At 32.0% G+C, this 64,331-nt stretch overlaps 3 protein-coding genes across 4 annotated transcripts; all 3 read right to left on the bottom strand.

The window, feature by feature from the left end:
• Positions 1 to 5,594: 5,594 nt before the first annotated feature.
• On the bottom strand, positions 5,595 to 16,595 carry LOC110618011 (MLO-like protein 13). Of its 2 annotated transcripts, XM_021761004.2 has the most exons (14): positions 15,432 to 15,953; positions 12,237 to 12,294; positions 11,908 to 12,113; positions 11,513 to 11,629; positions 10,081 to 10,135; positions 9,013 to 9,113; positions 8,832 to 8,906; positions 8,665 to 8,753; positions 8,530 to 8,579; positions 8,396 to 8,436; positions 7,213 to 7,407; positions 6,204 to 6,271; positions 6,049 to 6,109; positions 5,595 to 5,837 (listed from the first exon to the last, which is right to left on the bottom strand). In XM_021761004.2, exons 1-14 carry the CDS (start codon positions 15,546 to 15,548, stop codon positions 5,619 to 5,621), a joined length of 1,452 nt encoding a protein of 483 aa, XP_021616696.1. In that variant the 5' UTR covers positions 15,549 to 15,953; the 3' UTR covers positions 5,595 to 5,618. The 2 variants fall into 2 exon arrangements, with proteins under 2 accessions (XP_021616696.1, XP_043813416.1); XM_043957481.1 differs by lacking the exons at positions 5,595 to 5,837; positions 6,049 to 6,109 and having other exon boundaries at positions 6,200 to 6,271; positions 15,432 to 16,595.
• Positions 16,596 to 16,740: 145 nt separating this feature from the next.
• On the bottom strand, positions 16,741 to 20,411 carry LOC110617263 (endoglucanase 25). Its single transcript, XM_021759938.1, has 6 exons — positions 19,794 to 20,411; positions 19,385 to 19,695; positions 18,653 to 19,114; positions 17,874 to 18,009; positions 17,607 to 17,779; positions 16,741 to 17,500 (listed from the first exon to the last, which is right to left on the bottom strand). Exons 1-6 carry the CDS (start codon positions 20,173 to 20,175, stop codon positions 17,099 to 17,101), a joined length of 1,866 nt encoding a protein of 621 aa, XP_021615630.1. The 5' UTR covers positions 20,176 to 20,411; the 3' UTR covers positions 16,741 to 17,098.
• A 24,972-nt stretch (positions 20,412 to 45,383) lies between these two features.
• On the bottom strand, positions 45,384 to 52,125 carry LOC110618000 (ferric reduction oxidase 6). Its single transcript, XM_043957502.1, has 9 exons — positions 51,868 to 52,125; positions 51,691 to 51,784; positions 51,385 to 51,582; positions 49,650 to 49,884; positions 47,633 to 47,960; positions 47,267 to 47,549; positions 46,701 to 46,956; positions 46,175 to 46,610; positions 45,384 to 45,709 (listed from the first exon to the last, which is right to left on the bottom strand). The coding sequence occupies exons 1-9, from the start codon at positions 52,088 to 52,090 to the stop codon at positions 45,540 to 45,542; spliced, it is 2,223 nt and encodes a 740-aa protein (XP_043813437.1). The 5' UTR covers positions 52,091 to 52,125; the 3' UTR covers positions 45,384 to 45,539.
• Positions 52,126 to 64,331: the final 12,206 nt, after the last annotated feature.

Here is a 64,331-nt window from a genome sequence, read left to right as displayed (position 1 = left end):
ATTTCATTATTGTTTTGTTGTTTAGATCTACGTTAATTCTTGATTGCAAAATAAAAATTTGTTAGTTTGAGTAGTTTAAGTCCGTAATCGCTTGAATTATTCAAACATAAAAATACTTGGTATAAAAACTAAGGAGATTGCATAATCTAGCAATATCACCATGCGTTTGGGTAGCTAGAATTAGGTCTCTCTATCTCTTAATGCAATTCACAGTTGTTTTGATGCCAAAGGCCCAAGGACGTTCCTTGGCAACTTGTTGATTAGTGATTAATTAGAGGATGTTCCCTAATTGATTTATGCCTGAGGAGAGATATGGTGGTGAGAAGCGTATTCCATCTTCATAACTAATTTATTGAATCAAACAAAAGAACCTAAGTGTCAATGATCAATCCAAACGACTGAAGTGGATCAAATTCTTCAACTAGAGCTTTCTTATTATTGATTTCTCTTTGTCTTTATTATTCGCTTACTTTATTGCTTTCTTTAGTAGTTTATCTGAATCAATCTCAAACCCCCCCTTTTACTTTATTGTCAGTTTATTTCGCTTTTAGTTTATTCCGCTTTTAGTTTATTTTCTTAGTCTTGATTTGGAAGATAGATAAGTTTTCAATTCCCTGTGGATTCGATCCTTTTACCACTATCTACAGTAGTAATATTGTTGATAACTGAAAAGGTTATTTTTAACCAGTTTCGACAACCGACTGTCAATAGATCATAGATGAACTCAAGTTGTTTCTTCTTGGGTATAAGGACAATATAAGTTTCATTATTTCCTGGAGTAGAAACTCCATTTAAAGATTATAAACAAGCAACAATTACATCATTATCAAGAATGTTCCAAAAATGCTGGAAAAGTTCTATAGTTTAAACCATCAAGTCCGGGCGACTTCTCAAGGTACATAGATGTAACGACCCGGAAACCGAACCGCTACCGGCGCTAGGATCCAGATCGGCTTAAGGCCATCGGGACCCGTAGCAAGCCAAACATACATTCTGTATACCTGTTAAATCCCATACATGATCAAACATATACATAAAACATTAAACTTTTTTTCATTCATTTACCAAGCTTAACCTGTGCATGCACAACTCATAAGCATAAAACCCCATATTGGAGCCCTCATCAAATGCTCCAATGGAGCAACATATCATACATTAAGCTTGGTTTACATAAACATCAATAAATCATTTCCTTAAAAGATCATGTACCAAAAAGGGATTAACCAACATACTAGGGTCAAGCACAACTCTAAACCTCAATAAACATCATTACATTACACTATTGTACTATACTTTACATTACATTGTCTTTCTCATGTCCACAACTAGCTATTACATAAGACATAACTTTACTCTTGTTGACTTCCTGATCTATCCCGTACCTGCAAACCTGGGAGATTAAGGGAATGGGGTGAGCTACTAGAGCCCAGTGAGCAGAATAGTAAAAACATCATATTAAAGATTCATGCTTTCATGGAATGCATCACATCACAAACAAATCACCTTAAGGATGAACTTGTCACCAATAGCCCTCTACATTTCCATTAGTGCCAGAACGTAGAATGGGTCCTGGTCTTTCTCTTACATAACATATCATAACATTCCAAGGTGCCAGGGACATAGAATGGGTCTTCCTGGACTTTCTCTTACATAGTGCCAGGGACGTAGAATGGGTCTTCCTGGACTTCCATATCGTATCATAATCATATCATATCATACCATATGAGGGCTAATGGATCACTCAATGTTCATTCACATCAACAACATAATATGCAATGCAACATATTCGTGAATTCTAATGCAAATAACCTAATATATCTCATGGCATTCATGATGCGTGATTCATGCTAAAACTTTCATTATTTGCTTTGAAACATAAAGAGTCATTCTACTCACCTCAGGCTAGCTCTGACAAGACACTGAAGTAGCTATCTCACTGCTGGGGTCCTCGGTTCCTCGGGTCCGAACCTACACAGGTGAACTCAAATGAGGGACCAAACATACATGAACATAACTCTAAACTATTCCCCAAAAACCCCCTAAAACACCTTAAAACAATCATAGAAATCATGCAAAGAAAGGCTGAACAGGGCACTTTCGGCGGCCGAAAGTCCCTCCAGAGCCGAAACTCAGCCACTTTCGGCGGCACCTTCAGCAGCCGAAAGTGGTTCCAAAGCCTAAAGTGGTTCCAAAGCCGAAACTCATGCATGTTTGGCGGCACCTTCGGCGGCCGAATCTTCCCTTCAGAGTCGAAAGTCCACTTTCGGGGGCAAGGTTCGGCAGCCAAAAGCTTGCCTCCACAGGCAGGTTCGGCGGCCGAAAGTCCCTTCGGCTGCCGAACGTCCCTTCGGCTGCCGAACGTCCCTTCGGCTGCCGAACATGAGTTCTTCCAAAGTGGCAGAACTCAGCCATTCAATGCACATTTACCTCCCAAACCATTCAAACATGCATTTAGCTATTCTACAACATGCATACACAAGCAAATAAGCATTTAGGGGTCTCAAACTATCCTAAACCCCAACACAAACATATAAAGCAACTCAAACATCATACATTACCCAAAAACTCAACATTTACCCTAACAACAAATAACTAACTTACACATGCATTTCTACCCCATAAACTTCATAAAACTTGTTTAAAACATGAAATGAGCTAAGGATCTACTCTTATCTCTTGAAGATCGAGAGGGGAGGCGATCTAAACTTGGAGATGGGAGAAATCTAGCTCCTTGGGTCTCCAAGCTCCAAAACTTGATCTTAGCTCTAAAACTCTTCAAAACCAAGTTAGAACTCGTTAAATCTTGAAAGATTTGAGGAAAATCATCAAAACCAACCATGGGAGAGCATGGACTCACCGTTGGCCGAAAATAGGGGAGAAAGCTCGCCCATTTTAGGCCATGGGTCCTTTTATAGGTGGCTAGCCAGGCCACCTTCGGAAGCCGAAGGCGACCCCAAAACGCATACATGTTCGGCGGTCGAACATGAGGTTCGGCGGCCGAACATGAGCCACATTCGGAAGCCTAACGTGCCCCCCTAAACTATCCCATGTTCAGCGGCCGAACTTGAGGTTCGGCGGCCGAACCTGGAAATGCCTCCATGGTCTTTTCCATTCAAAACTTCTTTTCCATTCAAAACTCATTTTCTTTCTTACTTAAAACCTTAAAATACTTTAAAACATTTTATGAAAACATGATTTTACCCTTCTAGAGGTTTCCGACATCCGAGGTTCCACCGGACGGTAGGAATTCCGATACCGGAGTCTAGCCGGGTATTACAATAGAGAAGACAACTGCTTTAATCTTGTCTCAAGCAAATGGGGTAATAAGGAGAGCATTATGAAAAGCTTGGACATAGTTTAACAAGGCAGTAACATCACTTGAAGAAGTTGTGGAAAAGGCCATGGAAATTATCAACCAGTATATTGGCTAATTGTCCAGAATGCCATGTGACCCAATCTCCGTGCACATTGCACAATTGACTCTTGACATAATAAAAGAGCATACTCCCACCTAGCATTTTCATACATTGACCGAGATAAAAGAGTTCGTAATGTTAGGATTCTAGAATCTCAAGGACCAAAATTATAATTTGTAGTAAAATTTTCAGAAAATAATATTTGGATAAATTAGTGTAAAATAGAAGTAAATTAAAGGTCGTGTCAGATATCTGTGATTCCCTTTAGATTATTTATTTAGAGATGTGTCATTTGAGACATATTGATGCTTACTCCTGCCACAAGCCAAATTATTTCTACGACTCTTTAAGGGGAGTGACTAGTATGCCGTCAGCAAGGGTTGAGCTCAATGAGATACCGTAGGTCTACGGAGATCTTAATTGTGTCTTCACTCCTTGTAGATCGTCCTCTATCTATAAGGGATGTAAGAATTATTATAACGATTGTATTGATGATAATATATAATTACTATTTTACCCTTGAAATAAAATAAGTAGTCTATTCATAAACTTTCATATTCAATTTTTATTTTTTGTGTCTACTGTGAGATTTTGGATTGAATGTTGCCTGTAGATTGTAGACTTTGTTATTCGCTTGCTTATATAATCTTGACTAATCAAAATATTTTTGTTCAGAGGATATCGAATGATTTTTAAGACTGACTTGATTTGAAATAATTCGACAAGTGTCGCACGATTTCAATTGAGTGTAAAAATGCGAACTCGTGATACACAGAACCCACATATTAATATAATCGACCTCGACAAGCATTTTTGCGATCACGAAAAATATTTTGAAGTTTCTGTCCTCACTCTGAACGATTTAGCACGACACAAATTCAATATGAAAATAAAACCCAAATCTGATCCAAAAAGCCATTCGTGTTCAACGGCACGCGGACAGTCTTCTTCAACCAACCATGCATTCTCAAATTTTGACTGCCGACAAGGAGAATATTGCACCACAGTAACACCCAAACGCCAGAAAAAAAAAAAAAAAAAAGAGACAATGATCAGAATTGCAAGAGACCAAACGCAGCACTGTAGCATTCTGAAATTGTTGTTCCACAAACAATTATCAAAAGATTATTAAAAAAAATTATAATAAAAATAAAGTAATTCTAATCCACAAACAATTATTAAAAGTTTGGCAAAAGAAATTTCTCTTTTGACAGACGGTTTTAAGGACTAATGACTAAATAATTTGAAATCGCAGTAATTTTTTAAAATGAAAATAACAATAAGTTTATTTATTTTATTCTAAATAAAAATAATATATAAAATGAGACAAAAAAAATATTTCGAGAAATCCCAACATTAAAATTTGATTCCCAACTTTCCAACAGTCAAACTAAGAAATGAAAATTTCTTTTTATTTGTATATATATTAAAAATTATAATAGATTTTATCTATAGAAGCATTTCGATAGCTTTCTATTGATTAAGTTTATAAATACTAAATACCTTAGTATAGATAAAATTTTTTCTGATATTGAATCAATTCATATTATAATAATTAATTGAATTTTACGTTAATACTTCAGAGTCAATTTATCTCTAACCTTAAAAAATTATAAATTTATTTTAATTAAAGAATAGACCCCACTTAAAAATATATTAAAATATATTCTCACATGTAATAGTGAAGGTAGATAAAAAGGAAAAGGATTTTTATTTAAGGGGTTCTTCTTCTTCTTCCTCCTCTCCATTTTTTATTTTCTCTGTATTTCTTATCTATTCATATTATTTTAGTTCATAAATCTGACTTAAATGTCTGAAAGTTTCTATCAGAATATTTTCGGTAGATTTCTGACATTTTTTTTCATGTTGCGAATTTCTTATTCAAATCGAGTATTGAGGGACCATAAAATTGAGCAATAGAAAACCACCAATTATCTACTTTTTTCGAAGTTGGGACTAGCTGTGCTTTGCTAAGTTCATATTGTTGGAAATTAATAAAATAATAATTTCATATATTTTTATTCAAAATAAAAGTAATTATAAATAAAAAGCAAATTGAATCAATTTGATTGATAAATTTCCAACAATAACAACAATATAACCAGGGTTAGAACTAAAAAGGAAAAGAAAGAAACAACAATAGAATCAAGAGGATATATATGTTTTTTTTTTTTTAAAAAAAAAAAAGGTAATGCTTGAGACTTAGAGGTTGGGATGATTTGTTGAATGCTGAGTGATTGATGCTGCAGTTGATTCTATAACAATCATTTCTTGAGCTGCACTGTGAGAAGTTGCTGTAATCAACTGATGATTGTCATGATTTGGAGTCTCGTCATGCGTTGAAGTGGGCAGATTTGCCCATCGGCCTATCACTGATTGTGTAGAACCACGAAATATTCTTATTGTGTACTTGCTTCCCATCTTCACTCACAATGCAAAAATATAAGTTAGCACAACAAATGGGTAACACTCTATCTGGAAAGAGATAAAATAAAGTAAGATTTTTAAAGCAACGCAAGCGAAACCTTGCCTTATGATCTCGTACTAACCCAATGGCTTAAAAAGATTTCTAGCCAAAAGTTAATGCAAAGAAGAAAATAAATCTTGGTGTATAAGAAGTGCTTTAACCTACCTGTGAGACTAGAGCATACAAGGGCAATGTGCTGTAACTGCAAAGCACTTGGACTATCAAACTGGACAAATCCAAAAGCAAAGCAGAGTAATTATGTATGTTAATTTGTAAGCAAAATCATATTTATGTACGTGGGATTAGGGATTAGGGATTACCCCATAATAAGTCTTGGCACAATGTAGCCTACTTTTTCCATGATGCATGATTCAAACCCATATGTGCACTGCATATGCAAATTGAAAAATATTATTCATGACTAAATTTTCTAAATATCACAATTGAAAAATATTTTTCATTAAACAAATGAAAACTTAATATGAAAAATTAAAGGTTACATTACTCTTTATTTTTTGAATATATACTTACACCTCTATATTAATTAGGATTAATTTATTGAACACCTGAACTAATATTATAACTTATTCAATACCTAAACTTATAAAAATCATAACAATTAAATATAAATTAGTCATATTATCGATAATTTATTAAAAAAAATAAAAATTAATTACATGTATTACTAACTGTATTTATACTTTACTAACTTTAGAAGATAAAATTAGACGATTATAATTTTATTAATTTATGAAAATTTAGAATTGAATCGGTAAAATTTTGAATACAGTTAGTAACAAATCGAACTATCCTTTACTTATTTTTATAAATAATCAATAATATAATTAATTTGTATTTAATTGTTATAATTTTTATAAATTTAAATATTTATTAGGTCACAGTTTTAGTTAAGATTTTTAATGAATTAATATGAAATATTACAAGTCCTTACTTTTTTTGAGTTATATTAAAATTAGCACTTTTATCTTTCTATGGTCAAAACTGAATAGTTTAGTTTTTATATATTAAAAATAATATAATTTTTTGAGTTCGATAAAATCAGCACAGAAACTAAAATATTTATGTTAAAGAATAAAAAGATATAAATGTTAATTTTAAATATCTCCATCTCTAAAGGTATTTTAATAGTTTCTCGTTCAATTAAAGACAGAATGACCTTTGATTCGATAGAATAAAAATATAGAGACTAAATTATTTGAATTTTAAAAATTGAGGAACATATTTGTTGATTTTGGCACAACTCAAGGGATGATAAAATAATTTTACCAAAATTAAAACAATATAGTGTAAAAGAAAATTCTAACATACCCACATCCAGAAGAAGAAAGCAATCTCAAAAGAGTTTTGAAAGAGGATGAAGTGAATCAAGTGAAGAATAATGACAGGCTTCCCAAACCAAAAGTGATCATCAGAAGGCTTCACTTCCTTGTGTGTCTGCTCATTGGCTTCTTGAGCCATAAGGGCAATAATATGTTCTAGCTTAGCACCTACTAGCAGCAGAAGCTGCAATTCCACCAATCTCATATCAATATTATTCTGCCTGTATTATAATTACTTTATAAAAAAGAGAAAATTACTATTAGATCCCTGAAATTTTAAGAAATTTTCTAATTTATCTCTATTTTAAAATCATTCAATTAAAATATCTTTAAATTTTATAAAATCGAACATTTTTAGTCCTTTTATAAAAAAAATTAGTCAACTTATTTTAACCTTGATCACACGACAAAATGATATGAATAGTTAAAATTATAAAGACTAAACACTACGTATAATTAGGGGTGAACAATATTCGATTCAAACCGAAAAAATAATCGAATCGAATTAATTTAAAAATTTGGTTCGATTTTTTATTTATTTCGGCTTGCTTCGATTTTTAATTTCAAAAATTTCGGTTATTTTAATTTGGTTCGATTTTGATCAGAAAAAATTAAAAAAATTGAACCGAATCAATTAGTGATAGTAGTATATTATTTTCAATAATATGGAGAGATTAGATCATATTAAAGTTAAAATATTCTAATTAAATTTTAAAATATTAAAAATAAAGTATAAAAAATAAAAAAATTTATTAAAAATTCAAACCGATCAAATCGAATTGAATCAAACCGAATCAGATCGATTCGGTTCAATTTGATTTCTAATTAAAATTCGTTCAGTTTGATTTTCATAAATACCAAAATTTTAATTTTTTATTTATTCAGTTGAGTTCGGTTTTAAACCGAATCGACCGAATACTCAAAATCGAACCGACTAAATGCTCACCCTATATATAATTATAATTATAGAGATTGAACAATATAAATATTCAAGGCAATTAATAGTTTTTTTTTAATAGAATAACTAAAAAGTTGGATTTTATAAAATATAGGCATATTTTAATTAAGTGATTTTCAAAAAAGGACGAATTAGTAAATTTTTTTCAAAATTCAGGGACTTAATAGTAATCTACCCCATAAAAAAATTGTGTTTTTTCATATAAAGCACTTACAATTAAAGGCAAAAAGGCTAACCAAAAGTATGTGTGCCAGCCTGCATACGTTATTTTCATGTCATGTTATTAAACCAGGATGTTTTATGTTCCTTATCAGGCAAAACAAGAAGTTTTGGGTAAGGCGAGTTTACCTTCTACATTCAGCAGCAGAAAGATCACCACAAAGAGCCACAGGTACCAGCTATGGTGGAATGTTAATTTATCAGTTAGCATTCGACTGCAAATCAATAATCGAATCGAATCAAATCGTACTCATTTCGACTTACCTTATACCAACAATTTGCTTGAAATCAATCTCAAGATTTCGTAATATGTATTCGTGAAAATTGAACTGAGCCATATGATCAAAATGTGCCTGGAAATTAAGCAAATATGGAGGTGTTACATATCTTTTAATGCCAATAGACCTCCATTGAGAAATTGAAATTTAGACCTTGATGAATCCTTGTCTAAGGGCGATGTAATCTGACTTGGTAATAGAACCAGTAAAATGTTTGAAGAATGATATCTGAACACAACAACAAAGACAAAACATTTAATTTTAACATAAAATTTTTTTATGTTTCTAGAAAAAACTAAGTACTATGTAAGAAATAAGATTACTTGAGACTTACCAACCAGCTTATGACAAATGCCTTTCTCCAATGTCCTTTTGTGTGTTTTTTAAGAAACTTTTGCAAGTGATGATGGTGTTCATGTGCAGTCTTAGTTTGACCTGCAAAGTAGATTGATTAGATTCATATATACAAAGCTTAATAATATAAACTAAGCACTCAGATAAAGCTAAATATATAATTTGACTCTTGAATTTTATTCAAAAATTCAGTCAGTATTTTGATTTTTTAAGTATTAACTTTTAAAAAATTTACTATTTAGTATCTGAATATTTCTATTATTAATAAGCCAATTTCTGTGTTTTCAGAAATCTATTAAAACGATTTTATTTTTTTTTCTGTTAACGAAATAATTTTTCAATCCTTTTTTCTGTTAAAAATAAATAAAGAATGAGAGAGAAAATTTTTAAAACTTAATTTTGCCTTTAAATAAAATATTTTATTTAATCCCTGAATATTCTTATTATTAACAAGTCAGTCTCCATATTTTCAGAGGCAGAAGAGGCGTCTAGAAGAAGAAAAAAAAAATAAGAAGAAGAAGAAGAAAAATAAGAAGAAAAAATAAGAGGAGGAGGAGGCGTCTAGAAGAAGAAGAAAAAGAAGAAGAATCAAAATCGAAGCAGAAAAAGATGAGAAATAAGAAAGAAGACAAAAAGATGAATAAGAGGAGAAAGCGTAAAGGGGTAATTTAGTGTTTTACTATATTTTTAACAGCAGAAATAAACGGAATGACTATTTTATTGACGGATAGAAAAGATAAAAATGTTTTAATAGATTTTTGAAAATGTTGGAACTGACTTGTTAATAATGGTAATATCCAAAAACTAAATAATAAATCTTACCTTTATAAAAATATACCTATATATTTAACTCTTAACGTATATATATTTTATATGCGCTTTAAATTTTTGAACATTAAATAATTATATTTTATAAAATTTAAGAATTAAATAATTATAATTTATAAAATTAAATATTAAATAGTTACACTTCTATTTAAAAATTAACAATAAAATTTTTGAATAAGTATCTAAGAGTCAAATACATATGAGAATAAAAAGTATTAACCTCCTGATTCTGATGCAGGTCTAATTGAATCTTCCCAAGCCTTCCATTGCCTTATCTACATTTAGATAATAGTGCAATATTATATGAAATTTTAAAGAAAATGTTTAACCATGAGAAGGTGTAGGCAGTCAAGAAAGACATTAAAGTTGAGAAAGATGAAATAGTATGATCAACTGAGTTATATTTTTATCCAATCAGAAAATTAGAAGAAATCAACGAATTAAACTCTATTAATTTCACATAAAATCTTTTTTTAGAATTTATTTTTTTATTTTCTCATATTTGAAACAATCAGAAGAATGGATCACCGAAAAATATCTTACTAATAAAGAAAATATTATGTTATTTTTCTAATTAAAGACATTATTAGGCCTTTCTATTTTCAAATGATAGAGTAATTTTATGGACTTTGGTAATTTTGTTAACACTGCTGGACATTTTATACATTAATTTTATTAACACTATTTATTTTTTAATATTAGAATCAAATTATGGAAAACTAGCATAATTTCCTTAAAAATATATGTTTCATATAAAATTTATTTTTTATAAAATTAATAGAGCTTTAAAAAATATTTTTCGTGAAAAATATTTTTCTATAAAATAATTTTTTTTATTATTTAATTTTAATTTAAAAATAAAATATATTAATAAATTAATATGTAGAAATGTTAATAAGATTTTTAAAGTACAGAAAATATCTTTTTTTAATTAGAAAAATATTTTATGTTAATTAATTTTTTTAAATATCTCAAGAAAATGTGGAAAATATTTTTCATTTTCTGTGAAATAAATAGTGTCTTAGTATAAAAATTGAATAATTATTCTTATGTCCCTCTATTATACCCTAACTAATTAAAATACTCCTCTAATTTTAGAATTACATTAAAATGCCCATATATTTTAATTTCATCAACTGAAAAGGACTTTTATTAGATTATAATCATTTTTTCGTTTATTTATTAGTTAAAGCAGAAAAAAATTTATTTATATTTCAAAATTACCCTTCTTGAAAGAGAAAGAGTTTTTTTGGTTTGTAAAAAAAGAGAAAAATTTCTTTAGTGGGGTAAAAGAGTTCATTTTAGGGTAAATATAAATGAGGTCATTTTAGTCTTTTCTACTTGAATTAACAAAAAAAATAAATTTAATTTAATGAAAATTTTTTTCGGTTGACGGCATCAAAATATAAAGATATTTTAATATAATTATAAAATTATAAGAGTATTTTAATTAGTTAGATCATAAAATAGGAATATGAGAGTAATTATCCCTATAAAAGTATGGAATACAAGCCTAAATCAAATAACCCATATCAATTGTTGAAGCTTACACTTGATTTGTTCTTTGAGAAGGGGTGAAAAAGAAGAATAGCAAATTCAATTAATGTGCAGCAGAGTGTAAAGTTTAAACTTGGGAGAAATTGATACATTACCCTTGCTCCACCAAGAACCATTGTGGTGGCACAGAAAATAACATGCACAACTGCCAAAACAAAGATGAAAATATGCAGCTGGTGCAATGCTTCCACTGAAAACAATTGAACCTTTCCCTGTTACCAAAAAAAAAAAAAACATAAATAGGTTTGCCAGTTAAAAAAGTAATTTCATTTATTTAATACTCGCTTTCTCTCCAATCTGGAGAGAAATCTGCTTATGGGTCTCACAAGATATTTTCCTAACTTTTTTTCAGGGTTCACATATTTATCTATTTGTCTAATTTTCATTGGTTTGCCATTTCATATAGAATTGCTTACGTGGAACGACGAAGCTACTGTATAATTTTTCATGATTTAGAGCTCAAAACTTATTTATATGAGTTTGGCCATACCTTTTGAACACAATGAGCTGCACTATTACTTGCAGACAACAGCCGTCGTCGATTGTTTATAACATGATGAATTTCTTCACTGCTGCCTTTAGTTTTTCTCTTACATGGGAGCATGATAATTGCAAGATGAGGTGGAATGCAAAAGCGGCTTATTGCACCTTGAGTGACAGTTAGTAGAAGAGAGATGAATCCTAAAAGCATCAATTCTGTCGGAAAAAAGAAAAAAACATCATCAGAATTAGAAGTTTCATTAGCCATAACAAATAAGTCCACAAATTTTCTTTTAACAAATAAGCATGGAGGAAAGGATTGTGAGAGAAGAATCAAACCTTCTTTTAATTTTTGTAAGGCTTCAAATAATGCATCTTGATTCTTTTTCTTCAACCACTGAATTGCCGAACCAAACACAACAATCAATTTTTAACATATACATTTCAACTTATGACACTCACAGACTTAATTTAATAGTAAGTATATTCGAGTAAATCTGAGAGATATCCAATTCTACTCCCTCAATCCCATTTAAAAAAAAAAAATTTCAACTCATGCTTCGGAAAAAGAAGCCAAAATAATAGAAGCAGAGAAAGATTATAATATGATGTTCGGAAACATGTCATGCCAAGCGATCACAATTGTTATCGTCTTAGGTAGGGATGTGTCTTTTGAGATCTCACAACCAATGTGAATAAGGGTGTGTTAAGATCTAAGGATTAGCACGTGTTGGAAAATTATTATAGTTTTGTCAAACAATGTCTCCCTTTCATCTATATAAATAAATACGGTAATTTATAACATAGTTTTTGAGATTTAATAAAATTTATAGGTTAGTCTCTACCCTTTTAAGGAGAAGCAATTTAGTAACTAAGGTGTCATTATATTATTAAAATAGTCATTTTCTTAAAATTTACGGTTAGACAATAAAAATTTAGCCCTTTTCGAATTTTATTTTTATAAAAGTGATACGGAGTAATTAGTCTTAAATTTTATAGTAGACTTGGACCGGATTTAATTTCTGCTTCCGACGTTTGTTGAAGGCTCACGATAGTTTTTTGAAAAGAAAATTTCGAGATGCACGACTTTTAAAAGTGTGACTAAAGCTGTAGGCCTATCATAAAGTTTGAAGTGAAATTTAGAAGGTCAATTTACATTTTTATTATTTTTCTAAATTTTTTCATAATTTTTTATATTAGGATTTTTGCTATTATAAATAGCCATTTTCTTTGCTATTTGAGGGACTTTTCAATTTTAAAAATTTAATAAAAAATTTCGGATTCTAACATTTTATTTTCCAAATTTCATCCTACCCAAACATTGTTAGTTAAAAATTCTAACGGAGTCTAATCAGTTCTATTTCAAACAGTTAATCCAATTAATTTTAATAATTTCATCTTAATAGTTTTAATATTTATAAAAATTTAGTCCATTTAATTTAAATTGTTTAATTAACAGTTAACTAACAATAAATTTAACAGAATAACTATTTTGATGATAAAATAAAAACTCAAGAACCAAATTGTTTACTATTGAAAAAATAGGAATTAAATTATGAGTTTTGCTAAACTTTAGGGACTATATTGTAAATTACTTAAATAAGAAGGTAAAATTTCTATTTAGTCCCTTGATCATATTAAAATCAAGGGAGAATTACTATGTGGTTCCTTAATTTTTTAATAAATTTACTGGTTCGTTATTATTTCAAAATTACTCAACTAAGATGTCCCTATATTTTGTAAAATTTTGCTCTTTAATCCTTCTATTAGAACAACCGTTGTCAACTTATTTTATCCTCAGTCAGAGGGACTAAATAGTATAAATATTTAAAATTACAAGAACTAAATAGTATGTATAATTAAAATGATAGGGACTAACGGTATAAATATTTAAGGCGGCTAATAGTTTTTTTTTAATAGAATGACTAAAAAGTTAGATTTTATAAAATATATGGACTTTTTGGTTGAGTTATTTTGAAATAGGGACGAATTAGTGAATTTTTTTAAAATCCAAAGACTTGATAGTAACTTATCCTAAAATTAATGACTTCATTCTCATATTTTCAAAAGTATATGTTATAGTCCCTTACATTTGATTCTGTTAGCTATTTGATCCCTCTTAACAGCTAGTTTTTTTATTTTTCTGATCAAAATCAAATCGAATTAAAATAATTAAAATTTTTAAAAATTAAAATCTAATCAAACTAAAAAAAATAAAAAAACAAACTGAATTTTTAAATTTATTCAATTTGATTAGTTTTTTCAATAAACTGCTCACCCCATGTAAAAGTGAGAATGGGAGAGGAAATGAGAATATAAAATTTCTTTTTAGTAAACTTTTTATTTTTTACACCTTATTTTTTAGTATTCTAAAGTTTAATCGAAGTGTTTCGACTCTAATTATGGCATAATTTCTCTATATTATAAAAATTAAAAAAGTATTGCTCTAATCGATTTAATTCAATTTTATCAATTTTTTCTGAATAAAATTCAATTGAGATAATGAAAATTTTTAAAAATTAAAATCGAATCGAAAAAGTTAAAATAAAAGAATTAAACTAAATTTCTAAATTTATTTAATTCAATCAATTTTTTTTATTTAAATCGAATATTGTCCGAGTACTATACAAAAGTGAGAAGAGGCCGGCTAACACGAATATAGGATTTCCTAAAATACTCCAATAATTTACATATTTGATTGATTATTGAATAATATGTATAGTAATAATATTACACTATAAAAAAATAATTAAGAATTATATAATACGGACATATAATATAAATATAAATATAAATAACGTGTAGCAGAGTTAAAACTAGTCCTTATAAAATAAAGAAGAGGATCATTTTTCATTTTTGATAAGTGTATGATCAAACTACACACTTGCGCTCTGCATAAAATCCCACATTCTTTTCTAAGACTAACAGCAAACACTAGAACTGCATCAATCGAAGAAAAGTTCTTTCGACTAAAGTGTATATTTTAGCTGAAACATGAAATAATGAACTAAGTAGAAAATTTATTATTTAAATTCTATAATATTGAGAAATTTATTAGTGTTTTAATTTTAAAAAATATATTAAAATATTATTGAAATTTTAAAAAAATTAATTAATTAATTATTTTATTAGTTTTAGCGATTAAATAATTTATTATTTAATTTTTATGATATGAAAAAATTTACTAGTTAATTATTTAATTTTATAAAAATTTTTATTAGTTAATTCTTCTGTATTGAAATTATTAGATTTTTTTATAATATTTAACGATTAAAATTAATAAAATAGACTAATTAATAGATTTTTAAAATTTTAGAGATGGTTTAATGTATTTTTAAAATCAAGAGTTAGCTAATGAATTTTTTACAATTATAGGGACTAAATAACAATTTTATTAAATAAAAATAAAATAAATTATTAATTAATCTCTATGTTTGGGAGAAATTCATTAATTAGTCAATTTTAAAAAATAATTCTTGATATTTAAAAGCTGAAGCTTCTAAAGAGAACATAAGAAGAAGATGGATTGTGTACCTTTCCAAGTTTATGAAGACCACGTTCAGCAAAAAGAGACATGAGAACGATGACAAAGCAGACAACAGCAACTACCCATGTGGGTGTATACTCGAAAGAGTTAGACTCTTCAGCCATCTGATAATGCAAGGCAAAAACAATCAAGTTTAGTTTACCTTCCAAGGTTAAGAAATATATGGAGCATAGCAATGGAGATGGGAAAGAATAACCGAAGACAAAAGCTTAAGGAAAAGAATAAAATAAACAGTACATAAAAGCGAAAATCAAAGCTCACCGTTTCAAGAAACGAACAGAATTTGCCAAGTATGACAGCAAAGTCACCTTTTTCTGAACAAAGGCACAGGAGATACCCAAACGAATCGCTTGAGCCTCATTTACATTCACTTATATTGTAGTCTTTCATCAATTACATGCCTTAATTCGTATTTTTACGATTTAATCTAAATGTTTAAATTTTAATGGCAATTAGCTAAATTTGTAAATTGTTAAAATCTTATTTAATTTTTGTTAACTAAATCTTAAATTCCATTATTTGACATGTTTATCAGTCCCATTGAAATAACTTTATCATGTTTATTAACTTTTTAATAATTTTTAAAAAAATTATTATTTATTTCTGTGGTGTGAAAAAATTTACCCCTAATTAGTTCCTTAAACATATAATGTTTTCTTCACTTCAATCAAGCAGCAGTTACAATTTCTACCACTTTGATCTCTTCCTTTACTTTTGCTTCAAAATATGCAATGAAATTCTTGTTGCAATTAACATTGCAGGAGTATAGCTTTGTCACAAATTCATTATGATATGACAATGGATCCTGAAAATTGAAACAGCAAATAACCTAGTTCAGATTAAAATCATGAAATATTCAGACCATGCAAGTAAACATGAGAACTGATACAGAGATAAACATTCAAGACATGGCAACTGGTTTCCCCAAGCATGCACATATAGCTCACAATAAACATGAACACCGGCCAGGTTGGTCCTGAAACCAGCTGGATCAAGTTTAAGACCGAAATCGGTGAATGATTTTAGAGATTGAACTGGACCAATTCCCAGACCTTTGAACCAGTGGTCCTGGCCAGTACCAACCAACCTTTTTTTAAGAAAAAAATCATTGAACGAACTCAAAATCAAAAGTGAATCAACCCTAGCAGTTTGGTTCAGGTTCCTTCCTGGCAGCTAACGAAAATCTATGATTCGAACCAAGAACTGGACCACATCCAGCCCATGTAGCTCTAGCTCCTGATGCACAAACAAATGGGGTAAAAAAATGAGAACAAGCACATTCTGCCATCATTAAGGTACCTGTAAGAAATTAAATGGAAGTTTATTGTTAATCAATTTCGTACTGTCACAGATTCACATGTTTCAAAGAATACAAGATTTGATATAATACACATTTATACTCTATATATCACAATGTTCAAACAATAAAAATTCCCATATGTAGAACATCAATTTCTTAATGCTCGTTTGAGTCCAACATGCCTCGCCCAACTGTCTCCACTAACATTGTCAAATGCAATCTTTTCTATGCGCCATCTTCTTCCTTAGTTTTGCACTACCATAACTTCCAAATCTAATTTCCAAGGTTTGCTGCAGCAAAATGCTCTAACCAAAAGTCACACAAAACATGCTTTTTCTCAAAAATACGGGCAGCTTAAGGCTTCCAGGGTGCAGGAGGTGGTGGTGGAGTGGGGAACATTGGAGGAACAGCTGAGAAAATGGTGTTCTTGTCAATCCCAGTAGACTTGTCACCAGACAGAGCAACAAGTGCTGCAACTAGACCTGCATTGCCAGCAAGAGTTGGTTCTGTGTAATTGTAGTTGGTACGAACATCATGGAAACCATCGTGCTTGTCAGGGCCAGCAACCATGGCTCCAACAAGTGTATTTGGGTTAGGCTTTTTGGAGTCCCTCCACTTCCATCCACCTTTACAGTTGTACTTGATCTTGTTCTTAGGGATGGATGCACCTCTGTGGTGGACATGCCTTGGGTAATGATCACCAAAACCCACAACATAGCTCATTTTCCGAGGATTTTTGCCCAAGATATAATCAATCTGCCCAAATAACAAAGCAAGTAATGAGTTTATTGAACATATTCTCTTGAGAAGTTTCATTATAGACCATTTTTTGTCAATGATAATAAGAACATGGATGGCATACCTGAGTCTTGGCGAATTCACGCAAGACATCAGTTGAGTAGAAATTTGGTCCACAGTACCATCCAGGTGTATCTGCAGCTTCAAGATAATCACTGAATAGCGTGGCAAGGAAGGCTGCATTGACAACATACTGAAGTGGCTGAGGTGCTCCATGATTTAACTGAATCAATCCTCCTGCAGAACATTATCAGAGAGAAACAATGAGATCCCAAGTAGACTATCAAAATAAATGTTGGTAGGTGGGCAAAACAAATAAGAGGCAATTTACCTCTGGTTCTGTTAAAGCTTGTAAAAATTGGTAGGTAAGAACACATGATTATGCTGGTCTGGTTGTGAAACGTCCATAATATTTCTTCGTATGGATATCCCGGACTCAAAAACAGCCTCAAACGACTCAGAAGCACCTAGTTGCAAAAGGACAAAGATCACATCAGGAAAACGGACATGACATCTACAGAAAATATCCAAGTTCATAAAACATGAAACGAGTATATTTGATATGAACAGAACGGTTAATTTATTGACACATAAACTTAGCACTGCAAAAAAAAAGGATTCCAATTGGAGAAACATAATTGCAATTACAATAAATGTTCATGTTAGAAGGCAGTTGATTCATTTTAAAAAAATACAGGCAGTAGCATCATAACCAGAGAGAGATTTAACCGTTGATTTAAATAAAGGAAACCTTTAATAATTGATGTTTCCAGGAGAATGAGGCACATAATGCTCTGGTGAAAATGTTGTTAAATATTAAAAAAAAAAATGGAAGTAGATCACTTCATTTAGAGCATTTGGTGCTGCTAAACAAAAGCCAACAATTCCATCAAGGATCAAATATCATACAAAAACCAAATGTACAAGTAGCTGTCTTTTTAAGATTAAGATGCTTCTTATGCATATGCATTGAACCAAGATGCAAAGCTCATGACAATATAAAAATAGGGATGGAAACGAAAAGAACCTACAAACTGCCAAAAAATCATATCAATTGCAAAGTTAGATGATACAGATAAAACAGGGTAATAAAAAACTTCAATAACAGACCTGAGCACCAGTCAGCTTGTTATCCCAGCTAAGCACACCATAGAATGGCCCTCCCCAGAAAGCACCAGCATGCTTGGCCAAACCAGGAGTAGTTGCAAGCTGAAGATAAGAGGAATTTCCAGTTGCATAGTACAGCCAAGTTCCACCCCAAATAAACTCATCCCAGTAGCTAGTGGAATTATAGAAAATGGCAGCATCTGAACCACCAGCGCTATATCTACCTCGCTGTTCCCTTGCGAATTTAAAGAGAGTTCTAGCACCATGAACAAGTTTCTGCGAATAAGCCTTGTTATCTTTGAAAACAATGGATGCAGAAGCTAAGGAAGCAGCCATTTCAGCAGCCAGATCTGAACAACTGTGGCATTCAGTAACAGGTCGTGGGTAATCAATGTCCTCAGGGCGCATCCAGCAGTAATGATCATTAGGAGATGTACTTCCTCCAGAAGTATCTCCTACACCAACCTGTCGAAAAGGGTAGAATACGTCCACATCAGACCCAAAATCCGATCAAAGATCCAGATCAATAAGAAAAACAATTACACTAAGCAAGATTAATTGATATATAATTTCCATTCTGAAATCGCACAGCAAGGTTAATCAAGAAATCATCCTGGTTGTTCAATTACAAGAGCTTGACAAATAACAAGAACAGATAAATCATGGACAATACTATCTGCAACTTAAACAAAGAAGATGAATATGTACAGTTTATAAGTGCATTTATAGAATCACCTGTGCAGCAATGGTGTTGATAGTATCTGCAGTATGGTTGAAGCACTTGAGAAAGTAATCATTCCCCGACTTAATAATATCTTTGACATGATTGAGCTCCCCAGCTGCTTCATACTTAGCACTGTACTCAATTACGCTCCAGCTCAACATGGTCATAGCAAAAGACGCAGGGAAGTTGAACTTAATTGCATCTCCGGCGTCGTAATAACCACCAGCCAGATCTTTGAAAATCGTACCCGTCGCCGATTTCCCATCGTTCACACAAGAATTACCTCTCCACGACACGTTATTGTGCTTGGGAAGCTTCCCAGCTGAATCAATTGCATAAAAAGGAGAAAAAGATCAGATCTGACGAAATTCAGAGCTTATACAGATAGATCAAATTAAGGAAAAAGAAAAAGAACATTACAGCGTTGGGCATTGAAGAACATGAGCGCCTTATGAAGTGCAAGAGTATAATTATCTGGTGGAGATTTAGAGTGGTGGTTGCGAGGCACAGTCTTGACGATAAGAGTAATTAAGCCAGCCAATAAGCCAGAGACAAGAAGAGTACCGACAGTCCAAACAAAGATCTTACGGCTGACAATGATACAGCCGAGATCGACGTATTTCTTCTTCTTCTTCTGCTCAGCTGGTCCAAGAAGCCAACTCTGCTGAGTCTCATCCAAAGGCCTGGAAAGAGCAGCCCTATCAAGATCCTGCAGATTCCTACTCCGGTCATCATCTGTGGCAGAATCCGCCGCGTTTATCTCCAGCGGACCTCCCCAAGGATCTCTTCCGTACATACTCATTTTCGATTTCCTCTTTTTTTCAGTGGAATCAGCTGTTACTTAAATTAAAAGCAAGAAAAAGAGTAATTAGGCTCCACCGTACACGGCAGATCTAAGAGGCGGAGAGGGAAGACGAGGCGACGGTGGCTTGGGAGTGAGGGTTGCCAGTGATGAAATGTTAAAAAGGGGAAGGAAGGATAGAAGAAGGTGCTGCACAGTAGGAACTGACGATGACGGTGGGAAGTCAATAACAATATTCCAACTTGCAGTATTCTCTCTTTTAAAATAAATTATAGTGAATTTTTTAATTAAAATTAAATTATCAATTTTTTTTACAAAAATTAAGTGTTTATTTCTTATAATTAAATAATTTTTTATATTTCAATTGAATTCAAGTTATATATTCATTAAATTTGCTATCATAATATTTTTAAATTTATTATATCAAGATTTTTATAAATTTTAAAAAAATTAATATTTAATTTTTATAATATAAAAAATTTATTAATTAATTTTTTAAATTTTTAAAAATTATTAATTAATTTCTAAAAATATTTTAATTTTTTATAATATTTAATAATTAAAATTAATAAATTAAATATTTCTTTGTAAAAATGATTGAAAATAATGTGTGGTTTGTGACGCTGACAAGTCCACTAACAGACAAAGACAGTCTGTCTAATTACACCACACAATTAGAAAACTCATTTGCTAAATCCATCCCATTACCAACACCATTTAATATTTTGTTGGGCCCCACTCACGAGAAAGAAAATGTTTGGTAAAGTAGAATATATACTAAAATAAGATTTTTAAATTAAAATATATTAACTTTGGAAGATAAATAAAATATTTAATATTTTATCAATACACTAGATTTTTACTCACATATAAATGAAGTTAATTCATACTCGAATTAGAATGATATGAAATAAAACTCTAAAAAATATTATTAGAATATATAACCGCACTAACTTTACAGTAAAATTTGTCTGAGGATCAATTACTAATTCAATAAGATGTTAGTACTAATTAAATATTTATTTTAATATTTTATTTATTTTTAAGTTGATTTTATTTATTATTATATTTATAATTAAATAACATTAAAATAAATCAATTAATGATAATAGAGATATTTTTTATTTTTTATTAACGTTTTCATTATAACCATTTTAAAAATATTAAATTTTATTAAATATTTAAAATATTTTAAAAAAAATTTTAAAAATAAAATAAAATTATAATAATTTATTTATATATTATTATAATAAAAAATGATAATAATTTTAAAATAATTAAAAAATAAAAAATAAATAAAAATTATAAAACGGTAGAGTATTATCATTTTTTTCCAAAATTAACTATCAATTTCAATGTGAAAAAGTGAATTCATAAAATTATTTGGAAAAATTTTATTTTTAATATATGAAAAAATTGATTGAAAATAATCAAGATAGTAAGTATAAAAATTTTTATTTTGTATAAATATAAAAAAATAAACAATTATAAACGATATAATTAATGATATGATAAAGTTTATTTAAGTATTTTTCATACAAAATACCATGGAAAAAGTAAGAAAGTGAGAAATTGCACAGAAGAATATTTCGGTAGAAAGAAAAACATAAAACATGAAAGAAAGTAGTCTATTTCTCTTATCAGAATTTGTCGGAGTTTCATTTATTTTTTCTTTTGTTTTAATCTTCTTTTCGTTTGATTTTGCTCGCTTTTAAACAAGAATGGCAATCCGTCTATGGTTTTCCTCATGGATGATAGTGTCAACTTATTTTTCTTGAATTTTCCTTGGATCTATATTTCCCATTGTTCTCTTTATAAAAAATAATTGTTTTTATCATATTTGCTAAGGAATGCTAGCTCGCTATTGACTATCGAGAAGGCTTCTAATTATTGTAACACCAGTATTCTGAGATCGTCTCGCTATGTCCGAGGGATCACGCTCTCATTGGCTGATGTGGCCGTAAGCTCCATAGCATCTCTTTCTCTTACTCCATAGTTTTATGATGGATTGCCTTTACTCTTTCTTTTTTTTAAAATTTTAGATGAGATTTTTTTTTTCAAGATTTTAGATGGAATTTACATCGCTGTTGTTAATCTTATTTCGATCGCCAGATTATTATTTGATTGATGATTATTTGGCTAGGGTTACTTTTAATCATGGTAGTGATGGCTATTGTATTGATTAGTAATGATAATTCGATTCCTAGCGATGCATCATTGCGGTACTAGTTTTAATGCATCATTATTGTAATAGTCTTATACGGTATTTTGTTCTTTTATTTCTTAAACTAGTACGTGAATTGAGCCGAATGATTTGTACAAAATTAAATTATGAATTTTTGAATTAATTTACAATCGATTTGTTTATTTTATTTTGATTTAAATTATTTAATCTAGCTTATTTGGATTATATTTTACTTTATCTCCCTCTATATTCCTTTTTCTCTCTGAACCTACCTAATATAATTTTTTTAATTTTTTTCATTACTATTGAAAACCAAAAGGAAATTTGAAATAATATAATTAAATATATAACAAAAATTATTTAAAATTGTATTGGACAACGCTTTAGCTTCACTTTTTGTCATAAACAGGTGATGGTTGAAGTTGAAAGATCTCGTCCAACTAATGGCAGGTGGGCAATTCTGCTGTATTTACCTTTTTGCCCATCACAACGTTACCATTTTGCCACATGTACATTCATGTATGGACTAAGATGAGCTGTACAAAGAGAATCACCAAACGTTCTACGCTTTGCCGACACTCCAAGTCCAAGATATCCTTTTTAAATAAATAAATAAAATCATGTTTTCCTTTTTCTTTATCTGTTTACTGTTTATATCTTACCAAATCTAACCAAATTATCAATTAATTTCAATATTTTAAGTGGAAGCTGTTATATATATATAAATTATTTTAAAACGATTTTTTTCATATTGATAAATGTTAATGTTATGTGGAAAAAGGAAAAGTCTTACATAGAATATGGTGTAAATTATCAAAAAATAATTATAAATTATTAGAAAAATAATTATGTTAAAAAATTATTATATGAAAAATTGATCTATATTTTAAAATAAATTTAATCCAAAGTAATATAAAAATGATGGAGTTTAAAATTAGAAGTATAAATTTTAAATAAAAGGTATTATAAATTAATATTATTTTTATTAAAAAATAATTTTTTTAACTTAGAAATTGCATTTCAAAATTCAAATAGCTAAAAACATATTGTAAAAGTGTAAAAAAAAACCTAAAATAATTTATTGGTCTAACTCAACGCGTCCAAAATTTTTATTGGATGTGTGACATATTTATGAGAGATTCAATATTAAATAAAAGACTCTGATACCATATTAAATTTAAATCAGGTTTAAATCATCTAAAAATTAATTAAAAAAGAAAAATGTCTATAATCTATGTAAGGCACATGTATCTTTTTCATAACCAACTAGGGATATAAGAAGGAAAACCAGCAGCACTAATAGCTGAAGCAAAATCACCAAAACCAGCAGTGAAGCAAAATCACCATGCATACGAGAGCAGAGCTAAAAAGGACTAAAATTGCAAATCTAAACTTTTAAATTATTACTTTAGCCCCTCATGAAAATGTAAATGATAAGACAGCAAATCTAAGCCTAAAAAAAATCTTAACCCAAATGCTCGTATTTTAAAAAATTAAAAATTATGTGAAATATATAAATTAAAATAGCACATAAAAAATATTATATAGGTCTAAAAAATAATATATGTATTTATTAAAAAAAACATATTAAGAAAATTAAATAATATCTGAAGTATATATTTTATTTGACTTGTATTTCAAAAGTTATTTTATGTTATTAGCTTTATTTAGATAAATATTTTAATTGAATTTTATAACATTAGAAAAAATAATATATGTATTTATTAAAAAAAACATATTAAGAAAATTAAATAATATCTGAAGTATATATTTTATTTGACTTGTATTTCAAAAGTTATTTTATGTTATTAGCTTTATTTAGATAAATATTTTAATTGAATTTTATAACATTAGAAAAAGTGTGGAAAATAAAAAAATTATTAAAAAATTAATCAATCAAATCGAATTGAATTAAATCAATTTGGTTCAAATTGATTTTTACTCAAAATAATTCAATTTAATTTTCACAAACGTTAAAATTTCAATTTATAATTTATTTTGTTCGATTTAATTTTAAAGCGAATCAAACTGACTAAATACTCATATCTACTCTTGATTATTATTCTTTGGACCTTACTTTAAACAAGAAAAATAGATAATTTACCCCTAATAAAAAATCTTAATTCAAAATATAAATTAAAATTATTTGATCAATTATCTCAAATTTTACCGGTTCAATTTTAATACAATTCATGATATAAATCGAACTGTGAGGACGGCCCTACAATTAGGGGTAAGCATTCGGTCGGTTCGGTTTAAAAACGAACTGAACCGAATAAATTGAAAATCAAAATTTTAGTGTTTATAAAAATCGAACCGAATCGATTTTGATTAAAAATTGAATCGAATCAAATTGGTCTGCTTCGGTTTGATTCGATTCGGTTTGATCAATTTTAATTTTTAATAATTTTTTTATTTTTTACACTTTATTTTAATATTTTAAAATTTAATTAAAATATTTTAATTTTAATATGATTTAATTTCTCTATATTATTGAAAAAACATATTAATATTACTAATTGGTTCGATTCGATTTTTTTCTGATTAAAACCGAACCGAACTGAAAAAACCAAAATTTCTGAAATTAAAAATCGAACCGAACCAAAATGTATAGAAAACTGAACTAAATTTTCAAATCAATTCGATTCGATCAATTTTTTCAATTTGAACCAAATAGTGCTCAGCCCGACCTACAATACATACATTGAAACTGGTGCAAGCATTTCTAATTATATAAGACATGAATGAATAGGTTAAGACGAAAAAAAAAAAAAAAAAAAAAAAAAAAAAAAAAAAAAAAAAACAAAAGGCAAAGGACGTAGGTAGCTTTATTATCAAGCGCATGAAGCATATACGTATCAATATTTAATATTCACCGACAAAGAAAAAGCCAGGACTCAGCCATTCCCCTTGTATTAAGGGCTCAACAGATTATTTAAATTTAATTACTTTGAAGAGATTTCTCTTGATTCAATTATTTTGTGAAATAAATAAAGCTTAAAGATTTACACCACATTTTGGAAAATTTTTTGAAGGAGAAAGAAAATAAAGGGTGAAAAATAAAAGTGAATGAAAAATTATTTTTTATTGTTTGTTTGGGTAATTGGATGGAAATAAAATTTAAAAAATAGCATTCTTAATAGTAAAATATCCTTTTTACTTTTTTTATTTATTAATAAAATAAATATTTATAAAAATAAAAATATAATTTCAATAAATTACTATTCACTTTCTTTCCCAATTGGAGAGAAAGTTACTCATAATCCCACTTAACATTTTCCTTACTTATTTCCCTCACTCTTTTTATTTTCTTTCATTTTTAAACAAATGGAGGTGGAAAATATTTTTATTTTTCATTCTTATTTTCCTTTTTCTCTTATTTTCCATTCATCCAAACAACCCATTAAAGAATGATGGATGTAAACTATTTAAAAACTTTCATTATTTTAGAATTTAATTTAAATTTTTAAAAGTCCACAAAGTTATCTAAAATTACAAATTTTATTTTGATTATATTCAATTTCAAAATTGGAAAAGTGTGTGTTGATATGCGAATACTCATTAATTATTTTATTATACTGTATGATATTAAATAAATATTATTGATATAAAAAAAATTTAATTTTTTTATTATTTTACAAGTTAATTTAAAATTTTAAAATTAATATAAGTTAACTCAATTTTCTAAATTTATTCTCATTAACGTAAAGAAGTTATTTGAGCTAATTTATAAGCTAATCAAACCAGTTTATAAGCTTTAAAATTTAAATAATTCGTTTATTTATAAGAATGTGAGAAACATATAAGCAATTTTTTATATCAATAGGCTTTAGGTATATGACATATGAATATGATAATCTGATTTAAATTTTAAAATTGAATATAATTACAATAAAATTTATAATTTTGTATAATTTTATTAATTTTAAAAAATTTAAATTAAATCACACAAAATCATAAAAATTTTTAAATTTTTATATAAATAAACCAAATTTAAATTATTTATCGTTTACTTATAAAGTATTTCAATTATATATATAATTATTTGTATTTCAATTATATATATAATTATTTGTATTCACAGACTTAATTTGACGATAAATGTATTTTAAATTTAAAAGATTTTAGAATCTGCTCCTTCAATATCAGATCTCATTTCAAAAAAATATATATATATATAGAATTATTTATAATTTTAAATTTTTATAAATTTAATTTTCCTTATTGATGTAATCTAGGAATCTGATATCAACATAGTGACATGTAATTAATATCTACCTAGAAAGTAGATGAAATGGACTCCAACACTGAAATTAAAGTGCTTAATTGAGAAATAAATAAGATGTAAAAACTTGCTTTCATCCCACAATAACAGTATTTTTAAAGAATTTTTTATTTTAAATTATTTATCACTTCAAAAATTTTTGGAAAATTTACAATTTAATCTGTATATATTACCATTATTAATAAGTCAGTCCCTATATTTTTAAAAACCTATTAAAACGTTTTTATATTTTTTTTCGTCAACGAAATAATCCTTCCATCATCTTTTCCGTTAAAATTAGATAAAGAAAGAGAGAGAAAATTTTTAAAATTCAATTTTACCCTCAAATAAAATCCTTTAATTAGTTCTTGGATATTGTTATTATTAACAAGTTAGTCCTTACATTTTCAAAAATCTATTAAAACATTTTTATCTTTTTCATATCTATTAAAACATTCTTATCGTTTCTTTCTGTCAACAAAATCATCCCTCTCTATATTTTTAAAAATCTATTAAAACATTCTTATCGTTTCTTTTTGTCTACGAAATAATCCCAATCTTTTCTCACATCTATTAAAACGTCCTTATCATTTCTTTTTGTAAACGAAATAGTCCCTATCTTTTCTCTCATCCTCCTCCTCCTCCTCCTCCTCCTCCGAAAAAGAAGAAAAAGAAGGAGAAGAAGGAGAAGAGAAAGAAGAAAAAAAAAAAAGAAGAAGAAAAAGAAGAAGGAGAAGAAGAAGAGAAAGAAGAAAGAGAAGAAAAAGAAGCTAAAGAAGAAGAAGAACGAGAAGAAGAAGAAGCAGAAGAAGAAGAAGTAGAAGCAGAAGCAGAAGCAAAAGAAGAAGCAGAAGCAGAAGAAGAAGCAGAAGAAGGAGAAAGAATTGATGAAGAATAAAAGGAAGGAGAAGGAGGAGGAGGAAAATAGGGGGGAGTAATTTAGTCTTTTACTATATTTTTAAAGGCAAAAATAGACGAAAAAACTATTTCGTCGACGGAGATAAAAAATAAGAACGTTTTAATATGTTTCTAAAATTATAGAGACTGACTTGTTAATAATAACAATACTCAGGAACTAAATTATAAATCTCCCAAGATTTTACTATAGTACTTATTGTAACTTTCTAGTAGCTTTTTAAAATTAATTAATACTGATATCTGAAAAGCATGACTATATAAATGGTATTTTAGATAAGTTATTTTAATTTTTTTTAAATGAAAATTATTAGTTAATTTTACTGATTTGAATGTAAAAATATTAAACGATAGAAATTATGGAACAAAGATAATATTTCATATATAAATACCTAAAATATATCAGTTTTCTATTTATATAGTATAAACAGATTATCATTATTACAAATCCAAAAATTTAAGAATATTATCAATTATATATTTTAACTAGACTTTTATGCAAATTATCAATTTTACTACGAAAAGTTTAATTAAAATTGAGAAAAATAATAGTTAAAATTGTAATACCTCGTACATGTTCGACAAAAAAAAAAAGTTTATCCAAAAGGAAAAGAAAATTTTTTATTTTTTTTATATAAATCCTTTTATTTAAATAATTCAAACCCTTTCGTTAATTCACATTAATATTCTAAAATTTTAATTTTAAATAATTAAATTAAATTTCTTAAATTTATCACAATTTTAAGTATGAGCCCAATTAATTTTAACAAAATCAAAGATTTGCCACCTAGTATTTCTTTTTATTTTTTTATTGATATTTTTAACTTATCCAATAAAATAATCCAAACATTTTTATATATTCATAATTATATCCTAACCTTTAAAGTCTAATCTAAATTTATTCATAAGTTTATATTTATATTTAAATTTTTTAGTTTTCACAAACTTATAGTTGAGAGATAATTATTTTCTTCTCTAAACTAGTTTTTTTTATCTGTTATTTTTTTTTTCATGATTATATGTTCATTTAAATTTTTCACTTGCAAATAAAAATTAAAAAAATGTTCTACTGGTATTTTGATTAATGATGCAGCTACTAATTTTTTTGGTGTCTTAATAATTATAATTTTACTATTTAAAATTAAAAAATTAATATATAAATATGAATTTATAAAAAAATTTAAATTATTTTATTTGATAAATGTCAAATATTGAGATATAAATTTAAATTCAGTTGAGATAAAATATAGATAATAAAAAAAAATAAAAAAAGACAAATGGGACATCAGTGGTAGATTTTATATTTTAATTAAAATTGTTCTGAATTCATTGTTATTAATTTTAATGGTTGAATTTAATTGTTGAAAATTAAATTTAAAATATAAATTAATGAAAACGATTGTATTATTTGGCTGGATTCTAGCGACTAGAATCCTACCTAATGATTGAGTTGATGAAACACGTATAAGTAATTATATTTTAAGTTTGCATATTATAGCTAGCTTATGATTAAATTTAACTTATTATCCTCCAAATTAAATGAGTCACAATTTCTCTAACTTTAAATTCAATTTAATATTTTTTTCAAAAATTTTTTTTCAAAATATTTAATATCGCTGAGATCAAACTGATGACGTGATCGGAAAGGATCTAGACTGCAACCGGCCTGAACCTGTGAGGGAGACAATATGAAGTGGTGGTGGATGCCACGGCAGCCACTCTGACACTCAAGTTAGTAATTGAATGAGAGAAAGTGTAATGAAATGCTTAGAGTTCTAGTATTTTAGAATTGCATATATTTGCCTCTGTGATCGTTTCCTTTTTATACTGTAAGAAGGTAGAGATAAGTATAGTATTTTCTAATAATCCGACAGTACTATAGCCGCTCAGTCGGTAAGGAATCTTCACCGGCTAATTGGTCGAAAATCCCGTGATTGTAGGCATAAAGGGGATCTTCTGGATTGTAACTGTTTAATAGTAACTTCCTCATTGGGACTTGCTATAACGACCCGAAAATCGGACCGCTACCGGCGCTAGGATCCAGATCGGCTTAAGGCCGCCGGGACCCGTAGCAAGCCTGACATGTAACCTGTAAACCTGTTTAATCCCATACATGATCAACAAACATACATAAAAATTTAAAACTTTTCTTTTATACATTCTATCATACACCAAACTCAACCTGTGCATGCACTGAACATATACATAATCATAAACTTGACCCCTCAGTGGGATCTCATCAAAGCCCCCCAATGGGTGGCATAACAAGAGTTGAGTTGGCTAAACATGGACATCAACAACATTAAGATCATGTTTCAAAGGGATTACATTAAACTATGGTCAAGCACCCTTCTAACCTCAATATCATTACATTATATATCTATACATCATTATACAATCTGTCATGTCCACTTTCTAACTATTACATACATAAGACTTCATTACTCTTCTTGACTTCTCTGTCTAACCCGTACCTGCAAACCTGGGGAATTTGGGAGAGGGGTGAGCTACTAGAGCCCAGTGAGCAGAATAGTAAAGCATTTAAAACATATGATAACATGGAATGCATCACATCACAACTAATCATATCAAGGATGAACTTGTCACCATTTAGCCCTCTACATAATCCAATCATGCCAGGGGCGTAGTGCAGGCCACACCTGGTCTTTCTCTTATACATAACATAACATAACATAACATACATAATCCATGATGCCGGGGGCGTAGTGCAGGCCACACCTGGACTTCCATATCATATCATCATGTCATAACATATGAGGGCTAATGGATCATTCAACATTCATCCACATCAACAACATTTTATGCAATGCAACATATTCGTGATTTCTAATGCAAGCAACCTAAAATATCACATGGCATCCGTGATGCATGAACATGCTCAAAACTGATTTATTTATTTAAAAGCATAAGAGTCATTCCATTCACCTCTGGCTAGCTCTGACACTGACTGAAGCAGCTGACTCACTGCTGGGGTCCTCGGTTCCTCGGGTCCAAACCTACACAGGTGGACTCAAATGAGGGACCAACATACTATAACATAACTCTAAAAACATCCCCCAAAAACCCCCTAAAACATCACAAAACATCCATGCAAGAACATGCAAAGGAAGGCTGGACAGGACACTTTCGGCGGCAGGTTTGGCGGCCGAAAGTCCCTCTAGAGCCGAAAGTCAGGCAGGTTCGGCGGCACCTTCGGCGGCCAAAACTCCCAGACAGAGGCGAAACTCATGCATGTTCGACGGCACTTTCGGCGGCCGAAACTCCCAGACAGAGACGAAAGTCTCCTTTCGGGGGCAAGCTTCGGCAGCCGAAGGCTGCCTCCACAAGAGGGTTCGGCGGCCGAAAGTCCCTTCGGCTGCCGAACCTGGTTTCTCCCAAAGGGCAGAAACTTGGTTCAAACATGCACAAATACCTCCAAACTCCAACCAACATGCATTTAGCTCAACCAAAACATGCATACAAGCTCCTAGGGGTCTTAAACTACCTTAAACCCCAACTACAACACACATACACAAGCATTTGCAAGCCACATTGTTCATGAACATACATTTATACCCATAAACATAACTTTAACCTAAACATGCATTCTACCCCCATGAACTTCATAAAACTTACTTAAAACATTATGTAAGCTAGAGATCGACTCTTACCTCTTGAAGATCGAGAGTAGAGGCGACCAAACTTGGGGTTGGGAGGGATTTGAGTTCTTGAACCTCAAAGCTCCAAAACTTTGCTCAAAAGCTCAAATCTTCAAAACAAAGTTAAAACAAGTGAAAAACTTGAAAGATCTAGAGGAAAAACATCAAAGATCGGTGAGGGGCGGCGGAGAGCTCACCTTGGCCGAAAATGGGGAAAAGTTCGCCCGTTTTCGGCTAAGGGACCCTTTTATAGTGGCTGTCCAGGCCACGTTCGGGGGCCGAATGTGCCTCCGCATGCATGCCATGTTCGGCGGCCGAACTTGAGGTTCGGCGGCCGAACCTGGACTTCCCTCACTTATGCCTTCGGGGGCCTAAGGCTCACCCGAAACGCATGCATGTTCGGCGGCCGAACTTTGAGTTTCGGCGGCCGAACCTGAGCTTTCCTCCAAGGTTGTTTTTATTCAAAAACTCATTTCCTTTTTACTTAAAATCATCAAAAACATTAAAACATTTCATAAAAACATGGTCTTACCCCTTATAGAGGTTTCCGACATTCGAGATTCCACCGGACGATAGGAATTCCGATACCGGAGTCTAGCCGGGTATTACACTTGGCCTGTCGTTTGAGGGGCGAGTTTGTCCGATTTGAAGCCGACCTATCCTGAGGCAGGGTCTCTTCTCTTGAATAGGAGCCAGTCGTCTGAGTCTTCCTTTTTATGGGCAGGACCGCTTATCGGCTTATCAAACCTTGCCACATGGCTCTATCTTATTGTGACAGCTCACAGCTTGCTTTGAGGAATTTTTATGTAGCATTAGAGATCCCCTTGTTGGTCTTCGCTTTTTTAGATTCAAAGATGATAGTTGCTTCCATAGTTTGGCTCATGTGGCTTATTTGTCTGGACTGAACGCACAATGTCCTTGCTTTTTTCTTACTTATTCTGCCGACTAGTTAGGTCCAAGACCTTGTTTGCAAAAGTTAATCCGTGCTCATGGGCATTTCCTAATCCTGACGTGCTAATGATGTTGCTTCGGAGCCTTGTTCAGCCTTGATGAGCTTTCAACCTCTTTCTTGCCCTGTCAAGCTTCCAGATTCCTTGTAGGCTTGTCATGCTTTTGGGCATTTTCCAGTGCTTATGAGTTTCAAGGCATTTTCCTAGCCCTTATGGGTTCCTTGGTTTTTTCTAGTCTTTACGAGCTTCTGGGCATTTTTCTAGCCCTTTCGATCTCCTTGGCCTTATATAGCCCTTACGGGCTTCCTGGCCTTTTACAACCCTAATGAGCTTTTGGTGTCAAATGTCTTTGCGAGCTTCCGGGCATTTTTCTAGCCTCAATGACTTGGTGATCTTCTGGGCATTTTTCTATTCTTGCGAGCTCCTTTTTTCAAGCTTCCGAGCATTTTTTCAGCCCTTGCAGCTTATCATCAAATGACTTAGAAACTTCTTGTGACACGAGACCAATAACTAATTGATTGGCCTGGCGTATACTTGCCTTATGGTCTGGCATGAAATGCTTTAGATACTTTTTTTATGAAGTGGGACTAACACCCGATTAAATGCCTTTTATATAGGATCAATGCCCGAATGGCCTTGTAGCCTTTGTGAATGTTTGTTTTCTTGGAACAATGCCCTAGTGGTCTTGCAAAGACTGTCTTATGACCTGGCCTAACAAAAAACTATCTTGTGGTCTTGATCAATGAGACCAATGCGCGAGTAGTCTGGCGAAAGCCGCCTTGTGAACTGGCCTAGTGAAAGTTGCCTTGTGGCCTTGATTAATGGAACTAGAGCCTGAGTGGTCTGGCAAAAGCCACCTTGTGACCTGGCCTAGTGAAAACTGCCTTATGGCCTTAATTAACGTGACTAGCGCTTGAGTGGTCTGACAAAAACCACCTTCTGACCTGACCTGGTGACCTAGCATGGTGAAAGCTACCTTGTGGCCGAGTGACCTGACTTGGCAAAAACTACATTGCGGCCTTTATCATACAAAAATAACCTTGTCGACTCTTTATTAATAAAATTTTCTTAAGTTACAAACATTCCATGCATGGGAAATAACTTGACCATTTAGCTTGGCCAACTTATAGGACCCTGGGCGAATAACCTTTGAGACCTTGAATGGTCCTTTCCAGTTTTCTCCTAGCTTACCAAATTCAGCATTGCCCTTTGTTATGTCTGTTCTTTTGAGGATCAAGTCTCCTACATTGAAAACTCTTAGCCTGACTCTGCTATTGAATATCTTATATATTTTATTCCAGTAAGCTGCCATTCTTATTGACTGTGCGGTTGTCGAAGCCGGTCAAAAATAATCTTTTCAGTTATCAACAATCTTACAACTGCAGATAGTAGTGAAAGGATCGAATCCACAGGGAATTGATACTTACCTATCTTTCTTATCAAGACCAAGAGAACAAACTGAAAGCAAAATAAAAATAGACTGCAAGTAAAGTAAAAAGGGGGGTTTTGAGATTGATTCAATTATGCTAATGATGAAAGCAATAAAATAAAGTGAATAATAAAAGTAAAGTAAATCAAATATGAGAAAGGTCTAGTTGAAGAATTGGATCCACTTCAGTTGTTGGGATTGATCATTGATACTTAGGTTCTTTTGTTTGATTCAATAAATTAGTTATGGAGATGGAAGATGCTTCTCACCACCATATCTCTCCTTAAGCATAAATTAATTAGGGAACGTCCTCTAACCAATCACTAATCAACAAGTTGCCAAGGAACGTCCTTGGACCTTAGGCATCTAACAACTGTCAATTGCATTAAGAAATAGAGAGACCTAATTCTAGCTATCCAAACGCATGGTGATATCGCTAGAGCATGCAATTTTCTTAGTTTTTACACCAAGAGTTACTTATGTTTGAACAATCCAAGCAATTACGGACTTAAAATTATCCAAACTAACAATTTATTACCTTGCAATCAAGAATCAACTGGCCACATTGATCAAAATAACAAAGCAACAATGGAATTAAGCATGAGATTGCATGAATATTGAAAAACAAAAGTTAAACAATGTGTGTTCAGATCTCTCAATCCATAAAACAACTAAAGTATTACCTAATCTTCCACTAGAAATAAAGGTTTCAGCCACTCATGGCTGAAACAAAATAAGAAAATAAAAGAAAGGAAGAAGGAGAAGAAGAATCCGAAGCTTGAAGGCTTGGAGGCGTGCGGCTTGTGCAATCCGAAGAGAAAGAGAGAAGAGAGTTCACGGCAGCCTTGAAAGAGAGGTTTAAATAGTGTTTAGGTGCTGCCCTAGGTGCTCCTTGCTACCCAAGTTGTTAGCTTGCTACCCTAGGTGCTGCCCTAGTTCAACTTGCTGCCCTAGTTCAACTTGCCGCCCAAGTGTCTTTGGAGGGAGAGAGAGGCGCGGCCACCAGGTCAAGAGAGGGAGAGGCATCGAATGGTCTTCAAGGAAGGGAGGCGTGTTGCCCTAACTTGCCTTATGAGGTGGAGCCTTCTTTTGCATTTTGAATTTTGAATGTGCAAGACTTGGGGGGCAAGTATGTCTTTTTTGGCTTCCTTGACAAGCTGAATTTGAATTTCAAATTTGAATGTGTATCTTCTAGAGATTTGGCTTCTTCAATAAGGAAAATGATTCTTGAATATTTGAATTTCAAACTGCTCTGCTGACTGCATTTTTCTTATTTGCCACTTTCTTTATTTGCCACTTTCCTTATTTAGCACTTTCCTCAATAAGCTGAGTCTTGAATTTTTGAATGCTCTTAGAGATTTGAAATTTGAAATTCAAATTATTTTCCAGCACTTTCCTCAATAAGCTGAATTTTGAATTTTTGAATGCTCTTAGAGATTTGAAATTTGAAATTCAAATTATTTTTCTTGTTTATTGCGGTATTTTCCTATAAGAACTCCGCTTGATCCAAATTGAATTACATTTCTTCAGGGTGCTCTAAGATTTTAGGATATTGTGCTCTGAAGCTGCTTACTTGTATTTCTACGGGAATGACTGCTTTCGCCCCATATGCTAGGGAAAAGGGTGTTTCTCTAGTAGCTGTTCTGAGAGTAGTCTTGTATGCCCACAATATGGCAGGCAGTTCCTTGGGCCAATTACCCTTGGCTTGATTAAGCCTTTTCTTGAACCCCTGTAATATAGTCTTGTTTGTGACTTCTATCATACCATTGGATTGGGGGTGGTAGGCTGAGCTGAACCTTAGATCAATCTCTCATTTCTTGCAAAAGTCTTTAAACCTTATGCTTGCAAACTAAGTTCCATTATCAATGATAATTACTTTGGGTATTCTAAATCGGGTTATATTTTTACTGACAAAAGAGATTTCTTGCTGGGTAGTGATGGATCATACTGCCTCAAATTTCGCCCATTTACTGAAGTGGTCTACTGCCACATTTACAAACTTTCTTGATCCGGACGCTTTAGGGAAAGGGCCAAGGATGTCTATCCCCCACTGAAAGAAAGGCCAGAGACTTCCACTGGCCGCTTGCATTTCTCCTGATGTTCTTGGAATGTTTGCATGCACCAGGCACCTTCGACACTTTTGAACAAGTTACTTCATGTCTTGCATTATCATTGGCCAATAATATTCTTGTCTGAATACTTTTCGGGTGATTGTCCGAGCTCCTTCATGAATCGCACGATTACCTTCATGGATGTCTTTTAGGATTTCATGGCCTTCCTCTTTTGTCACACATCGCAACCATTATTGTGTGGAGGATCTCCTGTATAATCATCCATCGATTAGTGCATACTTAGAAGACTTTCTTATTACCTATTTGACTAATAACTCATCAGTCAAAAGGTCATCTTGTGTCAAGAATTTATATACAGGTATCATCCATGACTCTCCTTCTTCTATAGGAAAATATTCTTCCATTTTTGTCGCCGAAGTGTGCAACTCTTCGAACTGGAAGGGTTGGATTATATGATGTTCACTTGCCGCTGCCATATTGGCTAATAGATCCGCTTCTTCATTGTTAACTCTGGCTACTTGGTGAAGTTCGCAGCTACCTTTTCCTCCCTAGATTTCCTTCATTATGGTCCGAACCTTTTCTTTATATTTGACGAGGTTCGATTCCCGTACCTTGAATTCCCTGACACTAATTGACAACCAACTGTGAGTCACTAAAAATAAAAGATTTTTTAATACCTAGCTCCTTGACGATTCTTAGGGCCATTATTATAGCCTTGTACTCTGCTACGTTATTGGTGGCTTTGAAGGCGAGCTTCGCCACATAACAAAGCTTTATGTCAGTTTGGGATTGCAAAAGAATCCCGATTCCTGCACCTCTAGCTCTACAAGCTCCATCTGTCCAAACTTTCCATTCTTCTATGTTTGCTCTAGAGGACTCTGGGAGTTCCAGTGGTGGGGTCATTTCTGCCACAAAATCAGCTAGGACCTGGGACTTCATGGCCTTTTTAGGAACATACCTAATATCATAAGCTGATAATATCATCCCCTATGTGGACAACCCTCCTGATAGCTCCGGTCTGTGTAGAATTTTTTGCAAGGGATAGTTGGTCCTGACTTCTATGGTGTGAGACTCAAAGTATGGCCGCAGCTTCGTGGCTGACATGAGTACTGCAAATGCTAATTTTTCAAGAGAAGGATAATTCAACTCTGCCCCTTTCAGTACTTGGCTAGTATAATATACTGGGCTTTGTTCCCCTTTGCTCTCATGAACAAACATCGAGCAAACTGTTTCCTGTGTTACAGAGAAATATAGGAACAAAACTTCATCTTTAATAGGCAGACTTAGCAATGGAGGCTATGATAAAAAGGTTTTTAAACTTTCAAAGGCTTCTGTGCACTCTTTTCCCCATTCAAACTTACATTTGCCTTTCAAAGCTTTTAAAAACAGGAGGCACTTTCTGGCTGAACAGGATATGAATCGACTCAAAGCAGTGACTCGCCCATTTAGCCTTTGTATCTTGTTGATGGTCTTAGGTGCTTTCATGTTTTGGATAGCACTGATCTTCTATGGATTCGCCTCTATACCCCTTTTCGAGATGATGTATCCAAGGAATTTCCCAGCCTTTACCTCGAAGGTGCACTTTTCTGAATTTAGCTTCATTTTCGCCTTGTCCAGGACATCAAAGACCCTTCGAATATCCTCTAGATGTTCTTCCAATGACCAGCTTTTAACTACCATGTCATCGATATATATTTTGATAGTTGACCCCACCATGTCCTTAAAGATCCTTGACACCAGCCCTTGGTACGTGGTTCCTGCGTTTTTTGATCCAAAAGGCATCACTTTGTAGCAAAAAATTTCCTCGTCTGTTATAAACGTGGTCTTTTTTGCATCTTCAGAATCCATCATGATTTGGTGATATTCTGAGATGGCATCGAGGAAAGAAACCACCACATGTCCCAAGGTTGAGTCCACCAATTTGTCGATTGACGGTAAAGGGTAATGATCTTTTGGGCATGCCTTATTCAAGTCGGTGAAGTCTACATACATTCTCCACTTTTCGTTAGCTTTTTTAACTAGAACTGCATTGGCTAACCAAGTAGGATATTGTACCTCCTTTATTAATCCTGCACTCAAAAGTTTATCAACCTTCTCTTTGATCACCTACTACCACTCTGGTGCAAACCTTCTTTTCTTTTGTTGGACCAGTTTGATGTTCTTATCAATAGAAAGCTTGTGAGTGATAATGGCCGGCTCTACATCCGTGACATCTTTTGGAGACCAAGCAAAAGTCGACCCTAAATTTTCAACAATTCTACCAGACGAGTCCTTATTTTACTGGTTAGTGTTGTGCTGAACTATACCTTCTGCTCCTTTCCTATCTGGACCTCCTCTACCGGTCAGTCACTTTTGACTTTACATGAGGTTCCAGTTTTTCCAGCAAATCAATGGGCATGGTTGTTTTCTCGAGATTTTCTGTTGGGTGTCCGTAACCTTCTTTAGCTAACCTCAGATGACCTTAAAGCACTGCTATGCCTTCTGGAGCTAGAAGCTTAAGACACATAGCATCTATGTTAATAGCAATACCATAGCAGTGTAGGACTAGGCGGTCAAGTAGCAAGTTATACACAAATGGGATGTCTACCACCATAAACTCTGTATATAACTCTCACCTGTATCTCTCATCACCCAACACTGCCACAGTCTTGTCTCCTAATCCTACTAGAGGATAGAAAACTCTAACAAGGTTGTTTTTATCTAAGCTTAACTTGTTGAAAATATTTAGAATGAGAAGATTAACAGAACTACCTGTATCCACAAGCACTCACGTTACCTCATACCGGTTCAATAAGATCATAATGACTAGGGGGTCGCTTTGAAAGAACCTAATGCCTTGTCGGCATGATCGAATCTTACCTCTTGTTTGGCCCATAGTTCTTGGTGGACAGATAAGACATCCCCCTACCTCACACTTATTTTTTTCATTGCCCTTATCAGGTACCCCCGTGATGATATGTACCACTCCGGACATCTCGAGAGGTACCCCGTGATGATATGTACCACTCCGGACATCTCGAGAGGTTAGAGAAGAGGGAGAGATCCTCTTGTTCTTCTTCAAATGATAAAGAGACAAGAGACCGACTTTAATCCAATGAATAGATGACATTCAATGGACTTTCCCATCAATAGAAGCAAATGATATTGCTGAGATTAAACTGATGGCATGGCCGAAAAGGACCTAGACTGCGGCTGGCCTGAACCTGCAAGGGAGACAACGTGAGGTGGTGGTAGGTGCCTATGACAGCCACTCCGACGTTCAAGTCAATAACTGGATGAGAGAAAGTGTAATGAAATGCTTAGAGTTCTAGTGTTTTAGAATTGCGTACCTTTACCTCTGTGATCGTTTTCTTTTTATACTGTAAGAAGGTAGAGATAAGTATAACATTTTCTGATAATTCGGCAGTACTGTGGCCGCTCTGTCGATAAGGGATCTTCATCGGCTAATTGGTTGAAAATCCTATGATCATAGGCATAAAGGGGATATTTTGGATTATAGCTGTTTAACAGTAATCTCCTTATGGATTGTAATACCCGGCTAGACGCCGACATCGGAATTCTTACTTTCCGGCGGGATCTCCGTTGGAATATGGGATTCGAGGATGTTGAAGGTTCTTAGAAGGATAAGAGAAAGGTTTTCTAAAAGATTTTTGAGTATTTTAAGGTTTTGACTGAGAAAGGAATTGAGTTTTGAAGAGAAAAGACCAAGGGGGCAAATGCCAGGTTCGGCCGCTGAAAGTGAAGTTCGGCCGCCGAACGTTGCATGGTTTCGCATGCGGGTTTGGCCGCCGAATGTGAGGCGATTGGCCACCTATAAAAGCCCCGTTGACCGGAAATGGAGTGAGCTTTCACTCTCTTTTCGTGCAAGGGTAGGCTCATGCTCTCCTTTGGTTGTTTTCATGCTGTTTCTTCAAATCTTTCAAGGTTTTTATGAGTTTTATCCTTGTTTTGAAGAGTTGTGAGCTTTGAGCAAGGTTTTGAAATTTGAGGACTTTGGAGCTTGGATTCTCCATCTCTTCACGTTTGAGGTCGCACTAACTCTTGTTCTTCAAGAGGTAAGTGTAGATCCTTCGTTTTTATGAAGTTTTAAGTGAGTTTTATGAAGGTTTTTGGGGATTTAGATGCATGAGTTGCATGGTTGTGCATGTGAGGGTTTATGGACCCTTTATGCCTATGTATGCTTTATGTTGTTATTTGTTGGAGTTAAAGCTTGTTTTAAGCTCCTCTATGCTTATTGTATGAGTTATGCATGTTTTGGAGAGGTTTGAGGCATATTTTGGGTGTTTGGAAGGTTTGGGAGGCTTGTATGCATGCGAGGCTGAGTTCTGGATGAACTCAGGTTCGGCCGTCGAAGGTGGTTTCGGCTGCCGAAGGTGGTTTCGGCCGCCGAACATGCCTTTGAATGCTTGGTTTGGCCGCCTAACCTTGCCCCCGAAAGTTGAGTTTTGGCTTGAAAGCAGACTTTCGGCCGTCGAAGGAAGGTTCGACCGCCAAAAGTGCCCGAGTTTCGTCTCTGGAGAGGGGGTTCAGCTGCCGAAAGTGCCCCCGAACCTGCTTGGCTTTTGGCTCTGGAAAGGACCTTCGGCCGCCGAAAGTGTCACCGAAAGTGCCCTGTCCAGCCCTTTCATGGGTGTTTTCTATGCATGCTTGAGGATGTTTTAGGGGGTTTTTGGGGAGTTGTTTATGAGTTGTTTAGAGTGTGTTTGGCACCTCATTCGAGTCCACCTGTGTAGGATCGGACCCGAGGGACCGAGGAGGCCATCAGTGTTAGCTGTTGCAGAGTCAGTTCAGCGTCTGCCAGAGGTGAGTGGAACTAAACTTAATGTTTTAAATTGAGAAATTAAATGCTTTTAGCATGTTTCATGCATCATGAGTATGCAATAGGTTGATTGCATTAGTAGTCATGAATATGATGCATTGCATTATTTATTGATGATGTGGATGGACCAAGGCGATCTCAATAGCCCACGATCTGTTAAGTAAGGAATGTCCTGTGTGAGCTCCCAGGGAGGGCCGGGCGTTGACAGAGGGAGTTTTGAGGTCATGTCCAATTCGAGATGTGAAATGTTTGTGCTGTGACGCATTTCATGAAAGCATGTAATTAATGAATTGTTTTCATTGTTTCTACTCACTGGGCTTTTTAGCTCATCCCTCTCCCCTAATCCCAGTTTTGCAGGGTCAGAGTTAGCTATGGGAAGTCAGAGTCATCAGAGTTATGAGTATGAGTTGGCTGAGGTTTTGGTTATGTAATAGAGTAGTGGACATGATGTAAATTAAAGGATGAGTATGTAATGTAATGTATAGAGATGTAATGTCATGTAATGGATAGAGTTGTGCTTTGCCCTAGTGTATGATTTATCCCTTGTTATGCATGATCCTGTTTTACGTTTCTTGATGAGAAATGTGTTGAACCAAGGCTGACTTGTGATATGCTGACCCTATGAGAGTGGGTTCTATGTGTTCAGACATAGTGCATGCAGGTCAAGCTTGGTAAGTGGGAGGAAAGTTGTTAGTTTTTGTATGTTTATGTTTGATCATGTATGGGATTTATCAGGTACATAGAGTTCAGGATAGGCTTGCTATGGGTCCCGGCGGCCTTAAGCTGATCTGAATCCTAGCGCCGGTAGCAGTCCGATTTTCGGGCTGTTACAGAGACTTACCCTGTCGTTTGAGGGGGCGAGTCTGTCTGACTTGAAGCCGACCTATCCTGAGGTTGGGTCTTTTTTCTTCATTAGGATCCGGTCGTCCGAGTCTTCCCTTCTATGGATGAGACCGCTTATCGACTTATCAAATTTTGCCACATAACCCTATTTTATGGTGGCAACTTACAGTTTGCTTTGAAAAATTTTTATGCTTTGAAAATTTTTTATGTAACATCAATATTCTTAACAAATGTGATTATATAATTTTGTTTCAATTTTTTAGTTTAAGATTTTAAATTTTATTTATATTTTATCTTATTTAAAATAAATATCATGCTTTTTAAAATAATATACTATTTTTAGAATTATTTAAAATTATTTATTTATTTTATTAATATGCAACTATTATTGTTGTTCTAAAAAAATAATATTATTATTTTTACATGGAAGCACGACTGTAATATCTTCATGCGTTAGAAAATTTAACATGTATATATACTATTTTAATCACATTTGGATTGTTTTTATATGCTACGACTCAATACTCGTCCAAAATATATTTACATGTTGGCGATTTTTTGTTGGTGTACGTGATGACCCCAGTAAATTAGAATACTCAGACATTTAGGTTTGACCACTTGAAGATGTGGAGTCAAGACAATCGTATGTAGAATATCCAGTTTCAATAAAAAACCGTCCAGGAGAGTTGGTAGAGTTTTTATGAGTAGGTTTTGTTTATTACCACTAAGTGTCGGCGCAGTACATACTTAGAATCCCAATTATCACAAAATCTTATATTCACTAGCCGATATAAACTGAATTTCTAGAAAAAATCACTAGTTAACCTAATTTTTTTACATTGTAAAAACCAATCAGAACATTGGTTCAAGATACACATTCTATTACTCACTTGTATTACTCTTACTATCAATTCGCTTGTCCAATTAAATAATTTACTCACTTGATCGTTAAAGTGGTTTACTCCAGACACCTGCCACTTACCTTTCTTTTTTACAGATTCCTAAGTCATATTGAGAATATTTTCAACAACATCAATATATTGGTTGATATTATATATACTTTTGTCTTTTTTTTTTAAATAAATAATTATGCTCCTGACCTCTATATAAAAAAATCAGTTAATATCTTAATATTTTTATCATTAATTTTTAACCTTAAACTTTATAAAAGTGAAACTATTTAACATATAAATATTATAAAATATAATTATTTGATTCTAAAAATTTAGAGCGTCTGTAAATTATGTACAGAGGTTAAATAATTATACTTTTATAAATGTAATATGTTACGTTATCAATAAAAATAATAAAATTATTAGTAATAATGATTTTCATACTATAAAAATTTGGAGCATATTAAAATTTAAAATACAATTAATAATAATTTGGGATTGATTTCTTTTTTTTTTTTAATTTTTTTGACAAGTCATTAATAATGTAACTAGTTTGTATTTAATTACTTTTTTTATGTATTCAATAGATTATAATTATAATTTAAATATTTAATAGTTTAATTTCAAATAATATAAAGGTGTAGGTACATATTTAACTTAAAAAGAAAAGCATAGACATGCTAATTTTAAAGTTTAATCTAGAAAACATACTTGCAAATCAACAACGCTCCCCCAACAATCTAGCAATGAATATAGAGCCGATGAAGCACTCAAATTTTCTTTTTCTCATAGGTGACGCATAATGGCTGAAAATTTTCAGTGAAAAAATCTAGCAATATCAACATTCGACTGTTACTGGACTCCTCGGCTTCCTTTCACACCAAAAATTCTTTGAAAATAGAGTTGTGTAAAGATAGATCGAGTAGATGTCTACTTACTTTTATTTTTCAGCTAACCGACTACCATTTTTTTTTGTGATCAAGATTTGTTATAAAATAAATTTAAATTTTAAAAGATTTTATGGTAATTAAAAATTTTATAGTTATTGAAAATATTATTTGTGATATTTTTTTACTGATTTGATATTTAAATTTAATATTAAATTTAATTGTTATAATTTTATTATATTATCTCAAAATTTTTATAACAATTTGTAACGACTATTTTTTCAATTATAAATAGTTTGCACCTTTACAGAGACACTCCCAGTTTCTACTTTATTCATTCTCTTCTTTATACTTTTTGTTTGATTATAAATTAGAAATAAATTTTTGTTATCCTGATCTTAAAATTAAAATTTCAGAAGAATCTGTTTAATCATGAGAGATTGCAAAATAAATTTTGAAGGACAATATCTAATACGACTTAAATTTTATTATTCTATCCTATTTTTCCAACAAGATTTACACTTTACAAACTTAGTTTTGATATTTAATATGCTTTTATCGAACACCATGAAGATATCAACAATAGATCGAGATTAAATCGGTTGATATTTGACAAACAGAGAGGACTTTCAACGAACCAACTTTAGATTTGTGACTAATAAGTATGAGGCATTTCAAAAGTGTATCTAAATCAGTGATAGAACACCAGCGACTTGGACAGAGCTTATAACTATACCAAGTACCTAATGAACCATCGTGGAATATTCTAGAATTGTAATAAATAATTAGAATAATTTTTTAAAGATTAAAGCCTATAAAAGCGATCTAATATGGAATTTAGAATCAACTTGTGATAAGAATTCCGTCATACAGCTTGACAATGTACGAGACAAAGATAATTTTTAGAATTTATTCTACCTCACTCTTAATCAATAATTATGATTAGAAACAAAAATAATCAAGCGATAATTCTAATTTTAAAATGTCACAAGAAAATTTGAAAAGTTAACTAAACATAAACCGACAAAATTCAATTTAAAATACCAAAAGATTAAATCTTGATAAGTTGCTAAATTATGGAGGAATAGAGAATAATCATATGTGTAAATGATATAAGATCAACATAAGTTCAACTAAGAAAAATTCTATAATAGAGAATATTATTTATAGTTAAATATATTTCTAACCCTAATTGAAATAGAAAAATAAAATAAATCTTAATTAAAATATAAAAAATAAAATCCTAATTAAAATAGTAAAATGTGAGATAATCATATTTGAATAAAAAAAACTAAATATAAATCTTACTAATTCAAGAATAATAATAATAAATCATAACTTAACTAAGATATAAATAAAAATTTCTTCCTTCCATAATTGCTACTTCTAAAAGAATAAAGAAATATTGAAAGTTTTCTACTTTACCTAGTACAGCGAAATTCGTCTATCTTTTTAGCAAGCCAAATTTCCTTTTTAATATGTGAGAATTTTATTAGTTAATTTGACTCCTAATTTATATAGAATCATAGAAAACATCAAAACACACTAAAAATCTCATATACGATAGCTTCTAAAAGTGAATTAATCCTTCTTTTTCTTATTTTTCAAATATTATACTCAGCATGAATAATTCGAAAGCTTATAAAATTCTTATAGTTCCATGCATTGGTAATTGAATATTTGAAAAATATCATAATATTCTTGCCCTTCAAATTGTTGAAAAATATTATCCTCCATAAGGACATTTAGGATTTATTTTATATAATTTTGAATTTAAAATTAATTATTTGAACTATACATGAGATGAGGACCGAAACTAGAAATTAGACATTTAAACCTAGAATTAGGTTTTGATGATTGTTATCGGCCCAAGGCTAATGTATTGTTTTTGCTTTGCAGGAAGTTTAGATTTAGATATGGAGAAAACTCTATTGAAATGTATTTTGCTTCCGTTATCTAAGGTCGATAATGGATATACGTCAGAAGTGAGTTACTTTTGTATGTATCAGTGTCCATTCCTCTCTTCCAACCGGCTTTACTATAGATTTTAGCTGTCTGCCTAAGTTAGATTTTAGGTGTCGGCCTAAGTTCTAATACTAATATACCATAATTTTGGATCATGACATGAGATGTTCCAACGGTACATAATATCTTGTTGGAGCTGAACTAACTGACATGTCAATCCAGTCATGACTTAAATCACGATTGGATTTTTTTTGTAATTAAAAAATAGCCAGTCGTGACTTCCTCCACTGAAGGCGTTTTCTTGGCATATGGTTGAAACAGCTACTCTGTACTTAAATAAGATTTGTATTTTATAATTTTGACTAATAAATATAAGCGGGCAAAGTGCTGATTACATGCATTACAGTCTACATACTATATACAGAGCTTTCTGTCTCATATATTACAGATGTACATACTATAAGATAATGCTGCAGCATTTAGCTACAGATCAAAGCTATGGCTATGGAAATGGAAGACAGGATCATGGGATTCTCTCCTCAAGTTCTGAGACCTGATTTCTCTAGCAACACTTGACTGAAGAGTTGGAGGACCACATATTATCACCCCCACATCGACAAAGCCCCAGCGCTTCGATACAGATCCAAAAATTTCTGCAGTTAGGAAAAATAAATGCCTGGTCAACAAAGATCACCTTCAAAATATAACTATATTCAGGTTTTAACATTACAAACTAAGAAGTCGAACTCTTGTACTAAAGTCAAACGATTGAGAGAAAGTCTTTTTAGGTAAGGTATCAGTCTTTAAAGTATTACAGGTTTGTTTAGGAGGAAGGTTTTTCCAAGGGAAGTAAGATTTTTGGAGGATTTTAAAATCTTGAAAACCCACTTTTTCAACCTGCCAATTAGAACCCCCAATATGGCAGATATCAAAGTTAGACACAAATAAAGTGGTTAGTAGATGTTCAACAATCCAATATAACTAGAACCCCCAAAACTTAACTTTTCTTCCGAGCTTGTCCTACCATATTTTCCATCGATAAACTGCACGTTATCAAATTATATCTTTCTTCTGTTTAACAAAGAAAAGTAAAGATCTCAAAATTGTAAAGTACTAACCTTTGAAGTCTGGTCTTGAACCATACTGTATCACAGTAGAGCTTGAATGGTTTTTCTCAAAAAAGTTCTTATCTTCCATATCTTCATTATTTGGAACCTTCTCAGCCTTCCTCCCATCTTCCCGGTATTCATCCCTGGCTGAAGTTTTCCTCTCCCACAGATGCCACAATCCAACCACACAACCTCCAAAGATAAAAATACTTGCAAACATGCATACTATAAAAAGAAGTCCTTTGTACCACCATGATTGTACGCCATATCGGTTAATATAGAACACATCCAACAGACACAGTAAAATAATAAAGCCCACTGTAGATGAAATAATGTAAAGTCCAGACCATATGTTATCACCTGTCCCTACCAAAACTGACATGCCACATCCCTTTGAGGCAGTGCAGATAGAAGAATTTGTAGCCTTGTGCACGATCCCCTCTTCCTGCAGATAATAATTTAAAAGCACAAAGTTATTTGAGATGAACATTATAGGCTAAGCACCACATGTGATGAGAAATATTATTGAACTTACTAATAGGGGATCTGTTTCTCGGGTAACATAAATACAGGTTTCCAGATTTAGTTTGTCAGAGAAATATGGACAAATTGACTCCATGTCGACAGTTGACAGAAGAGGAATCTCATTTGACTTTTTCACAGCCCAAACAATTAAGACATTTTTGGGTAAGCAGGGTCTGCCTTCATTAACTCGGTGGAGAATATCACTCAAGATCGCCAAGAAAGGTGAAATTCCTATTCCACCAGCTACTAGAATGAGGTTCTCATACCTAAGAGAAGAATGTGAACCAAAATCAGCTGAATAGGAAAAGGTACTAAAATGCAAATTTAGCAGGACATATTGTATATCTTATCTAATTTAATTTGCCAAAATTAAGCATGGAAAATTATTTATTTTTCATTGATGAAAAAAATAACAGCATCACCACAAAATCACATGAATTGTTATGCTATGAACATCGAAATTACAAAAAGTATTGTATATTAGCTTCTCTTAACTTAATTATTCATTACCATTCAATAACTAATGCTGCTACTACTTTGAAAAAATGCATGTGAGTTAAAGATCAGGATACGTACATCAAGTGATATGGTACTTCATGCCCATACGGCCCCTCAACAGAAGCCGTAATCTTGGTATGTGGTTGGAAAGGTTGGTCCGGTGATTTTGCTGTTTCTACCTCAGATGCTTTCATGATAACTCCTCTAAGCTTATCTGTCCATCTCCCAAGGACCTTTATGAGAATGGATAGATGATATTTACCGTCCAAAGGACTAGATGAAACGCTGAAAGGATGCCATTGAAGCCATGATAACTCCCGGATTTGAAGAAAAACGAAACTAAGGGCATTATATCGCAAATCTGCATGATCAGAAGAAAATGTAATGAATATGGTAATAGAAGATATGGACAGAAACAAAAGCCTGGTGAAGAATTATCATTACTTCCTGGTTTTGAGAAGACCAGTTCCACAGTTCCACATGGAAGGCATTTGGCTGAAACTACATCAACAGTCCTTCGTGATTGGCAAAATCTTAAAAACCGATCAAGCATGAAAAGAAATATTGCACCAGCAGCCATGCTGAAAATAAAATCACCAACATGGAATGCAAAGAAGAGGACAAACACCACATATAGTTGATGGGTGTAAAAAAACAATTCGAAATTCCACTTTCTCACACCAGGAAGTGATGTCACCCACATAAAAAGTCCAGCTAAAAGGCTGATAACACCGGCAAGATTGGAAATGCCAACATCTCTCCATTCTATTATCTGCATGAAACAGTACAACACTTCAGAAGAAGGGAGAGGGGAAGAAAAGAAAAGAAAAAGTCTTGCATCAATAAAATCTAACTTTGTCTCCCCCTCTGTGATCCAACGCAAATCTGATCTCTAGTCTAACTAATCCTTTCAATAAAATTATCATAGTGAGAATCAATTAGGTAACCAATCAAGAACTAGTCGATTTTAGATTTGCTACATCCATGTATGAGCTCCATTGATGCTGATTGTAGCTTAGAAGCACCGTTTTTAGTTTGACACACAAAAAGGTCTATCCATGGTTGCACATCATGAGTCTGCATGCATAGACACAAATGGATAAGAAGAGTACATAAGCAGGATCTGATGTAGACTCATCAAATATCATGCTCATGACTCATAAGAAAATATGGAACCATGCATTCTAGGTGCTTCTTCCTAAAATTTCCTAGAAGGTTGTAACATATAATAGCCCTATTTCAGTTGCAATGTTCACAATATTGAAATTCTTTGGGTGCCAACTGCCAATCATACACAAGCATAACCTAGCCTTAATATTGATTAAGGAAATTCTCTGCTGAAATTGAGGATTGTGTATAGGATTCTACATGAATCTTCATTGCACTGTGCTTTAATTGTTACTGGACCCTCATTTTTAAACAATATTTAAATGAAGAAAACAATAAATTAAAAGATCAGGGAGCAGCACATTGCAGCCAAAATTTATTAACAGATCCTCAGAATCCATAAGCATATACTGCAAAGGATAAGCCATTTATTCTGAAAAATGATCTAGAACTTGTTGAGTATTTCATGACTTCTTATATGTTGTGACTTTATAATTTTTAGCTAGAATCAACTTATGCTATGGTTTATCATTTGCTTGAACATTTTTGGGAAATTATCCAGTTGCATAACTATCACAATTTCAAAGGCCTTAATTATAATGCCAACACAAAGCCCAACAATCTGAAGCAAACCAGATCCTAGTTGCTTTTAACTTGAAGAACATCATCTTGAAGGAATTGAGCCACTCATATAACAAAACTCCCCCATTTAAATCTAGCCATCCAACCTCAACTGTGTTCCTAAAGTAGGTTCTAACCTTCACAAGATACATCTCATGACCACAGTAGAATCATCTTGCTTTCCACGTGAAACTTAAGCTAGTAAAGTCAGCACATTTAAACACTGATGACTGCAAAGGAAGAGATTACAATGACACATGACACAAGAAACCTATCTGATGATCCTCTTAGCTTGTGGACCTTGGACAAACTACACCAGCAGACAAGCTAACACAATGAAAGTACTATGCCTTTGTTTGGTAAAGACCTTCCTCACACATTTGACATTGGGTCAAACAATGTATATGTTTGCTCTTTTTATAGTAAACATGATATCAATAACTGGTGAACAGGGTTTGAAACGGAATGTAAAGAAACATATGGTATGCTTCCTAAATTAAAATGTGCCGACAAAGTGGATTTTAAGATAAAAGTGATAGCAACGTGATTGACTACAAGTTTTGTTAACCACATGAAATACTAAATGCAAAAGGAATAAGAGAGAAAGAAGAACAAGAGTATTACGAACATATTGCACAAATTACCTTTCCAGCAAACAAGAAATAAATATATGCCTGTATTTACAAAAGCACATATAAAAAGACATGGGGACAATGAAAGCAAGAGGACTCACTTCATAACGGAGATTGCCCTGCATTCCCCATCCAATTACGTAGAATAGACCATGGAGTGTAAAAAGCAGCATTGTCAAGTGTCCCAACCACACATGGTATCTTGTAGCATGCTCAAAAGGGATATCAATAAGTCGGAGAAGGGCTGATCCTCTTGCGACCGGAAGGAATAGAAATACCATGCAAAATAATCCAATCATACCAAGTCGAAGTCCTGTCAATTCTAATAGCCAGATGCTGAAATGTTCAAAAGAAGGGATACTCAGCCTGATATTTAAAAAGAAAGAGTAACAAGAAGAGAAGTTCACCAACTATAAATGCATCTAGATCGTATAAAATAATAACTGAAAATAAGGAAAATTTGCTAATGCTAACTAAATTTTTACACCACTTCTTTACAGCCTGCATTTGCATTTTACGCACTAGCTTGAGTTTTGAATTGAAAAACTATTTCAAATTAATAGATTTTGAGGAATGACTTTCCTGTGTACAAGATGAGTCCCTATAACTTTTTGTTCTGTTTTTGGTAGGAAAAGATTAAAAGCTGTACAAAACTAAAGAACACAAAAAGAAACTGAAGTACCTAGAGATGAATCATATGCAATATAAAACTCCATTTGTAGCCTATGCATCCACATTAAATTGATTAGCAGGAAAAAATAATGAATATAACAACAGCCATCCATCTTTGAAAATGGAAAAAGGCTATTCTGTACTCACAAGCTCTCTTATACATTTCCTCCAAACTTTCAATTCAAATAGGTTTAGATTGAAATTCAGGTCTTAATGTATTTGTCAAATTTTGACTATATACATATATATATATATTGGAAATTACTATTTACTCACTGTAGTTTAGTGAAACTAACTATTTGGTTCTCTGTTTTCAAAAACATATTAGTTAGTCCTTGTCTCTTCAAAAATAAATTTCATTCTGTATAGTGCAAGGACTAAACAGTTGTGATTTTGAAATTACATAATAGTTGTGATCTTGAAATTGTAATGATTGAATAATTGTGGCTTTGAAATTTCAGCGACTAAATTGTAAATGTTCTGTAACTGCACAAACTACTTAGAGATGATGGCTTTTTAGCCATTTCATGTGTTATCAATGGCTTAAGTAAACAGAGGACTAAATAGTTAACGGTTTAAAAAGACAGGATAAATAGTTAACATTTTAAAAGATAAGGGCTAACTTATATACTTTGAAATAGATGATCTAAGTAATTATGTTCACTAAGGACTAAATAGTAAATTTGCACATATACATGTATGTATATATATAAAGCACTGAACTGAGTAAATTGAAGAATGAAGTCTATATCTTCAAACATGTTATGGAACAAAGTGAACAAAAATTTGCAATATATGAATGTATAAATCAACGTGCATCTTGAATTTGTTGATTAAACTGAATACAAAATGCTTAAAAGAAAAACATGTTATATTCCTGCCTCCACGTGACTCACTGAAGGAATGCATATAACCAATTTTTATGGTCAAGGTCTTGTGAATATATAAATTGCATGCCAGTTTTTTTTTTTTTTTTTTTTTTTTTTTTTAAGAATGAAAAATAAAATAATAAAAAAAAAAACTAGAAAAAAGCAAGGGTTGGAAGGCCATCAATAGAGCGGAAAACAAGTGAGAACTAAAGAAAAAGAAAAGTAAATATAATTTAATCTCATAAACAGTAAATAAGCAATACATATTAAAATATCAAAGCAGAAAACGCTGTACCCTTCATCTTTAGAAGTTAAATGCAACTGGGAGATAAGGCTGAGATTCCGCAGAGTATAGACATAGACAGCCCAGATGATGTACACAACAAACAGGAGAATCCCAATAAACTCAGCAGCAGAAACAACCCCAAATGGTCCATCCACAAGAACAGGAAATGTCCACAGGCGGACACTTGGATACTTTGAATTCTTCTTACTATAACAGAGAGTTCACAGCACAACACAAAATAATGAATAAATAAATAATAATAAATTTTGAATGAGAAGTTCTGGCATAAGAACTTTAAACCAGGAGATGACATACTGGTGAAACTCATCTTCTCCAGAGATGATCAGATGTGCAATAGCAAGAAATGCAATAAGAAGAATAGGTCCACTCAGTAATAAGAATATGCTTCCTGCACTTGGGATATTTCACATCAAGCTTACTTGCAACAAACAGAAACTAATCATGAAAGAAAATTTTTAACAAGGATCGAACCTGAAAGGCCAAAAAGAGTTCCACTGCTGGCTCCAACAAATTTCTCAAACAATTCATTACCAAATTGTGTTGGATACAGAAAGATAAACACAACCCATGCAATGAAAATCACCCACATAAGAATCTCGAGAACCCATTTCACTGACGATACAAAGAGAGGCCTCTTCTTGACACCTTGGCTTGAAAGAAGAGGTTCCTGAACTGGGTATTGATCCATGGACATAAAACCAATTTGCTGTTCAGTCCATTGTGAAGTAGTTCAAAATATATAAAGAAATTGTAGCAATAAAACCAAAATCTGTGGAACCCATCTCCACAGTTACGAGGTACATCCAGATTTTCCACATAAAAATGAAAGGCAGAGAAATTATGATATATGAACCACACAGAAGAATTATCTTGTCATAAAGGATTTGAGTCCAGAAATGTAAAACATAAGCAGACAGATGAAAGGGAAAGGGTTTGACGCAGAAGGAAAAAGCAAAAGAATTATAACCTTGTAATAGGAGTATGATAATAAGAGTGAATTGATTGAGAAAACAATATTTGCCGCTACTTCATACTCAAAGTAGATGGATAACGTGAAGACAGTAATGACAGACGCTTGCTAGTAAAGCTAGAACTAATTTTATTATAAAAATTGAGTCATTTAAATTTTTAAAAGGTTAATATAAAAATATATAATTGAGTTTTAAATTTAAAATTATATATATCATTGATGTAGTCCAAAACAAATTGTGTAGTAATTGGTTAGACTTAAGTAAAAGATGATGTGAGGTGGTGGATGTTTACGGCAGCTATTCTAACTCTCAACTCAGAACACTAAAAAATGCGAGTGAATGTAATAAATTATTTAGAAATTGAGTAGTGTAAGAAAATAATATACATTTATTTTATTTCTGTGATCATTTATATATATATATAGGTAAATTATAATTTAGTCCCTCTACTTTAATAAAATATAATCTTTCATTTCTCTGTTTTAAAAAATTATCAATTTAATCACTATGATTTTTAAAAATTATGCGATTGGTCCCTCCCGTTAAATTTTCAGTTAAGTCACCGTTAGTCTTTAATTTATAAATTTATCAATAGAAAGTTAAATAAAAATTTCCTAAATTGCCCTTTAACTGGCGAGAAGAATAGATATTTTTTCCCTCCAATTACAGAAGGGGCAATTTAAGAATGAGGAAAAACTAATACACAGACAAATTAATCAAGGATGTCGGTCACCAGTTGCTCACCCAATACCAGCGGCAGATGGGAGGGAAGATATCTAAATAAGAATTGCAAGTGTGGCATTAGGGCTGCTGTGAGGATTTCTGAATCTGAAAGGAACAAGAACTGTTTGTATTATGCTTGTCGTAACAACGTATGTGGCTCGTTCCTGGGATGGTGCATACTGGCATCGAGGTTTCCAGCAAGTGTAGAGACAGTTGAAGTCGGGTCGAGGTAAAGAAATCTTGGGCGAGGTTGGCCGATATAAAAGAAGATATGCTTATTGTGCAAGATGAGAATCGAAAGATGATAATGAAGATGGAAGATATGGAGAATATGATGGGTTTTACAAAGACTATCTTAGTTGTTGTATTGGTGTTAATATTGTTTATTTTTCTTCTCATTCTCGTTCTCGAGAATGAGGTCTGTGTAATGGGTTTTGTAGTATTTGCTTATTGGAGTTATTTTGGGTATAAGTAAATGGATGAAAAGGGGTAGGTTGTTGAAGTAGTTGGATCTGGGTTAATGAAATCTTAAGTTTCATAGATAGTGGGTTATTTTGGGTGTAAGTTAATCTGATGTATTATAGCTGATGGGTTAATATTGTATAGTACGTACATCTGATGCAATGCAAGCTACTATGAATGATGACCAGTATTTTATACATTTTGAGTTTTCATGTGTTTGTGTAAATTGGTTGAATCAATATTGTTTAGATATAAAATTATTGGCAATAACAAAATTTGAAATGTTAGATGGACTGAATGGTTGTATAATTTATTAATATAGGAAGTAATATGTGTTGAATTTAAAATATTGAGGGACTATTTGCTATGAAATATGAAAATATAGGGGCTAAAGGTCTGTTAAAATTGCAAACGAAGGGACTAAATTGATGGTAAACTTATTAATCTGGAGACTTAATTCATGACTAAATTATTAGTAACCAGATTGGGCAAAATATAAATTGTTATGAAATTGGTAATAAATTATTAACATAATTAGCTCATAAATGAGTTGTCTAAAACAAAGATCATATCATTGTATTTAGCCATTGCAATATCAAAGTTTGTCCATCCAGTGGCCAAGTACAAAGACCATACCAATAACCTTCTTCTGCATATCCTAAAATTATCATAAGCTTCCAAAAGTCTGTACCCATATATATTTCAAAAAATTTCACCTATCTACCAGAATTACCTGTACCCATAATTACAAAAATACAAAAGTACAAAATCAATATTGTCCATTGAAAATCTATTGATTGAGTTCAACCAGCTTCCAAAATCTTCAAGGGTATTGGTGGTATCTTCATCTTCCAAAATCTTCAATTACTTGTGGCATCTCAGATAGGTCTCCCATGTATATTAGATGAACTGCCATTTATCTGTTACAAAGTAAAATTGAGATTAAATTAATCTATTCAATATATGATCTAAAAAAATAATATCCACAAATGCTTACCTTCTCCTTACTAGGTGCCATTTGGCAGGTCCTTTTATTATGCCCTACTTGCTTACATGTGGCACATCTAATTGTCTTTAATTTGGTCCTTGCATTTGATGGAGCAGCTTCACCTTCTTCCCTCTTCCTTACTTTTCTAGGCCTCCCAGGTAACCTTTTCAAAAGTGGTGGCATAATGCATTGAGACTCATCTTGTATACTGTAATTGGCTTGTGGCATTGGGTGAATAATCCCTTCATAAACCTTCAAATATGTTGAAACATGATAGTAATAATGGCAATAATCCTCAATATCTTGACGCATGTATCTAATACACAAGGCTGTATGTTTGCAAGGCAATCCACTTATGTCCCACCATTTGCAAGAGCATTTTTTTTCTTGAAGCTTTACAGCAAATTTCAGATTACCCTTAGTGACCTCAAATTCATCATTTCTACATGGCAATAACCTACAATATTTACCTTGCTTGATGATTGAATTAATTGTCTTGCGAGCCTTAGGAGTGATCTTACCTTCCCATGAAGTCCCATTGGCATATCTCTTCTGGAGTCTGACCATGCATTTTTGCCTAAATGTATCTAACAGTTTCACAATTGGCAACCCTCTAATTTTTCGGATCCATGCATTAAATGATTCTATCATGTTATTAGTTAAGTGCTCTGATTTTGCTTATAGCCAAAACATGTGTCTACTCTATTGGCTCATAGGTACCTTCAATAACCAATCAAATGGCTCCCCATCCTTAACCCTCTTAATCCTTTTCATTGCCTCCCAGAACTCATATCCATGTGTGGCTCTAGCAGCATTCCAAAAATCTTGTTTAAGATCAAGTCCAGGATATTGCTTCTTAAAGTTATTGAACATATGTCTAGCACAAAATCTATGACATGCCTCTGGAAACCAATTATTGACAGCTTCAATAAGTCCCTCTATAAGAAAAAAGTATAAATCACATTATTTTGTTAACAGATAAATGAAAGTATAAATGGTTCTAATAGTCATACCTTTTGTCTGTCACTCATGAATGTCAGAGGTGTTTCATCATCTTCTGGACCAATACAGGTTTTCAAGCAATCAAAGAAAAAATCCCAACTTGCACCACACTCAGTCTCCACAATTGCAATAGCTAAAGGAATCACACCTTTATCACCATCAAGTGATATAGCTGATAGCAAAACACCTCCAAATGGACCCTTCAAGTGGCAACCATCAACACCTATAAATGGTCTACATCCAGCTTTAAAGCCATCTATAATTGGTTTAAAAGACAAAAACATAATCTTAAATCCTTTTGGATCATTATCTGAAAGTCTATCTCCAAACTGAAATTTGACAAAAGTTCCTGGATTATGCCTTTGTAGCTCCTTCACATATTGTTTTAAAATCTTATAACTATCTCTGTGACTGCCTTCATTTTGCAATCTAGCTCTTGCTTTAACTCTATATAAATTCCATTCACTCACCTCAACTCCCCATTCTTTCACAAGTTCATGATGCATTAAGTCATAAGACATATCACCATCTGCTGATAGGACATCCATTAGTTTACCTGCAACCCACTTAGAATTTGCATTTGCATTTTTACTACCCATTAGCCTAATACATGTATGATCACTTGCCATTGTTTTAATCATAAAGGTTTTACCATCTGGAATCACTGATGCATGTACTCTCCATGGACAACCAGCGGTGGCACATATAGCTGTAACCCTTTTCAAATCATTTTTTTCCCTTGTAATAATATAACCACCCTTAATAGCATAATCTCGTAAAGCATTCCTAAAGGCAGAAGCATCAACAAAACATTGACCAATCTCAAATTGGATCTCACCTTCACCATTATATGTAAATGGATTATTGTAAAATCCATACAAATGATCCTTTTGGTCTGGTGCATTGTCACCATCTGATGATGATGAATCTATTGAAGCTTCTGACTCTAAGTTGCTCAACCCATCACTATCCTTAGCAATATCCATTTCATCTAACTCAACTTCTGAATCTACGTGACTATCACTACTAATCTCATCTAATTCATCAATTCCAACAGTTTTTGTACAATCACTGCCATCAGAGGACTCAAATTGATATTCATTTTCACTCTCAATCATTTTCGATTCTGTAGATTTGCCCTTGCTATTCTTAGTACCCCTAGTTATTCCACTGCCACTAGCATCAGCAGACTCCAAATTATTTCCACTACCCTTACCCCTGCCCTTAGCTAAGCCCCTTCCTCTGCCTCTTATACTAAAATTGCCTCTCCCATTACCCCTACCCCTAGCTAAGCCCCTTCCTCTGCCTTTTATACTTACATTGACTCTACCCTTACCTCTGCCCCTATTTTCATTTCTACCACTGCCCATGTTACAATTAGTGCCTCCATCCCCATCAACTAGTATTTCAGATTGAGCCGTCAAGGGTACCTTTATAAAGTCACTTGAAGGTGCTTCAAATGTATTATTTTTATGAACAGTTTGATCTCCATCATTTCTTCCCTCCATAAATACAAACTCATCATAAACAGTCTCATTTATGAATTCATTTGCATCATTTTCAGAACTCCTCTCACTATCCTCAACTTCCAAAATAATCTTTTATGTCCCCTTACTATTTTCACATTTTTCACTATTGCACTTTTCTTTCATCTCATATTGCTTTAACCAAAAGGGCTTGAAAGGTGGAGGTTCACTTTTCCTACCAGATTCAGTGTTCAAATCAAACTTCAAGGGCCCATCAGCAATCACAGATAATGCATAATGTTTCTCATAGCAATTCATTTTTATCAGAGAATTATCAGCATACTTTTCAAACAATTTATTCACATCATCATCCCCTTGAACATGTATTCCACAACTAGAAATAATATCCATAAAGTCTGATTTAATCCTAAATGCCTTATGGTAATCTAATAATAGACTAAAGTATGAGTACATATCTGGGTTAACATTTCGCACAATGACAATCTCCTTCTCAAAGTGCAGGACCAATTCATATAATGGAGCCACCATTTCTACCAAATAAAAAAAAAATAACATTAATAATAAAACACAAATTGTAAAACAGGTAACCCTAATCCCTAAATTGTCAAAAACCTAATCATATCGTAAAACCCTAACCCTAATCCCTAAATCATAAAAATACCCAACGCCTTAAATCATAAAAAAACACAATACCCTAATATTTACTATATTCGACCAAGTAATTCATATATATATTACCTAAAATTGATCCTTATAAAATAAGCGCCACACCTTTGCCGCATAGGGATGAGGTTCGACAGATCCAAATGGGTGAGAGAAATGGAGCTCCACCTTCTGTTTCTCGTATGCTTTGAGAAATCGAATGGAGAGCAGGTTAGATCTCGTTAGAGAATGATATTAATGATGAGTATTTTAGTCTTTTAACTAAGACTAACAGTGACTTAACTGAAAATCTAATGGGAGGGACCAATGGCATAATTTTTAAAAATCACAGTGACTAAATTGATGATTTTTTAAAACAGATGGACGAAAGGTTATATTTCACTAAACTAGAAGGACTAAATTGCAGTCTACCCAATAAACAATTTTCTTATTTTTAAATATTTTAAATATATTAATTATTTAAAAGTTTTTAAATATTTATGAACATAAAACTATTTTTTTAATATATCACGCGTCTCATGTTAACATAAAATTATTTATAATGAAAACAATTTTCAAATTTTTTAACTTTAAAATAAAATAAACATCTCTTTAAAAAACACTGCAATTATTAATTCAACCATTTATAAGATTATGAGTATAAAAAGTATAACATCAAATATTTATTGAAATTCAATTTCCGTTGAAAAATATAAAAAATTATTAATCCTCCCTTTGAATAGAATAATATTTATGTTAAAACAGAATAATATTTATGTTAATTTTTTTTTCTTTCGGAGGATAATCTAAAAATAAAAGAAATAAATATGTTGCAGTGGGGAGGTGTGTAAAAAATACTCAAGCCAACAACCAAAATTTAATATGAGGTCCTAATCCTTGATATAGCCATATTGAGTATAAAAGAATTTAAAGTTTAAAAGAGGAGTAGATATCTTTTGAACTTTCAAGGTTCAACTTCGTAAAATATAAATCACAAATTCACGGACGCGCTTGGATGGGTGTCCACGGCAGTTATTCCAACACTCAAGTAAAAAATGGGGCGAATGCAATAACTTACTTAGAATTTGAGTAGTGTAAGAATAATATATTTTTGACTCTGTGATCGTTCTCCATTTATACCGTAAGAAAATATAGATAAACATAACATCTTCTGGTGATCCGGCGATAATATGATCGGTTAATCTGATAAAAGATCTTACTGAGTTGACTGGTCAGGAATCCCATGATTACAAACATAACAGTTGTAATACCCGGCTAGAGTCTGACATCGGAATTCCTGTCGTCCGGTGGAATCCAGGATGTCGGGATTATCTAGAAGGGTAAGATTTATGGTTTTCTAAAGTAATATAGTATGTTTTAATGTTTTAATGTTAAACAGAAATGAGTTTTTGAGAGAAATGAACCAAGGCAGAAAAGCCAGGTTCGGCCACCGAAGGTGACTTTCGGCCGCCGAACATGCATGGCTTTCGGTTTCACGTCTAGCCGCCGAAGGTGGTCTGGCCAACCACCTATAAAAGGCCCTCAGTCGGTTGAAAGGATAACTCTTGCCGTTTTCTTTCACTTTCTGAGGTGAGACCCTGTCCTTCTGAAACTTTTCTTCATGTTTTCATTACATCATGCAAAGGTGTGATTGATTTTATGTTATTTTGAAGGTTTTTGAGCTAAAACTTGAGATTTTGAAGTTTGGAGAGTTTGAAGGAGAGTTGCTTCAAAACTCCACGTTAGGATCGTTCATCTTTTTGGTTTCAAGAGGTAAGTGAAGATCCTGACCTTGTTTTTATGTTTTATGAACAGGTACACAGAGAGTATAACAGGCTTGCTACGGGTTCTGGCGGCCTTAAGCCGACCTGAATCCTAGCGCCGGTGACGATCCATTTTGGGGTCGTTACAACAGTAACATACTAATTGTGTATCTGTTAACAGTAACTTTATGTCGAGACTTACCCTATTTAAGAAAGGGCGAATCTCAATAATAATTCAGATATTAAAATGTCTGAAACTTTCTTTTCACGGGTGAAATCACATTTTTCACCATTACTACGTTGTTCTATATTGTGATAACAGGTATAACTCACTTTGAACAATTGTTATATAATATTAATTATATTATTATTATTATTATTATTATTATTATTATTATTATTATTAACTTTTAATGATAAAATTAAGCAATAATTTGAATTTTATAGATATAATTGAAATATAAATGGGCGTATTTATAGTCCATAATAAATAAAATCACAATATTATTTTAATCATACTTTTAAAAATTTTTAAAATTCAAGACTATCACATAAATTTTTTTAAAGTAAAATTTAGATATATAAATATTTATTTGCCCTAAAAATAAATCAAACTTTATAAAAAGTGGGTACAATAAAGTTTTAATATTTAACAAAATTCACAACTTAAAAGAAATAATTTAATTTCTAAAATTTTATTATATGAGCGAATTAGTCATTTTGTTAAAATTTATTATTATAATATAATAATTTAATATTTTATTTTTATATTAATTTAATTTTTTTAATTTTAATAATTTATAAAAATTCAGTTTTTATATTTTTAATATTTATAATAATTTAGTTCTTTTAATTTAAATTAATTTATTCAATTTATGATTCATGAATGACAAATTTAATAAAAAGATTATTTTAGCATTCCGAGACTTAGCCTGATGGAAAGTGTATTCTTGTATTCTTGACAGGTTTAAGGTTTTACTCCCCTAACCTTTATTTAAAAAAAAAATAAAAAGATTATTTTATTAATAAAATAAAAATTTAATGAACAAATTATTAATTATTAAGTAATAAATTTTATTAAATTAGAATTTCTCCCGCCTTTAAGTTATTATAAATTTTATCAAAAAGAAAATTTATTTTTATAAAGTGATTATGTTATACGCACTCTAGAGACAGGGACCACACAAAATTGTGTGTACCTGCAGCCTCCTCCTTTCATCTTCTTGATGTTGACAATAACATTCCCTCAACATTTATTTATTCATTTATTTATTTATTACAAATTATCTATCTTTTATGAGGTCATCTTCACCTGAAAATTTTTAAATTTTTTTAAGAGTACTTAGATTTAAAATAAGAAAAATTATTTTTATAAATTTAAAAAATTTATTAATTAATAACTGTTGGGTCTCACACCTATTCGGTGGCAGGCCGAATCATTCATGAACCTAGACCCGATAAAAAGGAAGTTGGTCTAGTGATGGGATATGAAAAAAACGAATAGGTCTCGTCCCTTCGCAGCCCTATTCACATGCGTATTGAAAAAAAATTAAATAACCGTCTGATATAAATAAAATGACTGATAACATTGATCTGTCCGACAAAGACAGATGACATATAAAGACTATAAAGCGTCATTATCAAATCAGAAGAAAAGAATAAAATGAAAAGAAAGGGGACGCTTTTTAATTTTTTTCTTTAAAACTTACACAAAAATATTAAAAAATTTTATTTTTTAGATTTCAGAATATCATTAATTAATCTTTATTTCAGAATTATTAAATTAAAATATTTTAATTTTGTAAATACAAATGTTTGAATTCTTCTATTAAATAAATTCTTAGTGGATTTTAATATTTATATTATTTAGTTTATATATTTTTAATTATAATATACTAATTAATCCATTTCGTTTTTTATTATTTTTCAATTTAAAATATTTATTTTTTATTTTTATTTTTATTTTTATTTTTTAATAAAAGTGATATATTTTATTCACTTTTGTAATAAAACATTTTGTTGGGTTATACTATCCACTGCTAACATTAATAGATAATCTAGTAGGTTGTAGCTTGGGCAAGCTCATGCTCACATGCAACCATATTTGCAAACTGTAAAATACAGTTCCAACGACAAGAACTTCGAAACTGAAATTGTAGCTGCTGGATGTCTATGATGACATCACCAATTGACATGAGATCCAATCCTAAAGCGCCAGAAATAGCATGATAAATTTTCTGCCAATCACTCTCAACCACAACCTGTTCTGCCCTTGCGTACAACCAACCAATCCTTTGTTTTTAAAGCAAAAGCATTTGCAATTCTGGAAGTAAAAACTCTACGTAGAAGTATGTTTTTTGTTGCCACAAAGTTACCTTGTACATTCCTAAGCACGAATGGCAAACTGATTGAAAAGTCATTAACATTAGTTATTGTTGATAAATTTGATTTTCATCTTACGCCATGATAAATTTGATTTTCTTCTTACTCCATCATATGACTTTATCATATGAGTTTCTCAATATTCGATTTAATGAAAGGACTTACGAAATAAAAAAAATGGTCAGAAGTCTACCGGAAATGTCTTGGTGGAAACCCTCCGACGTTCAAATCAGATTCATGAACTAATGTAGTATAAATAAGTAAGAGTTGTAGAGAAAAATAAAATAAAAATATAGAGTCAAGAAAGAAGCAGGAAGAAGCCCCCGAAAGAAAAAGACCCCCTCCCATTTTACCTGGGTTGAACTTATTCCTACTGGATCTGGACTCACGGATAACCCATCTAACCTAGCGTGTTTGGGTTGAGACTTGAGATGTTGAGTTGATCAGCCTAAGGAAGGCTTGATGGGTTTGAACCATTATTCTCTTCTTGGGTCCGGCCTCGCCCAGGGTAGAGAAAGCCCGATGGTCATCAGTTGTATCAATGTTAACTTTGGTCCATCCATTATCTCGTATTTGCTATGACTTGCTTCGCCTTTGTTCTTGCCCTCTTATTTTCTACATTTGGACATTTTTTCGCCTTGCATGCATTTTGCACATAATCAAGTTTCCAACGGCGTCTTATACTTGTTTTTCTAAATAATGGAATTAGGTGATCTCCAAATAAACTAACACCTCACAACACCATGCTAGCATCAATCTCATTAAAGAATAAAATGCTCAGACGCCAACCATTCAATAAAAGAGCTAATATATAGTTTATATCACCTAAGGAAAAAATAATATTCCAAACCTGTTATTTATTCATTTTTAAGATTTCAATACTCTAAACCAATAATTTTTTTTAAGTTATTTACTCACTATCTAATTTAATTTAATTTTTTTGAAATGGAGATTTTGAGAGAGTACAACCTAATATCTCTCAGATTTAATCAAAATTTAATTTTATACACCATTTTTATTATTAAGGATATATTTAATATGAGATTAAATGATATTTATATACTACAAAATACTATTTAACGTTGTGATTGTTTTTGAATTAAAATTTACACTAATTAATTTATCATCTTTCCATATTTATTGTACTACCTTTTCTGGTGCAACATCCAAAATGAATTATATTAGGTTAAATGAGTTAAATTTTAATCTCTTGAATTTATTTTATTTCTCATTTTATTATACCAAATATAAAAAAGATTAACAATAAATAAGAATCATTATAATTTTATTATATTATTATTAATTTTTACAAAAAAATTTATAATTTTATTTTATTTTTTTATCACTTATTTAAATCCGCCTCCTAATTTAAATTTCTACATCGGATACTGATCATCTTATTCTGTTGGGGGACATTTGGCCTTCTTCCTTTCCCATGAAGGTGATGTAGTGGTATGGAAAGGAACAACCACTGGTAATTTTTCTATTAAAAGTGCTTACGCAATGCTGAGTGGCTATGAAGGTAACAGGCGAGTTGGCCTTTGGAAGGCAGTTTGGGACTGGAAGGGACCAGCACGAATGCAGTCCTTTATGTGGCTAGTGTTACTTGAGGCTATCTTAACTAATGCTGAGCGCCATCGAAGACATATAGCTCCCTTTGCAGTTTGCGGCCGTTGTTGGGAAACAGAGGAATCAATTTTGCATGCTCTTCGTAATTGTCATGCCTCTCGAGAGATTTGGGAACAATTGCTGACAGGGACTGGCTTCGAGTCTCAGTTTTTTTATCATCGATCCACTCAGCAGTGGGTGATCAACAACATGCATATCGAGCACCCACAGATCTCTGGACATCATTGGGGAACTGTTCGGAGTCACCTGTTGGTTATTATGAAAGTGCCGTAACAATGTTTTATTCAATGGCACTGTTTGCTCCTCTCACAAAATTATTGAATTCCTTTTGCACTAGTAATATATTCTACACCCAATCAATAAATTGTAATTGTATATTGTTCTACATCCAATCAATAGATTATAATTGTATATTATTTTTCATATCTTTCAAGTATTTATCTATTTTTTACTATTAATTTAATTAAATCTTACTGTAAAAAAAATTATAATTACACATATATTAAACATATATTATATGTTAATTACACACTAAACTGTACATTCTATTCTTGCAAAATAAGTTAAAAGCACATCATTTATATATGAGAGGATGAGTTTAGGCTTTGATATTTTTTAGTAAGCTCGGTCAATTATTCTCTTCTTATTTTTCTTTTTTTTTTTGTCTTTTTCGAATATGTTTTCATTTTTTCTTGTCTTTTTCGAGTATGTTTCCACCGTTTACGCATTTATCTGTCTGCTATTTTCACGAGATATTATTCTCTTCTTTTTATTTTTATTTCTTCTAATCTTATTTCTTCTAATCTTTTTTGAATATGCTTTCACCATTTTATGCTCTTTTTCGAATATACTTTCACCATTTTATACTCTTATTTATCTAACATTT

This window comes from Manihot esculenta, chromosome 6 (assembly GCF_001659605.2).
Source record: "Manihot esculenta cultivar AM560-2 chromosome 6, M.esculenta_v8, whole genome shotgun sequence".
NCBI lineage: Eukaryota > Viridiplantae > Streptophyta > Magnoliopsida > Malpighiales > Euphorbiaceae > Manihot > Manihot esculenta.
This window is presented reverse-complemented; position numbering and strand designations above follow the sequence as displayed.

Bases quoted from the DNA above. Each gene is read 5' to 3' on its own strand.
- LOC110618011 (XM_021761004.2), bottom strand. From the start codon at position 15,548: ATGGCTGAAGAGTCTAACTCTTTCGAGTATACACCCACATGGGTAGTT. The intron at 12,295-15,431 runs GTACACAATCCA...TCGGCAATTCAG, and splicing joins GTCTTCATAAACTTGGAAAG to TGGTTGAAGAAAAAGAATCA. The intron at 6,272-7,212 runs GTATGTTAGAAT...TTGCATATGCAG, and splicing joins CTTTCTTCTTCTGGATGTGG to TGCACATATGGGTTTGAATC.
- LOC110617263 (XM_021759938.1), bottom strand. From the start codon at position 20,175: ATGAGTATGTACGGAAGAGATCCTTGGGGAGGTCCGCTGGAGATAAAC. The intron at 17,780-17,873 runs GTAAATTGCCTC...AATGTTCTGCAG, and splicing joins AAGCTTTAACAGAACCAGAG to GAGGATTGATTCAGTTAAAT. The intron at 17,501-17,606 runs GTATGCCATCCA...TTATTTGGGCAG, and splicing joins GTGAATTCGCCAAGACTCAG to ATTGATTATATCTTGGGCAA.
- LOC110618000 (XM_043957502.1), bottom strand. From the start codon at position 52,090: ATGTCCATGGATCAATACCCAGTTCAGGAACCTCTTCTTTCAAGCCAA. The intron at 51,785-51,867 runs GTTCGATCCTTG...TCCCAAGTGCAG, and splicing joins AACTCTTTTTGGCCTTTCAG to GAAGCATATTCTTATTACTG. The intron at 47,550-47,632 runs GTAATGATAATT...CTGATCATGCAG, and splicing joins GGTCTTCTCAAAACCAGGAA to ATTTGCGATATAATGCCCTT.